Genomic DNA, 52,427 nt, shown 5'->3' with positions numbered 1-52,427 from the left:
AATGTTAGCCTTTATATCCATCTTTATAGCCCCTTGACCTGGTGGCCTATATCCTAGTGTTCTAAAAGAGGTGGCTGCAGAGGCACAGATACATTGGTTATGATCTTCCAAAATTCTCTAGATCCCAGAAATGTCCCAGATTGGAAGGTAGCAAATGTAACACCGCTGTTCAACAAAAGGAGGGAGAGAGAAAACAGGGAACTACAGGCCAGTTAGCCTGACACCAGTCGTCGGGAAATTGCCGAACTCCATTATTAAGGAAGTGGTAACAAGGCACTTAGAAAATTATAATATGATTAGGCAGCGTCAACATGGTTTTATGAAAGGGAAATCGTGTTTAACAAATTTATTAGAGTTCCTTGAAGATGTAACTAGCAGTATAGATAAAGGGGGACTAGTGGGAAACTAAGCTGTGAGGAGAACCCAATGAGTCTGCAAAGGATATGGACAGGTTAGGTGAGTGGACAAGAAGGTGGCATATGGAGTACAATGTGGGGAAATGTGAGGTTATTCACTTTGTTAGGAAAAGTAGACGAACAGAATATTTTTTTAAATAGTGAGAAATTGTTAAATATTGGTGTTCAGGGAGATTTGGATGTCCTCGTACCGGAAACACAAAATGTTAGCATACTGGTACAGCAAGCAAAAGGAAGGCAAATTGCATGTTGGCCTTTATGGCAAGGGAGTTGGAGTACAAAAGTAAGGAACTCTTACTACAATTGTACAGGGCTTTGGTGAGCCCTCACCTGCAGTACTGTGTACAGTTCTGGTCTCCTTATCTAAGGAAGGATATACTTGCCTTAGAGGCAGTGCAACGAAGGTTCGCTAGATTGATTCCTGGGAAGAAAGGGTTGGCCAGTGAGGAGAAATTGAGTCGAATGGGCCTATACTGTCTGGAGTTGAAAAGAATGAGAGGTGATCTCATTGAAACATACAAGATTCTGAGAAGGCTTAAGGGGGTAGATGCTGAGAGGCTGTTTCCCATGGCAGGAGTGACGAGAACCAGGGAGTATAGTCGCAGGATACGGGGTCGGCCATTTAAGACTGAGATGAGGAGGAATCTCTTCACACAGAGGGTTGTGAATCTTTGGAATTCTCTACTCCAGAGCTCTGTGGATGCTGAGTCGTTGAATATGTTCAAGGCTGAGATAGATAGATTTTAGCACTCTAGGGGGATCAGGAGGTATGGGGATCGCGCAGGAAAGTAGATTTGAGGTTGAAGATCAGCCATGATCTTATTGAATGGCGAACAGGATCGAGGGGCCGTATGGCCTACACCTGCTCCAATTTTTTATGTTCTTATGTACTAAATGGCTAGAACATTAGAAAGGATATATTGGCCTTGGAAGGAGTGCAGTGCAGTTTCACCAGAATGATACCAGGTCTCCAAGGGTTAGATCATGAGGAGAGATTACATAAACTCAGCTTGTATTCCCTGGAATATAGAAGGTTAAGGGGTGATTTGATTGTTGGTTTTAAGATTATGAAAGGAATTGAAAGGGTAGATAGAGAGAATTTTTTTCCACTGATGGGGAATCTAGAACAAGGGGACTTAACCTTATAATCAGAGCCAGGCCATTCAGGAGAGAAGTTAGGAAACACTTCTTCACGCAAAGGTTGGTAGAAAGGTTGAACTCTCGCACAAAAAGCAGCAAAAACCATCTCAATTCGTAATTTTAAATCTGAGATCGATAGATTTTCGCGAACAAAGGGATTAAGGGATAAGGAGCTCTTGTATCATTGTAGGTACATCGCAGGAGGAAGCAATTCGGCACGTCGTGCTTGTGCCGGCTCTTTAAATAGAATCATAGAATCATAGAATCATAGAAGTTACAACATGGAAACAGGCCCTTCGGCCCAACATGTCCATGTCGCCCAGTTTATACCACTAAGCTAGTCCCAATTGCCTGCACTTGGCCCATATCCCTCCATACCCATCTTACCCATGTAACTGTCCAAATGCATTTTAAAAGACAAAATTGTACCCGCCTCTACTACTGCCTCTGCCAGCTCGTTCCAGACAATCACCACCCTTTGAGTGAAAAAATTGCCCCTCTGGACCCTTTTGCATCTCTCCCCTCTCACCTTAAATCTATGTCCCCTCGTTATCGACTTCCCTACATTTGGGAAAAGATTTTGACTATCTACCTTATCTATGCTCCTCATTATTTTATAGACTTCCATAAGATCACCCCTTAACCTCCTACTCTCTAGGGAAAAAATTCCCAGTCAATCTAACCTCTCCCAAAATGTCAAACCATCAAGTCCCGGTCGCATCCTAGTAAATCTTTTCTGCACTCTTTCTAGTTTAATAATATCCTTTCTATAATAGGGTGACCAGAACTGTACACAGTATTCAAAGTGTGGCCTTACTAATGTCCTGTACAACTTCAACAAGACATTCCAACTCCTGTATTCAATGTTCTGACCAATGAAACCAAGCATGCCGAATGCGTTCTTCACCACCCTATCCACCTGTGACTCCACTTTCAAGGAGCTATGAACCTGTACTCCTAGATCTCTTTGTTCTATAACTCTCCCCAACGCCCTACCATTAACGGAGTAGGTCCTGGCCCGATTCGATCTACCAAAATGCATCACCTCACATTTATCTAAATTAAACTCCATCCGACATTCATCGGCCCACTGGCCAAATTTATCAAGGTCCCGTTGCAATCCGAGATAACCTTCTTCACTGTCCACAATGCCACCAATCTTGGTGTCATCTGCAAACTTACTAACCATGCCTCCTAAATTCTCATCCAAATCATTAATATAAATAACAAATAACAGCGGACCCAGCACCGATCCCTGAGGCACACCGCTGGACACAGGCCTCCAGTTTGAAAAACAACCCTGTACAACCACCCTCTGTCTTCTGTCGTCAAGCCAATTTTGTATCCAATTGGCTACCTCACCTTGGATCCCATGAGATTTAACCTTATGTAACAACTACCATGCAGTACCTTGTCAAAGGCTTTGCTGAAGCCCATGTAGACCACGTCTACTGCACAGCCCTCATCTATCTTCTTGGTTACCCCTTCAAAAAACTCAATCAAATTCGTGAGACATGATTTTCCTCTCACAAAACCATGCTGACTGTTCCTCATCAGTCCCTGCCTTTCCAAATGCCTGTAGATCCTGTCTCTCAGAATACCCTCGAACAACTTACCCACTACAGATGTCAGGCTCACCGGTCTGCAGTTCCCAGGCTTTTCCCTGCCGCCCTTCATAAACAAAGGCACAACATTTGCTACCCTCCAATCTTAAGGCACCTCACCTGTAGCTGTCGATGATTCAAATACCTCTGCTAGGGGACCCGCAATTTCCTCCCTAACCTCCCATAACGTCCTGGGATACATTTCATCAGGTCCCGGAGATTTATCTACCTTGATGCGCGTTAAGACTTCCAGCACCTCCCTCTCTGTAATATGTACACTCCTCAAGACATCACTATTTATTTCCCCAAGTTCCCTAACATCCATGCCTTTCTCAACTGTAAATACCGATGTGAAATATTCATTCAGGATCTCACCCAGCTCTTGTGGTTCCGCTCATAGATGACCTTGTTGATCCTTAAGAGGCCCTACTCTCTCCCTAGTTACTCTTTTGCCCTTTATGTATTTGTAGAAGCTCTTTGGATTCTCCTTTGCCTTATCTGCCAAAGCAATTTCATGTCCCCTTTTTGCCCTCCTGATTTCTCTCTTAACTCTACTCCGGCAATCTCTATACTCTTCAAGGGTTTCACTTGATCCCAGCTGCCTATGCATGTCATATGCCTCCTTCTTCTTTTTGACTAGGGCCTCAATCTCCCGAGTCATCCAAGGTTCCCTACTTCTACAAGCCCTGCCCTTCACTTTATAAGAAATGTGCTTATCCTGAACCCTGGTTAACACAATTTTGAAAGCCTCCCACTTACCAGACGTCCCTTTGCCTGCCAACAGACTCTCCCAATCAACTTCTGAAAGTTCCTGTCTCTTGGCCTTTCCCCAATTTTGAATTTTAACTTTTGGGCCAGACCTATCATTCTCCATAGCTATCTTAAAACTAATGGAATTATGATCACTGGTCCCAAAGTGATCCCTCACTAACACTTCTGTCACCTGCCCTTCCTTATTTCCCAAGAGGAGGTCAAGTATTGCCCCCTCTCTAGTCGGGCCATCCAAATACTGAATGAGAAATTCCTCCTGAATACACTCAACAAATTTCTCTCCATCCAAGCCCCTAATGCTATGGCTGTCCCAGTCAATGTTGGTAAAGTTAAAGTCCCCTACTATTACCATCCTATTTTTCTTGCAGCTGTCTGTAATCTCCTTACATATTTGCTCCTCAATTTCCCGTTGACTATTTGGGGGTCTGTAGTACAATCCTATCAAAGTGATCTCTCCCTTCTTATTTTTCAGTTCTACCCATATGGACTCAGTGGGCGAACCCTCGGATATATCCCCTCTCACTACTGCCATGATGTTCTCCCCAATCAAGAACGCAACCCCTCCTCCTCTCTTATCTCGTGCTCTATCTTTCCTATAGCATCTGTGCACTGGAACATTGAGCTGCCAGTCCTGCCCCTCCCTTAGCCATGTTTCAGTAATAGCTATAACATCCCAGTCCCATGTACCCATCCATGCCCTGAGTTCATCTGCCTTGCCCATCAGACTTCTTGCATTGAAATAAATGCAGTTTGTTCTAGACTTCCCTTGGTCTGTCCAATTAGTCCCACTCCCCTGCTCTTTCCAAATAGCCCTGTAATTTTTTCCCTTCAAGTATTTGTCCAATTCCTTTTTCAAAGTTAGTACTGAATCTGCTTCCACTGCCCTTTCAGGCAGTGCATTCCAGATCATTGCAACCTGCTGCATCAAAACATGTTTCCTCATGTTGCCTCTCGCTCTTTTATAAAGAACTTAAATCTGTGTCCTCTGGTTACCGACCCTTCTGCCACTGGAAACAGTTTCTCCTTATTTACACTATCAAAACCGTTCATGATTTTGAACACCTCTGTCTAATCTCCTCTTAACCTTCTCTGCTGTAAGGAGAACAACCCCAGCTTCCACAATCTCTCCATATTATTGAACTCCCTCATCCCTGGTACCATTCATGTAAATATCATCTGCACCCTCTCTAAGGTCTTGACATCTTAAAGTTTGGTGCTTAGAATTGAACACATTACTCCAGCTGAGGCCGAACCAGTGTTTTATAAAGTCAAGTGGATGAATGGAGTGAGGAAACAGATCAGCCATGATCTCACTGAATGACGGAACAGACTCGAGGTACAGAATGGCACACTCCTGTTCCTATGTCCTATGCCCCTACGTTATAATGCCTGTCCGTTACATTTCAGGTGAGATTTCTGTCTGATCCCAGGTCCCCCTCTAAAGCAATAGTGTCTGTCCGTCACATTTTAGGGGAGATTTCTGCTGTTCCCAGTTTTGCCTCTAACTCCATAGTGTCTCTCCATTACATTCCAGGTAAGAGTCCTGTCTGATCCCAGGACTCCCTACCCGGGGCAGAGAAAGAAACTGCTCAGTGTGAGAAATATACAGCTGCAGTTCCCGGGACAGGGACTGAAACTCTGCTCAGTGTGAGATATGTATAGGTGCAGTTCCCGGGGCAGCCACTAAGTGACTGCAACATTCTGAGCCCGGTCACTGAGACAAGCACCAGCTTCAGTTGGTGTGATGGAGGGAGGGATCGCCACGGGGTGGATAACAATCAGGGCATTTGTTTGGAATGGGGAATGATTTCTTATTAATGTGTTGCATAGAATGATCTCAATATGTTAGAATTTAAATGAACTGCTGCTGTAATGTGTGAAGTGACCAGTTTCTGCTCGGGCCCTGTCCCAATGGGGTTATCGGTCCAGCTGTGCCGACCATCAGTGGGATGGTGACCGGCCGGACTCGGCATTCTCCCGGCTCGGGGTGTTCATGGATCTCACATTCTCCTCACTCTACCGGGAAAGGCAATTTAAAAATGTCAGTGAAATGATGACCAGTGAAATGATGATCAGTGAAATGATGATCAGTGAAAAGATGATCAGTGAAATGTTGATCGGTGAAGTGATGATCAATGAAATGATGATCGGTGATATGGTGATCGGTGAAATGATGATCAATGAAATGATGATCAGCGAAAAGATGATCAGTGAAATGTTGATCGGTGAAATGATGATCAATGAAAGGATGATCGGTGAAATCATGATCAATGAAATGATGATCGGTGAAATGATGATCTTTGAAATGATGATCGGTGAAATGATGATCGGTGAAATGATGATCTTTGAAATGATGATCAGTGAAATGTTGATCGGTGAATTGATGATCAACGAAATGATGGTCGGTGAAATGATGATCAATGAAAGGATGATCGGTGAAATGATGATCAATGAAATGATGATCGGTGAAATGATGATCTTTGAAATGATGATCAATGAAATGATGATCAATGAAATGATGATCAGTGAAATGATGATCAGTGAAATTGATTTGAGTCAAAGAAAACACCTTCCTCCGTTTTCCATCAGTTTCCACTACCCTTCCCCCGGTTATTCCGATATTTTCATCATCCCAATGCCCTGGTTTCCTTGTCAGACTCACAAAGGCCATTGGTCTCTCAGGAGAAGGCGGTGGGAGGAACCTGGGCTCACTGTATCTCGAAACGGGCAGCTTACTTCTCATTGGGGGATTTTACCGGACTGTAATTCACGCTTCACACCTGATTAAAATCTATTGGTTATTTGGAAGGAAACATTGGCTTCCATACAAACTGTTGTGAACGGATTAACTCCCAGATCAGTCGGTTGGCGCTGGAGGGACCGCTCGGTATCTGCGAACAGTTCGGTTAATTTTCGGGTCCGATCGGTGCAAGCGGCTCCCGGACGATGCTGCGGCCCTTCCTGACCCTATTTCTACTACAGGTTCTGAACTGTGAGTTATTGATCATTGGAAGTATTCGGTTATCTATTGATACGGTGATTATTATTGAACTATCTGCCTCGTTAATATAATTTTTGATCTTTACTGCAGAACACATTGAGGTGATGTGGAAAGTAAATGTTGTTTTATTCAATTGTAATAGTGTCATGTGGAGTTTAATGAGAAATCGGGGCTTCTTTCTCAATCCCCTTCCACCTGCGGCTCTTGTACAGACAGAGCAGACTGGCGTCGAAATTCTAATCGGACGATTTAAACTGAGCCTGTTAGAAGTGGAGCGCGGTCATTGTTAGAATAGGGAGTATCGGAGTCTGGGGTGTAAGTTAACTCACTGAGTGCAGAACATCAGTCAAAACTGCACCTATTGCCGACTGATCCCACACAGACTTTTCTGTCCGCGATATTTCTCAGTCGAAGCGCTGTCTGACCCCAGAGTAACACAGAGAATTGAAATAAACATATTTTAAAATAATTTGTTCAGCATTAGATTGATGGACAAGGTTTATAAATATTGTATAATTAAATATTAACTAGAGGTAAAATCATTTTTTTCAATTGGTATTAATTATTAGCATAAATATTATTAAGAACAGTTTCCAAAAATGATGTTAATGAAATTTCCTAAATGTCTGTGGGATTTGCTGTGTGAGGATTGTTGTTCAGTTTCTGATGATCTTTAAAATGATCATCCTTTTATATTAAATTAAGCTTTCTATTTCATACGTTTTCAAACACAGCATCATAGCATAAACTTTTCTCAAGCTCCTTCCACATGCTCCGTGATTATTATAAAGTGTTATGTGGTGTTTAATGATAGATCGAGACTTGATTTTCAATCGCCTTCCACCTGCGTTTCTTGTACAGACAGAGTAGACTGGAGTTGAAATTCTAACCGGACTATTTAAACTGAGCCTTTTGGAAGTGGAGCGCGGTCACTGTTAGAATAGAGAGTATCACAGTCTGGGGTGTAATTTAACTCACTGAGTGCAGAACACCAGTCAAAGCTGCACCTACTGCCGACTGATCCCACACTGACATTTCTGCCCCGATATTTCTCAGCAGAAGCGCTGTCTGACCCGCGTGTGATGCAGAGAATTGAAATAAACATATTTCAAATAGTTTTTTCAACATTCGAGTTGGACGAGGTCCGTATTATACTGTATAATTAAATATTAACTAGAGATGGAACCGATGCTGATTCAATTAGTATTAATTATTAGTCCAATTATTATAAAGTACACTCTCTAAAAAATAATGTTATTAATAGGTACTAAATCTCCAAGTATATGCTGTGGGAGTATTCTTGTTTAGTTAGCGAGTATCTTCAGAATTTTAAACCTTTTATATCAAATTAAGCTTTTTATTTGAGGCATTTGGATGTACAGTGTCCTCTTGTAAGTAATGTTTCTTGATCTGTGTATTTATTCATCTCCACCAATAAGAAATGCTGGTTTACAGATAGGGAAACGTTCTCGCACTGCTACCAGATAGATTGTGCGTTTATTTTAAGTATTAAGTTAAATCTAATTTCATTTTCTCAAACTGATTGGATACTAAAATGCTATTTTTGTCGGTGATTTAAAGGGCGTTGACTGCAAGGCAAAAAACAGAGAAAAACATGACATTTTTTTTACTCCCTGAATCATTTGCACAAATATTTTGCTCATAAAAACCAATTTGCAGGAAAGGTACATATTTTATTCAATATTTATCATTGAATGAGATCGTGTAATGTGAAAATTGAAAAGTATAATTTAAATTGTAGAATTATTGTTCAATGCACACTTTTGTTTGTCTGATTTTATGTTCCATCAACTTCAAATAGAGAACAGTTCTTCAATGAACATGTTGAGAATATTTTAGATCTGATTAACACCTAGATTAAATTACCGGAGGGCATTTGCGTCAAACGTAGATTTTAAACCGAAATTGAATAAAAAATACCGCGGCAGTTTGTTTTATTTTGTCCCCTGCGGCTCTTGTACAGACAGAGCAGACTGGAGTTGAAATTCTAATCGGACTGTTTAAACTGAACCTGTTAGAAGTAGAGCGCGGTCACTGTTAGAATAGAGAGTATCGGAGTCTGGGGTGTAAGTTAACTCACTGAGTGTAGAACACCAGACAAAGCTGCACCTACTGCCGACTGATCCCACACAGACATTTCTGTCCCCGGTATTTCTCAATAGAAGCGCTGTCTGACCCCCGTGTGTTACAGAGAATTGAACTGATTTTTTCAAAACAGCTTGTTCAACATTAGAGTGTTGGACAAGGTCTATAATATTGTATAATTAAATATCAACTAGAGATGCAACAATATTGTTTCAATTAATATTCATTATAAGTGTAAATATTGTAAAGTACACTCTCCAGAAAATAATAACAATGTTTCTAAATCTCCGGGGCATTTGCTGTGTGAGTATTTTTGTTTCGTTAGCGATTATCTTCAAAATTATAAACTTTTTTTTATATCAAATCATTCTTTCCATTTGTGAATTTGGATGGACAGTGTCTTGTAATTAATGTTTCTTGATCTCCTTCCACGTGCCCTATTCTGTTTGCACAGTGTCCTGTGGAGTTCAATGAGACTTCAGGACTTGTTTCTCAATCACCTGCCACATGTTCGATATTTTGTTAATTTTGTCGGTCGATGACTTAGTTCAGTTTCTCGCTGTTTCCAGTGTTTGTTTTATTATATTTATTAATCTCTATCAGTAAGAAATGCTGTCGTGCAGACAGGGAAACGTTCTCGCACTGTTATCAGGTCGATTGTGCGTTTACTTTAAGTATTAGGGCAAATCTCATTTCATATTATAAAACTGATTGAATACTAAAATACTGTTTCTGTAGATGATTTAAAGAGGGTTCATTGCAAAGCATAAAACATGGAAAGAATATGAAATGTAGTATGCTCCCTGAATCATTTACACAAATCTCATGCTCATGAAAGCCAATTTATAAAACGTGTGCATATTTTATTCAAATTTGTCTCTGAATGCGATCGTGTGATGTGTGAATTAAAAATAATTAAATTTGTCCAATTTTTGTTCAATGCACATTTTTGTTTGTCTGATTTTATGTTCCATCTGCTTCAAACAGACAACTATTCTTCATTTCTGTCGGTGTCAGTGAACATATTGAGAATATTTTAGATCTGATTAACACCGAGTTTAAATTACCGGAGGACATTTGTGTCAAACTTAGATTTTAAACCGAAATTGATTACAAATACTGCGGCAATTTGTTTTAATTTGTCCCCTGCGGCTCTTGTACAGACAGAGCAGACTGGAGTTCAAATTCTAATCGGACTATTTAAACTGAGCCTGTTAGAAGTAGAGCGCGGTCACTGTTGGAATAGAGAGTATCGGAGTCTGGGGTGTCAGTTAACTCACTGAGTGTAGAACACCAGTCAAAGCTGCACCGACTGCCGACTGATCCCACACAGACATTTCTGTCCCCGATATTTCTCAGTAGAAGCTGTCTGATCCCCGTGCGATACAGAGAATTGAAATAAACATTTTTAGATAATTTGTTCAGCATTAGATTGTTGGACAAGTTTTGTAAATATTGCAAAGTTAAATATGAACTAGAGGTGGAGCAATAATGTTTCAATTAGCATTAATTATTCGGATAAATATTATTAAAGGCAGTCTCCAAAAATGATGTTACTGAAATTTCCTAAATGTGGGATTTGCTGTGTGAGGATTGTTGTTCAGTTGGTGATGATCTTTAAAATGATCACCCTTTTATATTAAATTAAGCTTTCTATTTCACACATTTATGTATACAGTGTCATTTAATTATCTTTTCTCTCGCTCCTTCCACATGCTCCATACTTATTATACAGATTTATGTTGTGTTGAATGATAAATCGGGAATTCTTTCTCAATCGCCTTCCACCTGCGGTTCTTCTGGAGACAGGGCAGACTGGAGTTGAAATTCGAATCGGACTATTTAAACTGAGCCTGTTAGAAGTAGAGCGCGGTCACTGTTAGAATAGAGAGTATCGGAGTCAGGGGTGTAAGTTAACTCACTGAGTGTAGAACACCAGTCAAAGCTGCACCGACTGCCGACTGATCCCACACAGACATTTCTGTCCCCGATATTTCTGAGTTGAAGCGCTGTCTGACCCCGGTGTGATACAGAGAATTGATTAAAAATATATTGACTTGTTTGTTCAGCATTAGACTGTGGGACAAGGACTATAAATATTTTATAATTAAATGTTCACTAGAGAAGGAACCAATATTGTTTCAATTAGTATTAATAGTTAATATAATTATTATTAAGTACAGTCTCCAAAAATGATGTTACTGAAGATCCTAAATCTCCGGTGGATTTGCAGTATCAGAATTTGTGTTCAGTTAGTGATTCTATTGTTCAATTAATAATTATTAATATTATTATTAAGTGAACTGTCTCAATTACTGAAAATTCCTAAATCTCCGGGAGCTTTGCTGTGTGATTATTTTTTTCAGTTAATGATAATATTCAAAATTATGACCTTTTTAAATTAAATTTCTTTTTCATGTGTTTATATGGACAGTGTGATGTAATAATTAATGTTTCTCAAGCTCCTTCCACATGCCCCATACTTTTTACACAGTATCATGTGTTTAATGAGATATCGGGACCTGTTTCTCAATCTCCTTCCACATGTTCTATACTCTGGTTCTTTTGTGCAACAAATACTAAACTCATTTGTATATTTATCTTCGACAGAAAGCGACCGGAACAATTTTCCCCGGTCTTGTAAATATTCGCTGCATGTTTGGTTATTTTCAATGCGTGGTATCGTTTATTCAGGGATTAGTTAAGACTATAAAGTTATTGTGTTGGAAATTACTGTTTGTGCTGTTGACCACAGAGTCTGGATTGTTTGGTGTGACCTCCCTCTGTCCGGTGTTTTATTGGAGTTTTTTAAACTGTTCTACTCAGACTGAGGCATCTCAACCCAACGCCTTAACAGTTACTTCGCTAATAGTGGATATCTCTCGGCGATAATCTTACATTTCAAGTAAAGTTAAATGTTTCAGTAACAATAATACTACGAATAATTGGTGGATCGCGACGTGTTAACGGTCAAGTTCCATTACTGGAACCAGCTACAATTAATGTTTGAACTTCATTTGCTTCGTAAATCCAACATGAACTCCTTTAATTGTGAAAGCTGTCAAATTGATCCAGAAATATATTAGTATTTAATTATTGTTTTGATTATTGACATACATAATAATCTGTTGTGGGAGGAATACTTTTTATAAACACTCGGTATTGACTGTATTTGGTAATCAATAAATCACCCCTGTAGTTGATTTCAATGAACTGAAAAAGAGCGCGGCTTTGTATCTCATTCAGGAAGTTAAATTCCCGAACCAGAATATCCCCAACTTCTGCCCTTTTATTTCATGTCCTTCCAGATTCTTTTTAATTATATTAATCATTGTATTTCACTGTTTGTTGTGATACAAGAGCACACTGACTGAAATAAAACGTTTACAATTAACTCAACAATTTCGCACCAAGCACGACATTAGTGGGGTTTTGTGCGACCATTGAAATTTGAGTCATTGGGGAACCGGCAGCCAATGCAGGTCAGTGAGGGCAGGGGTGAATAGTGAGAGGGACTTGGTGCGAGATAGGATACCAGCAGCAGAGTTTTGGATCAGCTGAAGTTGACAGAGAGTGGAGAATGTCAGGCCGATCAGGAGAGCGTTGGGATAGTGGATATACTCTCTGTCTAGATCAATGATTTGGACATGGGTTCACAGAGAATTAGATTCAACATTTGTTTAAAATAGCAAATGAGAGCGGATTGGAAACTGTGAGGAAGGATACAGGAGATATTGGAGGAATCAGCAGGTTAAGAGAGTTGTGTAGATGAATGGGAAATAATACCGTCTGAGAAAAGGAAAAGACTGAACATTTATCCGATGTATCTTAGATCATAGGATCACAGTAGGTACCGCACAGGAGGATGCCATTCGGCCCATCAACCAATGGACGGATTTGGGAGTCTCGGTTGTCCTCCAATTCTTGCCTCTTGTGCATCCCCTGATTTTAATCACTCCACCATTGGCAGCCGTCCCGTCAGTTACCTAGACCTTAACCTCTGGAATTCCCTCCCTAAACCTCTCCACCTCTCTCTTCTCCTTTAAGGCGCTCCTTAAAACCTACCTCGTTGACCAAGCTTTTGGTCACCTGTCCGAAGATCTCCTTATGTCGCTCGGTGTCAGATTTTGTTTGATTACACTCCCGTGAAGCGCCTTGGGACGTTTTACTGTGTTAAAGGTGCTATATAAATGCAAGTTGTTGTTGTAGATTGTTTTTATTGATTTAGGGTGGGGGCATAATTGCCCGGGGTGGAATTTATTGTCCATCTGTCCTGAGAAGGTGGTGACGGGCGTTCTTCTTGAACCCTCCTGTCCATTTGGTAATGGTGTTCTGAGGTCATTTATTGTCCATCTGCCCTGAGAAGGTGGTGACGGCCGTTCTTTTTGAACCCTCCAGTTCCTGTGGTGATGGTGTTCTGGGGTCATTTGCAGTCCATCCCTAGCTGTCCTGTGAAGGTGGTGCTGGGAATTCTTCTTCAATCACTGTAACATAAGAATTATTCAGATGGTGATCGTTTTTAAGAGAATAACTAACAACAACAGCTTGCATTTATAGAGCATCTTTAATGTAGTAAAACGTCGCAAGGTGCTTCACAGGAGCATTATCAAACAAAATTTCACACTGAGCCAGATAAGGACCTCGTAGGACAGATGACCAAAAGCTTGTTCAAAGAGGTGGGTTTTAAGGACCGTTTTAAAGGAGGAGAAAGATTTAGAGAGATGGACAGGTTTAGGGAGGGAATTCCAGAGCTTAATATCTAGGTAACTGAAGGCACGGCCTTCAAAGGTGGAACGATTAAAATCGGGGGTGCGCAAGAGACAAGAGTTGGAGGAGCGCATCGATCTCTGAGGGTTGTCGGGCTGGAGGAGATTAAAGAGATAGGTAGGGGCGAAGCCATGGAGGGATTTGAAAACAAGGATGAGAATTTTAAAACTGAGGCATTCTTTGATCAGCAGCTCATGTCGGTCGACGAGCACAGGGGTGATCGGAGAAGGTGACTTGGTGTGAGTTAGGTGCGGGCAGCAGAGGTTTGGATGTGCTCAATTTTATGGAGGGTGGAAGATGGGAAGCCGGTCAGGAGAGCATTGGAATAGTCCAGTCTGGCGGTAACAACGGCATGGACAAAGGTTTTAGTAGCGGATCAGCTGAGGCAGGGGTGGAAATAGTGAAAGATTATTCCCACTAGTCTGTCAATGGGTAAGGAAAGGAGAATTTGCTGGGCACTGACTATTATCAGGGGAGAGTTGGGAAGGACTGTGAGGCACTACTGGGGTCGAAACAAGTCACGCACAGTCTACACTACAGAACCGGGTACAGAAAGACACCTGTGAGATTATGTTTGAGAAGCTGGCTATCATTCAAGAATTCTCGGCAAGCACAGCTGAGGACAGGAATCGGTGTTACACTGTCATAAGAACATAAGAAATAGTAGTAGGAGACGCTCATACCGCCCCTCGAGCCTTCTCCACCATTCAGTAAGATCATGGCTGATCTACTACCTCAACCCTGGCGAGTTGCTGCAGTGTGTACCATCCACAGGATGCACTGCAGCAACTCGCCAAGGCTTCTTCGACAGCACCTCTCAAACCCGCGACCTCTACCACCTAGAAGGACAAGGGAGCAAGCACAGGGGAATAACACCACCTGCACGTTCCCCCCACCCCAAGTCACACACCATCCGGACTTGGAAATATATCGCCGTTCCTTCATTGTCGCTTGGTCAAAATCCTGGAACTCCCTTCCTAACAGCACTGTGGGAGAACCGTCACCACACGAACTGCAGCGGTTCAAGAAGACGGCTTACCACCACCTTCTCGAGGGTAATTAGGGATGGGCAGTAAATGCTGGCCTTGCCAGCGACGTCCACATCCCATGAATGAATTAAAAAAACTGCACTTGCCCGCACCTAACCCATATCCCTTGATTCCCTTAATGCCGTAGTATCCATCGATCTCTGTCTTGAATGTACTCAATGACTGAGCATTCACAGCCCTCTGGGGTAGAGAATTCCAAAGATTCACAACCCTCCGAGTGAAGATTTTTTTCCTCATCTCTCTCCTAAATGGATGACCCCTTATCTTGAGACTGTAATACATAACCTCGAGAATAGAAAGTGACCAGGAAATCTGTGCAACACAATATCATCAGGGAGATGGGATCAGGTCAACACAATGTCTATAATATATGACCTAGAGAATAGAAAGAGACCGGGAATTCTGGAGGGTACATTACCATCAGGGGGATTGGGAGCAGGTCAACACAATATCTATAATATATGACCTAGAAAATAGTAAGAGACCGGGAATACTGGAGGGCAGAATATCATCGGGGATTGGGAGCAGGTCAATATACTGGCTGCATTTTAAAGAGCAGTAAAGCTTAACCAGTAAACGAGAGGACCATTAACCGGTCATCATTAATTGGTAAAATGATGTCACAAATCGGAGAGGGCAGGTTACAAGAGAACCCATAGAGCAGAAAATTATCGAGGAACAGCCCGCATGGAGTTAGGAGGCGAGATCCCACCTGATCAACTCTTCTTTTAAAATTGTGTTTTGTTTGAGGAAGTTAGGAATTTAATGAGTAAGGCACCGAAATTCATCACACAATAAAATAATCTTTAATTAAAGGTATATCTCGGTTCCTTCATGGACTTTGGATCGAAATTATGAAATTCGCGACTTAACTTCACTGTAAGAGGGCAATCACTGTGAGCACTGCAGCTGGTCAAAGAGCGGGCCCATCTCCGCCATCTTCTCAGGGCATATACACACGTGTCATGAATGTTCAGAGCACCGTTACCACAAGGAGCGGACCCATCACCAGCGCCTTCTCAGGGCATCTACACACGGGTAATAAATGGTCAGAGTACTGTCAAAAAGGCTAATGGAATGCTGGCCCTTATATCTAGAGGGTTAGAATACATGGGGGTAGAATTTATGCTACCGCTGTATAAAGCCCTGGTTAGACCACACCTTGATTACTGTGTTCAGTTTTGGGCACTGCACCTTCGGAAGCATATATTGGCATTGGAAGGAGCACAGTGTGGATTTGCCGGAATGATACCTGGACTCTAAGGGTTAAATTACCAGGAGAAATTACACAAACGAGGGTTGTATTCCCTAGAATTCATAAGATTAAGGTGTGATTTGATGGAAGTTTTCAAGCTATTAAGGTGAACTGATAGGGTCGATAGAGAGAAACTATTTCCACTAGTTGGGGATTCTAGGACGAGGGTACATAGACTAAAAATTGGAGACAAGACTTTCATGAGTGAAGTGGGAAACACTTCCAGACGCAAAGGGAGGTAAAAGTTTGGAACTCTCTTCCGCAAACGGCAGTTGATGCTCGCTCAATTGTTAATTTCAAATCTGAGTTTGATAGATTTTTGTTGACCAAAGGTAGTAAGGGGTACGAGGCTAAAGCGGGTATAAGGAGTTCGGTCACAGATAGCCGTGATCTAATTGAATGGCGGAACAGGATCGAGGGGCTAAATGGCCTACTCCTGTTCCTATATTTCTGTCATCATTTGTCAACACAAGGAGCGAGTTCATCATCACCACCTTCTCAGAGCACCGTAACCAAAAGGAGCGGACCCATCACCACCGCCTTCTCAGAATATTTACAAACGGCTAATAATTGGTCAGAGCACCGTCAGCACAAGGAGCGGGCACATAACCACCACCTTCTCAGGACACCTACACACGGGTAATAAATGGGGCAGATCCAGCATTGTGCACATCCTGAGAACAATGTAAGATCTTGGTACATATAACGATGAGTGGAATTATTCTCCACGTGTTACGCATCGACCAGAGCGATTATTATACTGTGTTAAATAACGCATAATATTTCTGACCCTATCCCCTCCCGCTTACGATAATTCGAGTTGAAATCGGTGACCAATGAGAGATACCGGAAATAATCAAAGTGTCCACAAGTGGATTACTCAAGGCAGATTTTTTTTTAGCAAGTTTAATGGATGCTTCAGGAGATATCACTAATTGTACAGGCTATATAGACAATTAAAGTGAAGTACATCCAGTGTATGTGGATTTCAAGAAGGAATGTAAAATAGGCGTATGGTACAGGAGGAGACGAAGTAGAATGGTTAGAACATTGGGTGTCAGACACGAAACAAACGAGTCGGGTTAATGGGTCTTGTTCAGTTTGAAGGTGGGTCAGAAATATTGTTCCCAGTTGTCAGTGCTGGGGTTATATATATGTATGTATGTAAGTGTGTATGTGTCTGTGTCTTTGTGTATGAATCTGTCTTTGTGTGTATCTTCGTGTATTGTCTGTGTGAGTGTATATGTGTGTGGTTATATGTGTGTGTCTGTGTGTATGTCTGTGTTTCTTTGTGTATTTGTGTGTTTATGCGCGTGTGTGTACTAATTTTCTGCATAAATTGTAGGCACGTTGCAAATGTTGTAAAGTTTCAGAGACTGTGTTTCCGGTTTTATAATGAATGAAGAACAGATGAAATCACAGACCCCGGTATCATTTCTTACACAAAGTGACGGGAATTTTTACTCAAAGTTTGTTGTATTTTAACTTTTCTTTCTGATATTTTCATTCATTTCTTGACCAAGCGAACTCTAATTCTCGATGTCTCATTTCAGGCAGACCTGGGAACAGTCAGGCTGACCGGTCAGGTAATCGCCCTTTATTTCAGATTCTCTGTTGAGGCAAATAGAATCGATGCATTGTAAGGGGAAGCTAGATAAGCCGATGAGAGACGAAGGAATAGAAGGATATGTTGATAGGGTGAGATGAAGTCGGGAGGGAGGAGGCTCGTGTGGAACGTGAACACCTGTGCAGTAGTTTCAATGCAACTCGATGTAACCAAGGCCATGGCGATCACATGACCACCCAGCCCCGCCTCTTTCTCCATTGGCTCAGGAGGCAAAAATTCTTCCTATCTTGACTGGAGCTGGGCTCTCATTACGCTTGGCCAATCAGTTCTGAGCATGAAGGACAGCTGACCATTGAAGCCACGCCCTTCTGCCGACATCTTCAGTCTGAAATACATTCTCAGCCTATCGCCCATCCGCCCCGTGGGAGCCGATCTGCGGCTGGGAATCTCCCGGTGACGGGGATTTAATACACTGTAACCGCTTCGTGCTTACAGACTGGAGGACTGGAGAATGGGGACAGTCCGTGCACTGGGAGACTGGGGGTTTAATACACTGTAACCGCTTGATGTTATTTCTGATATTTTACAGACTGTGAGACTGGTGAATGGGAACAGTCCGTGCACTGGGAGACTGGGGATTCAATACATTGTAACCGCTTGATGTTATTTCTGATATTTTACAGAGACTGTGAAGCTGAGGCTGGTGAACGGAGGTAGTCCGTGCGCTGGGAGAGTGGAGATTCACTACAAAGGATGGTGGGGGACTGTGTATGATCATTACTGGGACCTGCGGGACGCCGCTGTCGTGTGTCGGGAGCTGGGCTGCGGGGCCGCGCTGTCCGCACCGGGCGGGGCTCACTTTGGGGAAGGGTCCGGACCCATTGTGACGTGGAATGTTGAGTGCGGCGGGACCGAGGCCGCTCTGCGGGACTGTGATTCATATCAATGGGATCACTATTCCTACTCACACTCCAGTGATGCCGGCGTCATCTGCTCAGGTAAAAATCTTCCTTCTGTCTCTCATCTCCCGCCGGGTCTGACTGTTTCCGGGAAAAGCGAGAGTAAAATAATCCGGGACTGTCCGTACCCGGAAAGTGAGATGATAATTCCAGTATTCTCAGATTATTATTAATGTTGTATTGTTAATATTAGGATCACAGTTTGTGTTACAATATCCCTATTATTATATTGATTAAACATCCCCCACTGGGAGCAGTAAATACCTGATACTCGGCAAATTTACACAGCAGACAGAACAAGTTCCCACTGAGATTTGACCCAGAGCCGCGGTGAATGATCCGAACAGCTGGAAATGTCCCAAACTCAATCCAACTCTCCATTCTGAACCCACCAACCGCTACCGGGCATGCGCCGTGAGCACGGCTGTGCCCCTGCATTGATCGTATGTTGTGAGATCTGAGATTTTACACAGACTCTGAAGCTGAGACTGGGGAGGGAGGTTTCTCAGTCTCGGGGGGAACCTGGACATTGGGTCCGCGATTACTGTGAGCAGCACTGGAGGAAACTGCACAGTGAGATCCCACATCTGCCTGCACGCCTTCAATCATTTTAAGCTTTGAACGAATATCGAGAAGGCAAAAAGGACAGAGTCTCTCACGAGTTAAAAAGAGCATTAAACTATTCCACTAGATTAACGCAACTATTGGAAGTAGAGCAAAAAGTTCTCCTGGAATCCTGGCCCATAGTTCTCGCCTGATCACCATCAAAACATATTAAGCGCCAATTTTACAATTTGCTAATTGTGGGATCTTGCTTTGCACAAAGTGGCTGTCCCCTTTGCCAATTAACAACAGTGGCTGTAGTTTAAAGGTAATTGAGGCGATGAGAAGGGCTTTGGGTGTCTTTAGACCGTGCCAAGGGCTACCGCCGGGTCAATGCTTTCTGTCTTTAGATCCATTCTGCAGATTCAATCCACGTGATATCAAGAAATGGCTGAGTGCACGGGACACAGAAAAGGTTACAGGTCCTGACAACATCCCGGCTGTAGCGCTGAAGACCTGTGCTCCAGGGCTAGTTTTGCCTCCAGCCAAGTTGTACCAGTACAGCTACAACACTGGCATCAACCCGACGAAGTGGAAAATTCCCCAGGTATGTCCTGTCCACGAGAAACAGGACAAATCCAACCTGGCCAATTCCCGTCCCATCAGCTTATTCTCAATCATCAGCAAAGTGACTTAAGAAGCTATCAAGCGGCACTTACTCACCAACAACGTGCTCACTGCAGCTCAGTTTGGGTTCCGCCAGTACCACTCGGATCCAGACCTCATTACAAACAAGGGGCAAAGAGCTGAATTCCAGAGGTGAGGTTAGTGACTGTCCTGGCCATGGAGGCAGCATTTGACCGAGTGATGGACCAAAGAGCCCTGGTAAAACTCAAGTTAATAAGGATTAAAGGGAAAACTGTCCAGTTGCTGGATTCATATCTTGTACAAAGAAAGATGGTTGTGGTTGTTGGAGGCCAATCAGCTCAGCCCAGAACACTGCTGCGGCAGTTCCTCAGGGCAGTTTCCTAGGCCCAACCATCTTCAGTTGCTTCATCAATGACCTTCCCTCCATCATAAGGTCAGAAATGGGGCTGTTCCCTGATGATTGCACAGCGTTCAGATCCATTCGCAACCCCTCAGATAATGAAACAGTCCCTGTCCCCATGCATGAAGACATGGGCAACATTCAGGCTTGGGCTGATAAATTATAAGTAACGTTCATGTCAAACAAGTGCCAGGCAATGACCATCTCCAACAAGAAAGAGACTAACCATGTCCCCCTTACATCCAATGGCATTATCATCGCCGAATCCCTGACCATCACCATCCTGGGCGTCACCAATGACCACAAACTTAACTGAAAGCCACAAAAATGCTGTGGCTACGAGAGTAGGTCAGAAGCTGATATTCTGTGGCAAGTGTTCACCTCCTGACTCCCCAAAGTTTCTCCACCACTTACAAGGCAAAAGTCAGGAGTGTAATGGAATACTTTACACTTGTCTGGATGGGTGCAGCTGCAACAACAATCAAGAAGCTTTACGTTATGCAGGACAAAGCAGTCCACTTGATCGGCAGCCCATCCACCACCTTTAACATCCAGTTCCTCCACCACTGGCGCACCGAGACTGCAGTCTGTACCATCTACATGATGCACTTCAGCAACTGGCTGAGGTTTCTCCGGCAGCACCTCCCAAACTCGAGACCTCCATCACCTAGAAGGACAAAAGCAACAGGTGAATGGGAACACCACCACCTCAAAGTTCCTTCATGTCGCTGAGTCAAAACACTGGACTTCCCCACCTAACAGCCCCCCCAAAGCCTCTCCACCACCAAGAAGTTCGGAGTATGAAGCAATCCTCTCCACTTGCCTGGATACGTGCAGCTCACACAACCCCCATGAAGCTCGACACCATCAAGGACAAAACAGTCTGCTTGATCAGCAGCCAATCCAGTACCTTAAACATTCACTAGCTCCACCAGTGGTGCAACGGGATTGCAGTGTGTAGTAACTAAAGGATGCACTGCAGCAACTCACCAAAGCTTCTTCGACAGCTCCTCTCAAACCCATGACCTGCTCCACCTAGAACGCCAAGGGCGGCAGGTGCATGGAAACACTGTCACCTCCAAATTCCCCTCCGAGTCACACACTATCGTGACTTGGAAATATATCGCTGTTCCTTCATCGTCCCTCAGTCAAAACCCTGGAACCCCCGACCGAACAAAACTGAGAGATACCTTCACCACATGGACTGCCGCGGTTCAAGAAGTGGCTCACTACCACTTCATAAAAGGGCAGCTATGGGTGGGCAATAAATGCTGTCATTCTATAGAGGCCCACATGCAGAGATTGATAAAAACATCCAAAAAAAAGAGGGAATGTTCACGGATAGGAACTGCGATTAAGGGAAGGCCCTGAACATTGATTGTAGCGGTCATCAAACGGAGCGGTCTGGGTCCCTGTCATCAAAGGGAGCGGTCTGGGTACCGGTCATCAAAGGGAGCGGTCTGGGTCCCAGTCATCAAAGGGAGCGGTCTGGGTCCCGGTTATCAAAGGGAGCGGTCTGGGTCCCGGTCATCAAAGGGAGCGGTCTGGGTCCCGGTCATCAAAGGGAGCGGTCTGGGTTCCGGCCATCAAGGGGAGCGATCTAGGACTCGGTCATCAAGGGGAGGGATCTGGGTCTCGGTAATCAAAGGGAGCGGTCTGGGTCCCGGTCATCAAAGGGAGCGGTCTGGGTCCCGGTCATCAAACGGAGCGGTCTGGGTCCCTGTCATCAAAGGGAGCGGTCTGGGTACCGGTCATCAAAGGGAGCGGCCTGGGTCCCAGTCATCAAAGGGAGCGGTCTGGGTCCCGGTTATCAAAGGGAGCGGTCTGGGTCCCGGTCATCAAAGGGAGCGGTCTGGGTCCCGGTCATCAAAGGGAGCGGTCTGGGTTCCGGCCAACAAGGGGAGCGATCTAGTTCTCGGTCATCAAGGGGAGGGATCTGGGTCTCGGTAATCAAAGGGAGCGGTCTGGGTCCCGGTCATCAAAGGGACCGGTCTGTGTCCCGGTCATCAGAGGGAGCGGTCTGGGTCCCGGCCATCAAGTGGAGCGGTTTGGGTCCCGGTCATCAAGGGGAGCGGTCTGGGTCCCGGTCATAGAAACATATAAACGTAGAAAATAGGCGCAAGAGTAGGCCATTCCGCCCTTCGGGCCTGCTCCGCCATTCAAAATGATCATGGCTGATCGTTTAACACAGTACCCTGTTCCCGCTTTTTCCCCACATCCCTTGATCCCTTTAGCGTTAAGAAATATACCTATCTCCTTCTTGAATACATCTAATGATTGGCCTCCACTGCCTTCTGTGGTGGAGAATTCCACAGGTTCACCACCCTCTGAGTGAAGAAATTTCTCCTCATCTCGGTTCTAAATGACATACTCCGTATGCTGAGACTGTGACCCCTGATCCCCAGCCATCGGGCACATCCTCCCTTCATCTCGTCTGTCTAGTCCTGTTAGAATATTATCTGTTTCGATGACATCACCTCTCCTTCTTCTAAACTCTCGTGAATAAAGGCCGAGTCAATCCAATCTCTCCTCATACGTCAGTCCTGCCATCCCAGGAATCAGCCTGGTAAACCTTCATTGCACTCCCTCCATGGCAAGGACATCCTTCCTCAGATAAGGAGACCAAAACTGCGCACAATACTCCAGATGTGGTCTCACCAAGGACCTGTATAACTGCAGTAAGACATCCCTGCTCCTGTACTCAAAACCTATTGCAATGAAGGCCAACATGCCATTCGCCTTCCTAACTGCTTGCTGCACCTGAATGCTCGCTTTCAGCGACTGGTGTCCAAGGACACCCAAGTCTCGTTGCACCTCCCCTTTTCCCAATCTATCACCATTCAGATAATAATCTGCCTTTCTGATTTTACAACCAAAGTTGTTAAACTCACATTTATCCACGTTATACTACATCTGCCATGTTCTTGCCCACTCACCCAACTCGTCTAAATTACATTGGAGCCTCTTTGCATTCTCCTCATCGCTCACATTCCACTCCAGCTTTGTGTCGTCTGCAAACTTGGAAATGTTACATTGAGTTCCCTCATCCAAATTATTGATATATATTGTGACTAGCTGGGGCCCAAGCACTGATCCCTGCAGTACCCCACTAGTCACTGCCTGCCACCCGGAAAAAGTTCCGTTTATTCCTCCACTCTGTTTTCTGTCTGTCAACCAATTCGCAATCCATGCAAGTATATTCCCCCCAATCCCATGTGCTTTAATTTTGCACACTAACCTCTTGTGTGGGACCTTATCAAAAGCCTTCTGAAAATCCAAATACACCACATCCACTGGTTCTCCCCTATCTATTCTACCAGTTAAATCTTCAAAAAACTCCAGTAGATTTGTTAAGCATTATTTCTCTTTCATAAACCCATGCTGACTTTGCCCAATCCCGTTAATATCCTCCAAGTGTCCTGTTATCACATCTTTTATAATGGACTCTACCATTTTCCCCACTATTGATGTTCGAATAACTGGTCTGTAATTCTCTATTTTGCTCTCCCTCCTTTTTTAAATGGTGGGGTTACATTTGCCACTCTCCAATCTGTAGAAACTATTCCAGAGTCTATAGAATTTTGAAAGATGATCACCAATACGTCCATTATTTCCAGCACCACTTCCTTTAGTCCTCTGGGATGTAGATGATCAGGCCCTCGGGATTTCTCAGCCTTTTAGCCCCATTAATTTCCATAGTACTATTTTCTTTACTAATACTGGTTTCCTTCCGTTCCTCCCTCTCACTAGACCCTTGGTTCCCTCACATTTCTGGCAGGTTATTTGTGTCTTCCTTTGTGAAGACAGAACCAAAGTATGTGTTTAATTGTTCTACCATTTCTTTGTTCCCCATTATAATTTCCCCGATTTCTGACTGTAAAGTCATCAAAGGGAGCGTTCTGGGTTACGGTCATCAAGGGGAGCGGTCTGGGTCCCGGTCATCAAAGCGAGCGGTCTGGGTCCCGGTCATCAAAGGGAGCGTTCTGGGTCCCGGTCATCAATGGGAGCGGTCTGGGTCCCGGTCGTCAAATGGAGCGGTCTGGGTCCCAGTCATCAAAGGGAGCAGTCTGAGTCCCGGTCATCAAAGGGAGCGGTCTGGGTTCCGTTTATCAAAGGGAGCAGAAGGTGAGGGAAGGGGATGGAGCAATCAATATAAAGGTTATACTGAGCAACCAGTATAAACCGGAGACATTATGTAAATGGGAGGATCATCTGTGGATGGAATTTAATAGGGACACGTGGAAAGTGCTGCGCATTGGAAGGGAAAGTTGGCGATAGGCGGACTGCGGGAATGGGATGGGACTCGCCAGAGTGACGGGGAGAAATATCAAGTGGGTTTCGTGGCCTTGAACCTCAACATGTTCATTCACCGAAAAACAATAATCAGCGAAACAAAGCAGATGCTGGACTTTGTCACTGAAACGGTACATGACAAGTCACGGAGATCAGAGTTATACTGAACAGAACTCTGTCCAGATATCGCCTTCTGCACGGTGTATCGTTCCGGTCGCAAGGTGCAAGATGTCAGAGTTAAACTGAACAGTGATCTGTCAAGGCCCTGCCTTGTGCACGGTGTATCGTTCCGGTCTCCAGGTACAGTAGGTCAGTTAAACTTAACAGAGCTGTGTCCAGATATCGTCTTGTGCACGCACGGTGTATCGTTCCGGTCACAAGGTGCAAGAGGTCGGAGTTAAACTGAACAGTGATCTGTCCAGATATCGTCTTGTGCATTGTTTATAGTTCTGGGCACCAATTACAATTGGTCAGAATTAAACTAAACAGAGCCCTGTCAAGGCCTCGCCTTGTGCATTGTGCATAGTTCCGGTCTCCAGGTGCAGGGGGAAAATCAAACCCCGGAAGAGGTTTGTAGGAAAGCCTGGAGACTGATTTCTACGGGTAGATGTGGTAAATTGTGAGCCTTGTAGCGGGAACTGCGGTGACTCAGAAGTGAGCTGCTGGAGGTATTAAACGTAGAGGAAAGGTGAATCTGGGAAACGACATTTAATTAAATCTTTACAGTGGAACAAAGTGAGAAATGCTGAAGGGAGAGACAGACAAACTTAGGACTGGTGTCGGGATATTTTTCTCACAAAGAGCGGCGGAGGGTTGGATTGGACTCTGGTTAAGGAAAATAGAAATATTGAAGAAACTGCTGTGAAAAGCCTTCTTTATGGTATTTCTAGGTTAATGAGCTGTACTGGCTTTGACCATCATCAGAAAACTTATGTATCGTGGCTTGGGTAAAAGGAGTGTGTGATCTGAGGGGGACGGGACGGTCCGCAGTTCTCCTCTCATTGTCCTACAGTTCCAGGGTAAAGGGAGATTGTGATCTGAGGGGGACGGGATGGTCCGGATTTCTCCCCTCAATGTCCTTCAGTTCCAGGGTGAAAGGAGGGTGTGATCTGAGGGGGACGGGATTGTCCGTAGTTCTCCTCTCATTGTCCTACAGTTCCAGGGTAAAAGGAGAGTGTGATCTGAGGGGGACGGGATGGTCCGGAGTTCGCCCCTCAATGTCCTTCAGTTCCAGGTAAAAGGAGAGTGTGATCTGAGGGGGACGGGATGGTCCGGAGTTCTCCCCTCAGTGTCCTTCAGTTCCAGGGTAAAGGGAGATTGTGATCTGAGGGGGTCGGGACGGACCTGAGTTCTCCCCTCAGTGTCCTACAGTTCCAGGGTGAAAGGAGGGTGTGATCTGAGGGGGACGGGACGGTCCGGAGTTCTTCCCTCAGTGTCCTACAGTTCCAGGGTGAAAGGAGAGTGTGATCTGAGGGGGATGGGACGGTCCGGAGTTCTCTTCTGTCCCTCAGTTCCAGGGTAAAAGGAGAGTGTGATCTGAGAGGGACTGGATTGTCCGGAATTCTCTTCTGTCCTTCAGTTCCAGGGTAAAAGAGAGGGCGCCCTCTGTCAGCCCATCTTGGCCTCTGGTTTCTGGAGGAGAACATGGATTCAGTCGGCAGTGGAGCGAACCCAAAGTCAGTGCAGGCAGGACAGAGATTGTTTGACTTGGATTTACCCATCTCTCGCTATTGATAATTTTCCGAGTTCTCTCAATGCGGGTTATTAACATCACAGTGACGACAACTGGGTAAGGTAGCAATAAATAGAGAAATGTTATCAACAGCCATGCAGTCATAGTGTAACCAGTAACGTTAGGGGAAAACAGTATTGTCCATATTGAACCAGAATGGAACCAATCTGAAAGTAATAGTCACATATCTGTGATTACTCATGTGTATTCATTTGTAAATATTTAGTATTATTCTGATTATGATGATTACTATGGTGATTATGATTTTAGATCACAAAATTCCCAGACTGGTATCCGGAGGCTCCCCATGCTCTGGCAGACTAGAGGTCCAATACGGTGAAACCTGGGGAACAGTGTGTGACCTTCACTGGGATTTGAATGACGCTAATGTGGTCTGTGCGCAGCTTCAGTGTGGAGTCGCAGTGTCCGTGCCAAGAGGTGCTTATTTTGGAGAGGGCACTGGGCTTCTACGGAGTGATTCCTTTCAATGTAAAGGCAACGAGACACATCTGTGGGACTGTCCTCTTTCTCCAGTAAATCAGCAGGAGTGCACCCACAGGAACGATGCCAGTATGATCTGTTCCGGTGAGTACAGACTTACTGAAAAACAGTTAACTTCCTCCTTAATATTTGGAAAACTGATGGTGATGACATTCCTGTGTTTCTCTTTAACACAGTCATATCTAAACTCGCCCTTACAGTTTACTATTATTGTTCTACATCTGGTGTAACACGGTACAAATTATTCACAATTATTTATAAATAAGAAGTTTCTAAACTTTAACAGTTGTTCTGGAAGAAGTAGATTTGTTACGAGTTTATTTACCGCCTGCACCGAATGTATTTTTCTCTCTCACATTTGACCAAGCTTTCGTTGTCAATCAACTCACTGGTCCTGCGCTGACTCACTCACCGTGCGCACCCTTCATGGACCATAATGGTAACTTCTTTAATCTTGCACAACATCATCAACTATGGATAGACTTCATTAACTATAGGTTAACTTCATTAACTATAGGTTGACTTCACGCGGAACGATTGTTTTGCACAAGGTGTCTTGATCAACCGTGCGTTGACTTCTTTACTTCTGGGACTTTTCCGTTAACCATCCTTAAAGTTCATGACTTTATTCGCCGGGCACTGATGTTCCGGGCAGTCAATTGTCCTCATTGCTCAAACACTGACTTTCTGATCACTGCACTGCCCTCATTAACCATCCGCTGACTACATTAAACCTGCCCTGATCTCAACACTGCGGCACTATTTACATTGCTAACGCTCCTCTGCAATGTCGTGTGCATGAGGTCATTACCCTGACTTTCACTTCGCTCACCACGCAATTATATCAGCAGCTGTGGACTGTCCTCGTCACCCGGAAACTGACTCGGAGTCACTCACTGAACCCCTTAGTGGTGCAGACACGTTCATAATTAGCATCAAATGGATTCACGCGGCACTGAACAGCGATCGCTTTAACTGATCACCTATCTCGTTAACTGGTCACTGATCTCATGAACAGATCAATAACCACAATAACTAATCTCATTACCAGACCACTGACCTCAATAATTGAACATTGACCAAGAATCGGCCATTGATTTCATTAAACGCATTAACACGGCACTGATAACTGATCTCATTAACTGATCTCATTAACTGACCATTGACCACAAAAATCGAATATTAACTTCACGATGTCCGCACTGACCAAATCAGATACTTTGGTCTGAACGTCAGACCACACCAATTGTACACGGATAGAATATTGAAGTGAATTTCTGAGGGTAAAATGTAAGGTTTCTTTGAACATGGCTGTGAATATCACGAATAAATATTATTATGGAGCATTTATCCAAGGGAATTATAGGATCGCTGTCTGGGGGCTGCAGTTGTCCTCAGAGTCCCACACACCAGCAAGGGGGGACTAAGCCAGGGCTCCTGCTTCGAGTCACTTATGAATATAATTGTGTGTGTGTGCAGGATCTGACTGTTCCACACTGCAATAGCCTTCCGACCCTCCCTGTCCAGGGTCAGACTTACTGAATGGTGGGGTATCAGAGGGCGGCTGTACTCCATCATGGGTCAGTACAATCAGGCCAGAGGGAGGAGATTGGGAAGGTATATTACAGAATTTGTGCATTTTACTGTCCTCAGATGATACGATAGAAAATATGAGCAGGAATAGGGGATTCCGCCTCTCCATCCAGTTCGGTCATTCAATTAGATCGTGGCTGACCTGTACCTCAACTCCATCTTCCCGCCTTTTAACCGTATTCCTTGATGCCATTAACGAACAAAAATCTATCGAGCTCAGCCTTCAAAATTTCGATTGACCAAACATCCACAACCTTTTTCTTTGGGAGCGGATGGGGAAAGTTCCAGATTTTCACTATCCTTTCTAAAAGGTGCTTCCCAATTTCAGTCCTAGGACCTACTATATTCAGCTGCTTCATCGATAATCTTCCCTCCATCATAAGGTCAGCAGTGGGGCTGTTCGCTGATGATTGCACAGTGTTCAGCTCCATTCGCAATTCCTCGGTTAATGAAGCACTCCCTACCCGCTTGCAGCAAGACCTGGATATCACACAGATTTGGGGGCGGATAGGTAGCAAGTAACATTCGCGCCACACAAGTGACAGGTAATAACCATCTCCAACATGAGGAAGTGTAACCACCTCCTCTTGACATTTAATGGCATTACCATCGCTGACTCACCTACCTTCAATATCCAAGGGTTCGCCACTGACCAGAAAATGAACTGGACCAGCCGCATAAATGCCGTGGCTACGACAGCAGGTCAGAGGCTGTGTATTCTGTGGCGAGTGACTCACGTCCTGACTCCCAAAACCTCTCCACCATCTACAAGGCACAAGTCAGGAGTGAGATAAATTACTCTCTATTTGCCTAAAATGGGTGCAGCTGCAACAACACTCAACAATTTCGACACCATCCAGGAAAAATCAGCCTGCTGGATCGCCAGCACATCTACCACCTTAAACATCTGTTTTTATACTGAGTGTGATTTAGGATTTATTTCGATCTGTATTTGTTTCCAAAACAGGAAACCATGGCCCACGACTGGTTGGTGGGGAGAGCCGATGCTCCGGCCGGGTTGAAGTGCTACACGGAGACCAGTGGGGGACGGTTTGTGATATTTACTTTGGTTTAGAAGACGCCAGTGTGGTCTGTGAACACCTTCAGTGCGGGGCAGTAATCGCAACCCGGGGAGGAGCTCACTTTGGGGAGGGAAACGGCCCAGTGTGGAAGGAGAACTACAAGTGCAGAGGGAACGAGTCCCGATTGTGGGATTGTCCGGTTTCATCCTGGGAACAGTTTAAATGCTCACTTGACGCCGGTGTCATCTGCTCGGGTGAGTCCTCACTGTCTATTGAACTGACATACACCAACAGTTCTTCCCTCGAGTAGAGTCTCTCACCAGTGAATCTATTTCTACCATTCACTGATCCACCAGTTTTACTGATGAAAATCTTCATGTTTTCATTCAGCATTGGACGTGTCCCCGATGGTTGATCAGTAGATTGGTTCATTACTAAACTACATCAGACCAAAGGGTTTCAGTCCAGCACATGTTTCATAAATAAATGGCTCGACTTACTGTTTAATCTATACATGTGAATCCACTACGGATGACACCAAATTTAGGGGGGGGGGGGGGCAGTTCATACTGAGGAAGAATACAACAAAATTGCAGAATGTTTAATTGTCCATTTAATTTCAATATCGATAAGTGTGAGGTGGTTCAGGTTTGGTCGAATAAGTAGGCCACCGTACTGCTTGGAAAATAACAGTCTAAATGGCGCAGCGGTAATAAGGGGACTGTGGGCACAGATTCACAAATCATTAACAGAAGCAACGTAGGGCAACAAAACCATAAAAAGTGCAAACAAAGCGCTGGATTTCATTTCCAGAGGAACAGAATTCGAAAGCAGAGAAGTTATGTGAAACTTAAACGTGACCTTGATTAGGCCATACTTGTAGTCCTGCGCACAGTTCTGGTCTCAACGTTGCAAAAAGGCTATAGAAGCACTGGACAAAGTGCAAATAAGATTCACAAGGATGATACCGGAACTGAACGTGTACAACTATCAGGAAAGACTGAACAGGCTTGGGCTCTTTTCCCGAGAGAAGATTGAGAGGTGACCTGATAGAGGTTTTCAAAATTATGAAGCGGTTCGATAGGGGAGAGGGGGAGAAGTTGTTTCCACTTGTGGGTAATATAAAACTAGGGGCCATAAATATAAGATAGTCACTAATAAATCAAATTGGGAATTCGGGAGAAACGTCTTTACCCAGAGAATGGTTAGAATGTGGAAATCGCTACCACAAGGAGTGGTTGAGGCGAAAAGCACCGATGCATTTAATGGGAAGCTAGATAAGTAAACGAGGGAGAAAGGAATAGAAGGATGTGTTCATCGGGTGACGTGAAGTAAGGAGAGGGGATGGGGGCTCGTGTGGAACAAAAACATCGGCATAGATCCGGGGAACAGAATGACTTGTTTCTGTGCTGAAAAACTTTATATAATCCTGTACAAAGTCCTACAAAACAGGCTCACGTTGCTATAGCACAGAAATCCTGTTGTCGTATTTTAAACCGTTACAAATGTTACCGGCTTAAATGAATCAATCAACATAAAATTCATCGCAATGATGAGATGTGCTTTATCCTGGAAACTCTCGGCGTTAATTCGGCAGCAGATAAATGTTTCCAGATGAGTTTATACCTGGTCTGCACGTTTCAGTATGTGTTATATAGAGAACAATGTAATGTTGAGTGAATGGATCCTCTCGTTCTCTCCTTTGGTTCACGATCACTCTTCTAGTGTCAGGAGCTTTATGTTTATTACAGCCCGTCATTTCCGATAATTGACTTCAGTACGTTGCTAAAATCAATAATTAGTTTGCAGGTTCCTATTGTTTGAACAGATTAATGTCCGGCGATGCGAGAGTAAAATTGTTTTGCAGCTTAGTTGAAATTACCGTTGAAATTGTAAAAATGTGGCTGGGAGGAACTTGTGCAACTGACCCGGTGAAATTCGTGTCTTTCTGGTCATTGGGGATCTCGGTCAGAAATACACCAGTGACCAAGTGACGGATTTACACAATGCACCTGTTATGCTCCAAATCAAACAGGGCCATGAATTTTTACAGAGTAGTGATCCAGGCAGCGCTGAAACTAACAATCATCCATTTACCTGTGTCTGGATTGTGTATCTACTTCCTGTAATATAGTATCGCTGTCATCAAACATTAGTCCTGGCAATCACCCGCCACCGATTCTCCTCATTTGGTGAGGGCCTGATTGTGGCAGCTCTGCCCCCTGGCACCGTAATCCATTTTAAAAAGGGCCTTTATACTGGCCTCAATGTCGAAGGATGAAATCCTATCACTAACTCGGAATCCGCTCCCTTTAAAAGGGAACCTGAGGGCAGTTAATAGCTATTATGACCATGTGAGCACTGTCTGAACCCGGCCTCAATATATTGGATGAGGCAAATTGCGAGTGGCCAGGAGTCATTTTCTGACCGAGCTCCTGCCATCGATCGCAGCACTTCAACCACCGCCGGCCTGGGCCGGTCGCCCTCTGATTTATCTTCCAATCTCTGGAGCAGCGGCTGGTATCTGCTCTGTATTTCTCTAGATTCTCTTCACCGAGATCAGGAGACGGCAGAAAGGATGTGCTCGCAACCCGCCTGTCGAATTGGGAGTTTCAGGTTATTCGCTGTTATTAATTTATTCTTCTCCAGATGAAGGTTGGCCGTCGAGACTGACAAATGGGAGAAACCGCTGTGACGGGCGAGTGGAGATTTACTCCAACGGCAGCTGGGGGCGAGTGCGTGATAATCTCTGGGATTTAAATGATGCCAATGTGGTCTGCAGACAGCTGGGCTGCGGCAATGCGATATCCGCTTATAACTCTTCAAAGTACGGAGAGGGTGAAGGGCCCGTGTGGGTGAATGATGTCCAGTGTCAGGGACACGAGTCGCAGCTCCGAGACTGCAGCTCATTCACATTCAATCAGAGTCTGACTGACAGCGAGGATGTAGGCGTGCTTTGTTCAGGTGAGTGAATGGTTCACATTTACAGAACCAGAAAGGGGAAGGTCTAATCTGCTGAGGAAAGTGGTAATATAGGTGGAGAGAAAGTGGTGGACAGGCGGAGGGGCATAGACAGCTCAAACCACAGTCATCAATGGTGGGAGTAAGGGCGTGGGAGATGAAAAAGGGGCCAGAGTTGAAGGGATGCAGAGGAGGTAAAAACGAGGGTCGATGAGGCTAGTGCGTTTGATGTAGTCTACATGGATTTTAGCAAGGTCCCACATCGCAGATTAGTGCTTAAAGTAAAAGCTCATGTGACCTAAGGGAAAGTGGCAAATTGGATCCAAAATTGGCTCAGTGGCGGGAAGCGAAGGGTAATGGTCGACAGGTGTTTTTGTGATTTGATATCTGTTTCCAGTGGAGTCCGCATGGCTCAGTACTAAGTCCCTTGCTTTTTGTGGTATATAATAATGATTTAGACTAAAATATAATGGGCATGATTAAGAAGTTTGCAGATAATACAAAAATTGGCCGTTTGGTTGATAGGACGAGGAAAGCTGTAGGCTGCAGGCAGATATCAATGGACTGTTCAGGTGGGCAGAAAAGTGGCAAATCTGGAGAAGTGTGAGGTAATGCATTTGGGTAGGGCAAACAAGGCAAGAGAGTACACGATAAATGGGCGGATACTAAGAGGTAAAGAAGAAGAAAGGAACTTTGGAGTGCCTGTTCACAGATCCCTGAAGGTAGCAGGACAGGTAGATAAGGTGGTTAATAAGGCATTGGGGATACATTCCTTTATTAGCTGAGGCATGGAATATAAGAGCAGGGAAGTTCTGCTAGAACTGCACAAAACATTAATTAGGCCACAGCTTGAGGACTGCGTACAGTTCTGGTGACCAAATCACAGGAAAGATGTGACTACGACAGAAGGTACAGAGGAGATTTACGAAGAGGGTGCAAGGACTGGAGAAATGTAGCTGTGAGAAAAGTAAGGACAAGCTGGGATTGTTTTCATTTGAACAGAGGATGCTGAGGGGTCATTTAGTTGAGTGATGTTGTGAGAGGAAGGGTGGTGGTGTGAGAGAGGGATGGAGGGTGATGGTGTGAGAGAGAGAGGGAGGGAAGGTGATGGTGTGAGAGAGAGAGAGAGAGGGAGGGTGATTGTGTGTGTGAGAGAGAGAGATGAGCGAGATGGTGTGTGTGCGTGTGAGAGAGAGAAAGATGAGCGAGATGGTGTGTGTGTGTGAGAGAGAGAGAAAGATGAGCGAGATGGTGTGTGTGTGTGAGAGAGAGAGCGATGAGCGAGATGGTGTGTGAGAGCGAGAGAGAGAGAGAGAGATGTGCGAGATGGTGTTTTTTTTTAATTCGTTCACGGGATGTGGGAGTCGCTGGCAAGGCCAGCATTTATTGCACATCCCTAATTGCCCTCGAGAAGGTGGTGGTGAGCCGCCTTCTTGAACCGCTGCAGTCCGTGTGGTGACGGTTCTCCCACAGTGCTGTTAGGAAGGGAGTTCCAGGATTTTGACCCAGCGACAATGAAGGAACGGCGATATATTTCCAAGTCGGGATGGTGTGTGACTTGGAGGGGAGCGTGCAGGTGGTGTTGTTCCCATGCGCCTGCTGCTCTTGTCCTTCCAGGTGGTAGAGGTCGCGGGTTTAGGAGGTGCTGTCGAAGAAGCATTGGCGAGTTGCTGCAGTGCAATCTGTGGATGGTGCACACTGCAGCCACAGTGCGCCGGTGGTGAAGGGAGTGAATGTTTAGGGTGGTGGATGGGGTGCCAATCAAGCGGGCTGCTTTATCTTGGATGGTGTCGAGCTTCTTTAGTGTTGTTGGAGCTGCACTCATCCAGGCAAGTGGAGAGTATTCCATCACACTCCTGACTTGTGCCTTGTCGATGGTGGAAAGGCTTTGGGGAGTCAGGAGGTGAGTCACTCGCCGCAGAATACCCAGCCTCTGACCTGCTCTCGTAGCCACAGTATTTATATGGCTGGTCCAGTTAAGTTTCTGGTCAATGGGGACCCCCAGGATGTTGATGGTGGGGGATTTGGCGATGGTAATGCCGTTGAATGTCAAGAGGAGGTGGTTAGACACTCTCTTGTTGGAGATGGTCATTTCCTGGCACTTATCTGGCGCGAATGTTACTTGCCACTTATGAGCCCAAGCCTGGATGTTTTCCAGATCTTGCTGCAAGCGGGCTCGGACTGCTTCATTATCTGAGGGGTTGCGAATGGAACTGAACACTGTGCAGTCATCAGCGAACATCCCCATTTCTGACCTTATGATGGAGGGAAGTTCATTGATGAAGCAGCTGAAGATGGTTGGGCCAAGGACACTGCCTTGAGGAACTCCTGCAGCAATACTCTGGGGCTGAGATGATTGGCCTCCAACAAACACTACCATCTTCCTTTGTGCTAGGTATGACTCCAGCCACTGGAGAGTTTTCCCCCTGATTCCCATTGACTTCAATTTTACGAGGGCTCCTTGGTGCCACACTCGGTCAAATGCTGCCTTGATGTCAAGGGCAGTCACTCTCACCTCACCTCTGGAATTCAGCTCTTTTGTCCATGTTTGGACCAAGGCTGTAATGAGGTCTGGAGCCGAGTAGTCCTGGCGGAACCCAAATTGAGCATCGGTGAGCAGGTTATTGGTGAGAAAGTGCCGCTTGATAGCACTGTCGATGACACCTTCCATCACTTTGCTGATGATTGAGAGTAGACTGATGGGGCGGTAATTGGCCGGATTGGATTTGTCCTGCTTTTTGTGGACAGGACATACCTGGGCAATTTTCCACATTGTCGGGTAGATGCCAGTGTTGTCGCTGTACTGGAACAGCTTGGCTAGAGTCGCAGCTAGTTCCGGAGCACAAGTCTTCATCACTACAGCTGGGATGTTGTCGGGGCCCATAGCCTTTGCTGTATCCAGTGCACTCAGCCGTTTCTTGATATCACGTGGAGTGAATCGAATTGGCCGAAGACTGGCTTCCGTGATGGCGGGGATATCGGGAGGAGGCTGAGATGGATATCCACTCGGCACTTCTGGCTGAAGATGGTTGCAAACGCTTCAGCCTTGTCTTTTGCACTCACGTGCTGGACTCCGCCATCATTGAGAATGGGGATGTTTGCAGAGCCTCCTCCTCCCGTTAGTTGTTTAATTGTCCACCACCATTCACGACTGGATGTGGCAGGACTGCAGAGCTTTGATCTGATCCGTTGGTTGTGGAATCGCTTAGCTCTGTCTATAGCATGTTGCTTCTGCTGTTTAGCATGCATGTAGTCCTGAGTTGTAGCTTTACCAGGTTGGCACCTCATTTTTAGGTACGCCTGGTGCTGCTCCTGGCATGCTCTTCTACACTCCTCATTGAACCAGGGTTGATCCCCTGGCTTGTTGGTAATGGTAGAGTGAGGAATATGCCGGGCCATGAGGTTACAGATTGTGCTGGAATACAATTCTGCTGCTGCTAATGGCCCACAGCGCCTCATGGATGCCCAGTTTTGAGCTGCTAGATCCATTCTGAATCTATCCCATTCAGCACGGTTGTAGTGCCACACAACACGTTGGATGGTGTCCTCAGTGCGAAGACGGGACTTCATCTCCACGAGGACTGTGCGGTGGTCACTCCTACCAATACTGTCATGGACAGATGCATTTGCGACAGGTAGATTGGTGAGGACGAGGTCAAGTAAGTTTTTCCCTCGTGTTGGTTCGCTCACCACCTGCCGCAGGCCCAGTCTAGCAGCTATGTCCTTCAGGACTCGGCCAGCTCGGTCAGTAGTGGTGCTACCGAGCCATTCTTGGTGATGGACATTGAAGTCCCCCACCCAGAGTTCATTTTGTGCCCTTGCTACCCTCAGTGCTTCCTCCAAGTGGTGCTCAACATGGAGGAGGACTGATTCATCAGCTGAGGGAGGACGGTAGGTGGTAATCAGGAGGAGGTTTCCGTGTGTGTGTGAGAGAGAGAGAGAGTTGAGCGAGATGGTGTGCGAGAGAGAGAGAGATAGATGAGCGAGATGGTGTGTGTGTGAGAGAGAGAGAGAGTTGAGCGAGATGGTGTGCGAGAGAGAGAGAGATAGATGAGCGAGATGGTGTGTGTGTGTGTGAGAGAGAGAGTTGAGCGAGAGAGTGAAATTATGAGGGGCATATATAGAGCGGACAGGAAGGACCTTTTTCCCTTAGCAGAGATTTCAATAACCAAGGGGCTTAGATTTGAAGTAGTTGGTGTAAGGATTAGCGGGGAGCTGAGAAAAACTTCTTTTACCCAGTGGGTGGTAGGGTTTGGAACTCACTACCTGAAAGGGTGATAGAGGCAGAAACCCTTTACACATTTAAAAAGTACTTGGATATGCACTTGAAGTGCAGTAACCTACAAGGCTTACGGACCAAGTGCTGGAAAGTCGCTCTTTTTGGACTGGCACAGACACGGTTGGCCGAATGGCCTCCTTCTGTGCCGTAATTTTTTCTATGTTTCTCTGTCTCGAAATGTTTCAGGGCTGGATTAGGTTGTAGACATTGGGAGGGACGAGACCATGGAGGGGTTTAAGCCCATGGAATTAAAGGGACAGTGGCAGAGTGAATACAAATTGGCTCAGGGACAGAATGCAGAGTGTAGTGTGTGAACAGTTGTATTTCACATTGGAGGGAAGTACACAGTGGGGTTACCCCGGGTCAGTATTAGGACCACTGCTCTTTTTGATATATATTAATGACCTGGATTTGGGTATGAATGGTATAATCTCAAAGTTTGCAGATGAAAAGAAAGTTGGAAATGTAGCATACAACGTGAAGGTTAGGAACAGGCTTCAGAAGAACAAAGGCAGTCTGGTGAAATGGGCAGACACATGGCGGATGGAATTTATTGCAATGAAGAGTGAAGTGATACATTTTGGTAGGAAGAACGAGCACTTTAAATTAAATAGTGCAATTTTAAAGGGGGCGCAGGAACAGAGAGACCTGGGTGTGTATGTATACAAGTTGAGAAGAGCGTTTTAAAATTATATGGGATTGTTGGCTTTACAAATTGAGGTATAGAAGACAAAAGCAAGGAATTTATGCTCAACCTTTATAAAACACTGATTACCAGACTTTAGAAATAATGTTAAGGCATTAGAGAGAGTGTTGAGGAGAGATTTACCAGAATCGTATCAGGAATGAGTGAGTTCAGTTATGTGGAGAGATTGGAGAAGCTGGGGTTGCTCTCCTTGGAACAGAGAAGGTTAAGAGGAGATTTGATAGAGGTGTTCAAAATATGAACGATTTTAATAGAATAAATAAGGAGAAACTGATTCCAGTGGCAGAAGAGTCGGTAACCAGAGGACACAGATTTAACGTGATTTGCAAAGGAAATAGCGACGACGTGAGGAAACATTTTTTTTAATTCAGTGAGTTGTAATGATCTGGAATGCACTGCCTGAAAGGGTGGTGGAAGCAGATTCAATAGTAACTTTCAAAAGGGAATTGGATAAATACTTGAAGGGAAAAAATTACAGTCCTATGGTGAAAGAGCAGGGGCACGGGACTAATTGGATAGTTCTTTCAAAGAGTCGGAACAGGCTCGATGAGCCGAATGGCCTCCTTCTGTGCTGTGCCATATTTTGATAGTATGAGGATGAGAATGTAACACAGGAGGCATTTACCAGAAACCAGTGTAGGCCAGTGAGAACAGGGCTGTTGGTGAGTGGGACTTGGTGCGGGTTAAGGTATGGGCAGCAGTGCTTTGGATGAGATGAAGGTTATCCAAGGTGGAATATGGAAGGCCTGGCCGGGACAGCGTTGGAATATTCGGTACTGGAGCCAGCAAAGGCATTGATGAGCGTTTCAGCAGCAGACAGGCTGAGGCAGGAGCGGAGGTGTGCGATGTTGCAGAGGTGATCTTTTTGACAGAGAGCATATGTGATTGGAAGCTGAGCCCAGGGGTCAAATGCAATGCCGAAGTTGCAAATATGTTCCATTATACAGTGTGTAGGCGCAGACAGATGTTCTGGGGCTGTACTGGTGAGTTCAAGTATGTCGTATATAGGTGCAGTGAAATGTTGTGGGGTTGTACTAGTGTAAGTCCATTATGCCGTAAGTAAGTGCACACAGATGTTCTGATGTTGTACTGGTGTAAGTGTTCTTATGAAGTAATAAAGGATGACAGATGTTTGGGGATTATATGGTTTAAGTTCAATTATCAAGTATGCAAGTGTACACAGATGTTCTGGGGTTGTACGGGTGCATGTTGCATTATACAGTATGTAAGTGTAGACCGGTGTTCTCGGATTGTGCTGATGTTAATTATATTATGCAGTATCTAAGTACAGGCAGATGTTCCGGTGTTGTACTGGTGTTGGTTGCATCGTGCAGTATATAATTGTAGATAGCTATTTTGGGTTCTGCTGGTGTGAATTGCAGTATGCAAATGTAGGCAGATGTTTTGGTTCGTACTGCTGTATCTTCCATTATGCGGTATTTTGGTGGAGACAGATGCCTTGGGGTTGTACTGGTGTAAGTTGCATTATGCAGTATGTAAGCATAGGCAGATGTTCTGGGGTATTCCTTCATTTACCTATCAAAGGGCATTAAAATCCATCAGAATTTTTTTCTTCGCTGAAGAAGCAGTGGTTGGATTGAGTGATAAGATTAATATGTACAATGCTCCCGTATTGTCCAACAGAACACATGCAGATAAGATTGTCTGACGGTGGAAGTCCATGTGCTGGGCGAGTGGAGGTTTATTACAATGGGACCTGGGGCTCAGTTTGTGATGATTCCTGGGATTTGGCCGACGCTGACGTGGTTTGCAGACAGCTGGGTTGTGGAAATGCGTTGGAGGCGGCACTTCCTGCTTCGTGTGGACAAGGCCCAGGCCTAGTTTGGTTGGATGAACTGAACTGTTCGGGTAAGGAATCGTTTCTCTGGGACTGTCACTCAGCACCGTGGGGTCAACATGACTGTGCTCATAAAGAAGACGTGAGGGTGGTGTGTTCAGGTAAGGGCGCTTTCAATCTGCTCATTTTCTGCAGTGTTATACGTGAAGCCTCAATCGGGAGATTTCTGAAATAATTACCGACAACCAGAGAAAACAACCGGTAAAACATGTGGTGGGCAGTGTGAACACACAACGAGTTATTTTATGTTTCATTGACAGAGCACAAAGAGATGCGGCTGGTGAATGGAGAGCATCGCTGTGAAGGGAGAGTGGAAGTGTTCTACAATGGGACCTGGGGAACAGTTTGCTCGGAAAATCTGGACCCAAAGGATGCAGAAGTGATCTGCAAACAGTTACAGTGCGGCCCTATCACATCTGTTCAGTATAACACTCGGTTATTCGGAGAGGGATCCGGGCCCATTTGGCTCGATGAGATGGAGTGTAAATCACACGAGTCGTTCCTTTGGCAGTGTCAGTCTGACCCGTGGGGTGAACACAACTGTAATCACAGGGAGGATGCAGGTGTTGTTTGTTCAGGTAACACAACGAACCTCTCAATGCGCGGGCGTCATTTCAAACATTGGTGTCTAATACCGTCAGCATGTTTCTCTTCTCAACAGATGTCAAATTGCCGGAGAGATCCCACAGTTCAAGTATCTGCGTTCGAGACTCTGGTTCTAAAGATGGACATTTACCAGGTGCTTCCAGCTCTTCATACCAAATATCTGACTTGTATTCTTGGCATTTACCAAATAAATATGACATTATTCTCTTTGCCAGACCTGGGACAACCTGTGAGGCTGGTTGGCGGTAACACCAACTGCTCCGGGAGAGTGGAGATATTGTCCAATAACGGCTGGGGCACGGTGTGTGATGACTCCTGGGATATGGCCGATGCCAATGTTGTCTGCAGACAGCTGCGCTGCGGCCCCGCTCTACAGGCCGCAGGAGGGGCCGCATTTGCACGTGGTGACGGTGTTATCTGGCTGGATGATGTGAAGTGCACTGGAAGTGAATCCTTTCTGTCCGACTGTCGTTCCTCACCGCCAGGTCAACATGACTGTGATCACAAGGAAGATGCCAGTGTGATTTGTTCCGGTAAGGTTCGCAGCCGGATTTTCCTCGTTTTGTGAAAATGACTCATTGATTTCGTAAATTAGGAACAACTTTTATCTTCAATGTAAAATTCCTAATATTTTAAGTTCATGTCTTGTTTGTACAATATATTCCACAGGGCCCGATTTGCCCCCTACTGCTTCTCCGTCCACATCTGCAGGTATTTATCACGAGTATCAGTTTTAGCATTCGCATTAATATTTTATTTTACTGTATTATTACTATTATGGTCACCAATATCATTCTTGATTCAGGAATTGTGCCGTTAGATTAGACATTTCCTAATATTACTCCATTGTTTAAGAAGGGTGGGAGAGAAAAAACAAGTCTACAGTTTAACGTCAGTTGTGCAGACTAGAATGTGTATTAAGCATAGAGTGACTTGAACAAATATGAGCTGTTCAGGGGGATTCAGCTTGGCTTTGTTCAGGGTAAGTCATGTCTGAATATTCTAGCTGATTTTAGAGGAGGTCACTAATAAGGTGGGTAATGGAGCGTTTTTTTTTATTCATTCATGGGATGTGGGCATCGCTGGCAAGGCCAGCATTTATTTCCCATCTCTCATGGCCCTTGATAAGTTGGTGGCGAGCGGACTCCTTGAACCGCTGCAATCCGTGAGGTGAAGGTTCTCCCACGGCACTGTTAGGTAGGGAGTTCCAGGATTTGGACCCAGCGACGATGAAGGAACTACAATATATTTCCATGTCAGGATGGTGTTTGACTTGGAGGGGAACTTGCAGGTTGTGTTGTTCCCATGTGCCTGCAGCCCTTGTCTTTCTAGGGGGTAGAGGTCGTTGGTTTGGGAGGTGGTATCGAAGAAGCCTTGGCGAGTTGCTGCAGTGCATCCTGTGGATGGTACACACTGCATCCACTGTGTGCCGATGGTGGAGGGAGTGAAGATAGTGGATGAAGTGCCAATCAAACGGGCTGCGTTGTCCTGGGTTGTGTCGAGATTCTTAAGTGTAATTGGAGCTGCACTCATCCAGGCAAGTGGAGGTTATTCCATCACACTCTTGACTTGTGCCTTTTAAATGGCGGAAAGGATTTGTGGAGTCAGGAGGTGAGTCACTTGCCGCAGAATACCCAGCTTCTGACCTACTCTTGTACCCACATTATTTACGTGGCTGCTCCAGTTAATTTCTGGTCAATGGTGAACCCCAGGACGTTGATGGTGGGTAATTCAGCGATGGTAATGCTGTTGAATGTAAAGAAGTGGTGATTGGACTCTCTCTTGTTGGAGATGGCCATTGCCTGGCCCTCGTCTGGCTCTTATGGACACTATGGATGTCCTCTAGTGCACTCCCAGAAGGCATCAGATAAGTTTCACACAAGAGACTCGTAGGGAAAATGAGAATGCACGGAATTGCAGGTAGCGTTTAGACTTGGGTTGGAAATTGGTTGGGAGGAAGAAGACAGGGAGTGGGGTTAAAGGGTCATAATCTGATTGATGGAATGTGACAAGCGGTGCTCCCCAGGGATATGTTCTGGGGCCTCAAACTTTCACCATGTGTATTAATGACTTGGATGACGGAACAGAGAGTTGTATATCCAAGTTTGCAGATGACACCCAATTAATCGGGACAGTAAATTGTGGGAGCGGGAAGTTGCAAAGGAACATAGATAGGTTAAATGAGTGTGCAGAACTATAGAAAATAGAGTTTCGTGTGGGCAAGCATGAGGTCATCCACTTTGGGCCCAAGAAAGATAAATCGGAGCATTTTCTAAATGGTAGACAAAACATTAAATGCCAGCGGACAGGTACAAAAAGTAATTGGCCTAATTCTCAATGTGTCTCAAATACAGAGCGGAACAAGTTAAGCTTCAGTTGTATATAAACTTCGTCAGAACGCATCTGGGATACTGTGTTCAGATTTGGACACCACAACTCAAAAAGAATATATTGACCTTGGAGGGAGTCTGGCGCAGATTCACCAGATTAATTCCGGAGCTGAGAGGGTTAAATTATGAGGACATGTTGCATGGACTCGGCTTGTATTCCCTTCAGCATAGAAGATTGAAGTGTGATCTGATCGAGGTGTTTCAAATGTTGAAAGGAATTGATAGGGTAGATAGGGAGAAACTATTTTGTTTGATGGTGGAATCAAGAACAAGGGGACATAATCTTAAAATTAGGTCGAGGTCATTCAGGAGCGAAATCAGGAAGCAATTTTTTCACACAAATTGTCGCAAATATCTGGAATTCTATCCCTCAAAATGCGATGGTTGCAAGGTTACTTGGAGCTTTCAATCCTGAGATAGATAGATTTCTGTTGGTTAAGGGTAGCAAGGGATATGGAGCATATACGGTAACTGGAGTTGAGGTACAGGTCACCTATGATCTTATTGAATGGCTGAGTAGGCTCGAGGGGCTGAATGGTGTAGTCCTGTTCCGAATGTTTCCATGCTCCTATACTTATTATTATTCTCATTCTTATTAATAATAACACTTTATTGTTACTTTTGATCATTTCTGAAGTTCATGTGACTAGCTTCAAAATGACTGGAACGCTTTTTCCTTCCCGAGTATTTGAAAGAGATCGGTTTAAAGCCCGTTAATCCCCGGTCTCTGACTATAATTGAACTGTCCTGTACTCAGCAGGTACATGGGAGGCGGGGCTGGGACTCGGTCTCTATAATTCTGACCCGCTCATACTTTTCTCTGGTACAATGTGCACCATAGTTATTGGGGAATGTTTAGCGCGACTCATTGCGCATGAGCAGTGCATTCAATTAATAAACATTTATTGTAAACTTTTTAATACACAACGCGGACTGTGGCTGTAATACATCTTTCTGTAATCTTATGATTAAGGACAGGGAGGTAAAGGCACATCCATCCCTGTTGTCGTCTGCATAACCATTGGAGTCCTTCTAATCTGTGAGTTGATCGCACTGATGGTGATAATACAGAGAAAGTCAACAAGAAGAGGTAAGGCTCAAATCCTCCCGCTGAACGAACACTGGATCTCGGATATTGTTTCATATCCTGGCGGGACTCCAGTACATTGTACTTTTCCATAGAGAGAGTCTCACGTGGTATTGTCAGAAAGAAATCTTAATCCGCTTTTGGCGATTTGTTCCGTTCAATGTGCTGCCCGAATTAGTAAAATATGACATTTAAACGGTGAATTATTTGAAAGATAGAAACATGGAAAATTTACGGCACAGAATGAGGCCATTCGACCCATCGTATCTGTGCCGGTCGAAATAGAGCTACCCAGCCTAATCTCACTTTCCAGCACTTGGTCCATAGCATTGTAGGTTACAGCATTTCAATTGCATATCCAAGTACTTTTTAAATCCCCTCTAATCCTTCTACGAATTGCGTTAAATCTATGCCCCCTGGTTATTGACCTCTCTGCTGGGAAAATAGGTCCTTCCTGTCCACTCTATCTCGGTCACTCATAATTGGATAAACTTCAATTAAATCACCCCTCAGCCTCCTCTGTTCCAAAAAAACCCCCAGCCGATCCAATCTTGCCTCATAGCTAAAATTCTCCGCTCCTGGCAACATTCTTTTAAATCTCCTCTGCACCCTCTCTATTGCAATCGCATATTTCCTGTAATGTGGTAACCAGAACTGTACGCAGTACTCAGCTGTGGCCGAACTCGTGTTTTATACAGTTTCAGCATAACCTCCCTGCTCTTATATTCTATGCCGCGACTAATAAAGGAAAATATTCCGTAAGCCGTCTTAACCACCTTGTCTACCAGTCGTGCTACCTTCAGGGATCTGTGGACATGCACTCCAAGGTTCCAAGGTCCCAATCTACCTCTACACCTCAGTATCCCCCCATTTATTGTGTATTCCCTTGCCTTGTTTGCCCTCCACAAGTGCATTGCCTCACACTTCTCCGGATTGAATCCATTTGCCACTTTTCTGCCCACCTGACGAGACCATTGATATCTTCCTGCAGTCTACAGCGTTCCTCCTCAATATCATGGCCATTTTTTGTATCAGCTGCAAAGTTTTTTATCATGCCCCCCTACATTTAAATGTAAATGATTAATATTTAACACAAAAAACATGGTCCCAGTACTGAGCCCTGCGGAACCTCACTAAAAACAGATTTTCAGTCAAAAAAACACCCGTCGACCATTACCCTTTGCTTCCTGCCACTGAGCCAATTTTGAATCCAATTTGCCACTTTCCCTTGGATCCCATGGGCTTTTACTTTTTTGAACAGTCTGCCATTTGGGACCTTGTCAAAAGCCTTGCTAAAATCCATAAGACTACATCAAACGTGCAACCATCATCGACCCTCCTTGTTACCACCTCAAAAAATTCAATCAAGTTAGTCAGGCACGACCTTCCATTAAGTGTCCACATTCACCGTCCCAGGATGTCAGCCGGTAAATGAGATTCCAGAAAAATTTACTTGTTGCAACAATGGAACAGAAAGTTTAATTGAACTGTTTTGGGCTGTGCTTTCAGTTATTTATTTGACTATTATTCTTCCCTGATCCATTGGGTATCCGTTCCACCCCTTCAATTTCTGGGGTCCGGAAGTCCAATCTTGAAATCTCTGACCAGCTTCTGTCCGTCATTTTGAGAGGTGACTTTCTGCTTTCGCCAGTGATTATTCTACATCCCAGCACAACTATTCCGCTCACATCTCACCCACCAACCGCACTCCTGCTCTCTGTTCACAGCAAGTCACTTCTCATACTGACTGAACAGGCCAAGAAACCATGACCTCCTTAGTCGGTCCTCCATACTGATACTGTCCACACACACGTGTACACGGGGGCATGCGCACATGGGGGCATGCGCACACACGTCGGCATGCGCACACACATAGACATATATATATATATATATATATATATGGAGAGAGACGCAGAGAGAGATATAGACGAACAGAGAAAGAGAGAGAGACAGACACACGTCTGCGTACCCGTGCATGCATTCAGATAGATATACATACATAAACACGTGCACAAAAGCATGCATGCAGACGTGCATGCAGAAACATGTATTCATGCACAAACACGCACAAACATGCACATATGCAGATATACAAGCACAAACATGCATACATGCACAAACACACACAGACACGCACATATGCACATATAGACGCACAAAGATGCATACATGCACAAACACTCACAAACATGTATACATGCACAAGCACGCACAAACACGCACACATGCAGACACGCATGCACAAACACGTATACATGCATAAACATGCACACATATACAAACACGTATACATATTCAAACATGTGTACATGCAGACATACATATACAAACACAAAAACATGCACATATACGAACAGATCTACATATGCAAACACATATACATATAGATACACATAGAATCACGCATTCATATAGACATACATATACGTCAACGCATACATATATACACACGTATACAAACATGTATACCGATAGATATACGGATACAAACAGATATGCATATACAAACACATGTACATATAGATACACAGATACAAACAGATATGCATGCAGATATATATATATATATATATATATATATATATATATATATATATATATATACAAAAATATATACATAATACACAAACGTATGCATACAGATATACAGATACAAACACGTATACGTGTAGATGTACATATACAAACACGTCTACAGGTAGATATATAAATAGACACGTGTGCATACAGACACATTGACAAGCACGTATGCATGCAGATATACATATACAAACATAAATACATATTCAAACAGATATACATATTCAAACACGTATCCACATAGATATATATATATATATATATCTGTTTTATATGTATATCTATCTGTATACGTATTTGTTTATGTGTGTGCATATATGCTTATTTGAATATGTATATCTATATGTATACGTGTTTGTATATGTATACGTTTTTGCATATATATATATATATATATATATATATATAAATATAAATATATATATATCTGCATGTTTACGTGTCTGTATATGTATATCTATGTGCATACGAGTTTGAATATGTATATCTGTTTGCATATGTACATCTGCATGTATACGTGTTTGTATACGTATATCTATATCTACACGTGATTGTCTATGTTTATCTATATGCAACGTGATATATATATATATATATATATACAAACACGCATGCTTATAGATGTACATGTACTAACACGTATACATGTAGATATACATATAAAACACGTGTACATGCAGATATACATATACAAATACATATGCGCATATGTATACATATACAAACATGTATACACGCAAACATACGTATGCAACACGTAAACATGCCCAAATACGTATAGAGCACGTTTACGTACACAATTTGTGTAAACGCACACAAGTGTACAGCATGTGTACACACACATACGTACACAGCACGTATACACGCTCACATACGTATACAAGCACGTATACATGCACACACACGTTTACAAAGAACTATACACGCAAATAAACGTACACAAACACGTATACACGCATAAATACACATACAAACACGTATACATGCACGCATGCCGATACAAACATGTGTACAGATAGATATAACTATACAAACAGCTACTATATAAAAGCAGGTATACATATAGATTTACATATACAGACACGTATAACCACGCAAATTCTTATAGTATAGATAGACATATACAAACATATTTCCAAGTGACATATGTGTACATAGAGATATACATATACGAACACATACATGCAGACATACATATACAAACAGCTATACATTTACAAACACGTAGACATATAGATGTATATATACAAGCACACATGCACGCACACACATATATATACACACACACACACAAACACACACACCACATGGACAACAAAAAGAACTTGAAATTAAATATCACCTTTAAGGTAGTAAATCGTCCCAAGGCGATGCACAGGAGCGTAATCAGGCAAAATGTGATACCAAGCGACATAAGGAGATATTAGGACTGGGGACCAAAAGCTTGGTCAAAGAGGCAGGCTTTCAGCAGCGTCCTAAAGAAAGAGAGAGAAGTAGAGAGGCGGAGTGGTTTAGGGAGGGAACTCCAGAGTTTTTGGCCTAGCCAGCCTTAGGCACTTCTACCACTCGTCTATGTACACTCATGCACACACATTCGTTCATATACACTCACACGCCCATACACATAGATCCGTTTATATACTCATATACAGACACATTCATACATACGTACGCTTGTTCATACTCACACATATATACACACACATTCATACAAATGCACACTTGTTGATACTCAAACACACACATAACAAACATTCATACACTCATACAGGCACGTACGTATACTCAAACCCACGTGCGCATGCATGCACACACGAAAATCCCTTCCCTGTCCACACTACCTGCCTTTGTTCCTTGACGACCAGCTTCTCTGTGATTTGGATTTATTCGCACACAAATTAGTGGTAAATGTGCGTGGAATGAAACAAAATGTTAATCTCCCCGCCCTCCCTCCAACAGGTGCTGTCACTCGCGGCAGGGGTTCGCCTGTTGGTTTGTACCAAGCAATTTATGAAGAGATTGAGAATATTCCACCCGGCGAGGATTCCACTCAGCTCCGTGGATCAGGTCTGTACTTTTCCTTTGATACGAATCTTTACTGGATAGGCTCCGCTTTCCTTAAATATCCATTTTAATTGTAACTGTTCTGACTGAAAACGATCAGCAGTCTGTTCACTGTTCCCATGTGAGATATTGTTATCACAGTGAGAGAGTCTCTGTGTCCGTGTGTATAGTAACAACAGGAATGAGTTTGGGAAGATTCCCTCTGGGCCTTTCATTGTTCCCATGTGAAGAATTCCTAACACAGTGAGACCGTCTCTGTGTCCTTGTGTATAATGATCCCAGTATTGGCTTTGGGAAGATTCCCATTGTTCTGATATCTGAGAGCTTCTTTACTAACGGGCTTTACTCTGTATTATTGTTTCTTCTCTGATATGTGAGATATTATCGAGACTACCGGACGATAATTTGTATTAATGTGTCTGCTCTGTTCTGTGTAACAGAATCGGTATTATCGGGCTGCCCAGTTTGTTTCTTATTCATTAACGGGATGTGGGTATAACTGGTAGCGACGGCATTCATTGTCCATCCCTAGTTATCCTGAGAAGGTGGTGGTAGGCCATCTGTTTGAATCACCACAGTCCGTGTGGTGAAGGTGTTCTGGGTCCATTTATTGTCGATCTCTAGTTCTCCTGAGAAGATGGTGATCGGTCTTCCCCTTGTAACAAATTCCAGGACATTAACACAGGGACGTTGAAGGTTTGATATTATTTGTTCCGGTTTCCCAATCAATCTCTCCAATAACCATCCATGTTTTGTGTTTCACAGTTTCCAGTTCCATTGACTCACTCAATAATATCGAATATTACACCAGTTTGGGTGTCAATGATCCGGGATCAGAAGATTATGAAGGGATCTCCTCCAGTGATCAGGGTGGGTACATTTTCACTTCCCACGATCTCTTTGATGTGTTCATGATCTCTACTGTCGAAAACCAAGAACTGAAGACATCAGAGTTATTCAAAGTAAATTGACACTGCCAATGACCCGCGGTTCTGGAGAGGGATTTTAGTTACAAAAGATTGCAAAAATACTTTGGATTTGAAGCAAATGTATCCTGTTTGTACCCAGTAGTATCATGGAATGAAAAATTCAGTTGAATGTATTTCCTCACATTTCTCTATGGAATGTGAAATGTGTGCGCTGGTTGGGTGGGTGATTCAGTGCGATATTACAGGACCCTCCCGTTCTCTGGTTTAAATCCCAGACGCTTTGGTCTCATTAACGTCTCCGCTGTCTGCGTATTGAGGCTGCATTATTTTAAACCGAATTGAGACAAACTCGGTCCATATGTCAATGACCACAGGTAACAGCACAAAATCAGTTCTAGTGCAGGTCAGTTTGCGCACAGTGAAACAATAGGGGTGGGAGTGTGGGAGAAGAGGATCCGTCACTCTGATATTACTGGGATGGGAGAAGTGGATCCGTCACTCTGATATTACTGGGAGTGTGGGGGAAGTGGATCCGTCACTCTGATATTACTGGGAGTGTAGGGGAAGTGGATCCGTCACTCTGATATTACTGGGAGTGTAGGGGAAGTGGATCCGTCACTCTGATATTACTGGGAGTGTGGGGGAAGTGGATCCGTCACTCTGATATTACTGGGAGTGCAGGGGAAGTGGATCCGTCACTCTGGTATTACTGGGAGTGCAGGGGAAGTGGATCCGTCACTCTGATATTCCTGGAATGTGGGAAAATGGGTCTGTCACATTGATTTCCTTGGGAATGCGGTTCCTAACTGGGCTTAATGTAATTCACGAGAACAATTGCATCTTCAAGTTCTGTGAAAAATGAATTCAGCAATTCAGCAGATTTCAAATAATTATACAATCTTCAGTTGAGTTGTAAAAGTTGCAACAGAGTGTGTTCTCAGCACGCGAACGAGTGTTCTTCCAGACACGTTGAATCGACAGGCTCAATTATATCAATATGTTATCAGATTTATAATAGTCGATTTTATAAACAGAAAATGACTCTGAATCCATTAGCATTCTGATTATAATGACATTCAATCTAATTCAAATCGCAGATTTTAAAAGTTACATCTGCACGTACGGCCTGTCAATTTACTTCGATGACAAATTCCGATGTTCACATTTACAGCGGAAACTGGCGGTGTGAACGGTCACACTGTAATTACACCGTCCCACCAGTGACGGCTCTGTAGTTGATTCACTGGACGGGAGAAGCAATTCCAGCCTGACAGGTGGACACTGGAAGCTTCTGTTAGAAATTTGGACAAAGGAATTTATAATGTACATTCAACATATCAGGAGAGGATGTGTGAGTTTTAAACGGAGACTAAACTACCTTTGCACATCATGATCCAATAATTACCCGCCCTCTCACCCCACTTCACCTGAAAAATACAATTGCTCCACTGTCCCTCCCTGCAAGTCCCAGGGAGATTGACTGATAATAATATAATTCTAAGTTCCGAGTTCTATCATTTGGTTTCAGTGAGAATCACTATTTCCTCCCAGGTTCGGTTCCGGGCGATTATGACGATGTTGAACCTGGAGCCATTGACACGCAGGTCGGTCACTTCCCGCTGGAAAGTGACCCTGATGATCCGCCCACACTCACAAGAGCCGGCGGTGATCTCTGCACTCTCGGTGAGTTCAATCTCTGATATTCCTGAATTCACCAGCCCCCTCTGTAGGAATGTACTGACGTATTGATGTATTGGCGCTGTTTTGAATTCCATTCCAATCGGCGGTGACACAAATATATAGCATACAGATATACACTGCAGTTTCAATCATAATATTAATACTCAATCTGTCTCTCCCCACATCATACAGCTCTCAAACCCGCACTGAGTCCCATCATTAATCCATAATCTCTCTCCCCACAGTATACAGCTCTCAGACCCGCACTGATCCCGGTTTCAATCCCATCATTAATCCATAATCTCTCTCTCCCCACAGTATACAGCTCTCAGACCCGCACTGAGCCCGGTTTCCCTGTCCCTTTCATTCACGGAAAAAATGACGATGTTGTCCATGACTCGGACGCAGCCCCGGACATTTGGCCACCGATGGACAGTGAGATTGTGGCTTAAAATAGTATAAGTTCTACATCAAATCGGTAAGAGCAGCGTTTTATTGTTTGTTCAATTGTTTGTGTCCCAGTGCTAGGAGAGAGTCCAGTCCCGGGTGATATTGATTATTGCACATATTAACCAAGGACTGCAGTTGTTTCTATCCCTGATATCCCAGTGCTGGGGGAGTGTCCAGTCCCGTGTGATATCCATTCTGTTATAATGTCGAGTGTGTTCTGCGGTTGGTAATGGAAAATATCAGAGAAAATATGCTGTGTCTTTACTATTTAAATAAAAGGCCCTTTAATAAGGTTGTCTTTAATTATATTTTCTGATTGTGGGGAATGTGTTTTCTACAGTTTATAATTCTATAATTATAAAAGAGAACAAGCTGCATCGTTATTATTGAAATAAAAGTTCCCTTTATACCAACCATATTCTGTCTATCGTATGATAGGGGGGAATGTGTTTCGTGCAGCTCGTTGACGTGACATATCAGAGTGAATATTCTGAGTATTTACTAGTGAAGAAAGACTACATTTGATTCTATGGTGTGTTGGTGGGAATTGTTTTCACCGTTCTCTCTCTCTCTCTCTCTCTTTCTCTCTTTCCCTCTCTCTCAATGTGTTTTTTCCCTTCCAGAAAAAAGTCAACGTTAAATCCAGGATGTGATGTCCCGAGACGTGACAGAGACTGGCACGAAATATTCTGTGTGAAATCTGAGAGAATGTCCATTAACTTTTCCAACAGCGTGAAGACGCTGAATGTGCTTTTCATCACAATATAAACATCACTTTATTTTAATCGATCACCATGTCACTTTGTGTTGAAATAACTGGATTTGTTTTTTCTCCATATTCTGTCTGAAAGTGTATGTGTTCTGTGTAATTAACAAATGTAAAACGGAAAGAATGTTTTTCGGATCATTTCTCAGTCTGTTAATACTGTATATACGCGGATCCTGTAATAGAGATTAAGAAGCTGTGTTGATTAATTATGAGTTTACAGGATCTTCATTTTGTGATCGCTTCACTTTTTCATATCTCTTCATTGCAGGAGGTTCAGAACCCGCAGGAGATCCAATGAATGGTCTGCCTGTTTTATATCCATTTATTGTAACTGTCCATCCACCAATACAAAAACTGGAACAACAGATGTTTTCCCACCTTATACTCGATGTACAGAGACTGCTGCAGTCTCATAACATAAGTGGTGATGTACAATGTAAATAGCATTCAATAATAAAATACATGTATTAAATATTTTAGTTGGAATTTTTGCCTTTATCGCTTTTTCTTTGAATATATTAAACACGTTATCATAGTGTCATGGTGTGGCACAGCACAGAAGGAGGCTATTCGGCCCATCGTACTGGTTCCGGCTCTTTGACAGAGCGATCCAATTAGCCCCACTCCTCTGCTCTTTACCCATAGCCCTATGTGTTTTTCCTTTTGAATTCCCTTATGAAATTTATTATTGAATCTGT

The 52,427-nt window shown here is 44.0% G+C and overlaps 1 protein-coding gene across 2 annotated transcripts; it reads left to right on the top strand.

The window, feature by feature from the left end:
- The first annotated feature begins 6,801 nt into the window (after window positions 1-6,801).
- Window positions 6,802-52,215, top strand: LOC137335640 (deleted in malignant brain tumors 1 protein-like). Of its 2 annotated transcripts, none has more exons than XM_068000936.1 (17): window positions 6,802-6,923; window positions 17,663-17,695; window positions 18,360-18,674; window positions 26,522-26,836; window positions 29,313-29,621; window positions 32,017-32,331; window positions 38,958-39,272; window positions 39,432-39,749; window positions 39,833-39,910; window positions 39,993-40,310; window positions 40,447-40,488; window positions 43,141-43,257; window positions 47,797-47,904; window positions 48,667-48,771; window positions 50,382-50,513; window positions 50,829-50,988; window positions 51,584-52,215. In XM_068000936.1, exons 1-16 carry the CDS (start codon window positions 6,878-6,880, stop codon window positions 50,960-50,962), a joined length of 3,000 nt encoding a protein of 999 aa, XP_067857037.1. In that variant the 5' UTR covers window positions 6,802-6,877; the 3' UTR covers window positions 50,963-50,988; window positions 51,584-52,215. The 2 variants fall into 2 exon arrangements, with proteins under 2 accessions (XP_067857037.1, XP_067857036.1); XM_068000935.1 differs by having other exon boundaries at window positions 50,359-50,513.
- Window positions 52,216-52,427: the final 212 nt, after the last annotated feature.

This window comes from Heptranchias perlo, chromosome 20, assembly GCF_035084215.1.
Source record: "Heptranchias perlo isolate sHepPer1 chromosome 20, sHepPer1.hap1, whole genome shotgun sequence".
Taxonomy (NCBI): domain Eukaryota; kingdom Metazoa; phylum Chordata; class Chondrichthyes; order Hexanchiformes; family Hexanchidae; genus Heptranchias; species Heptranchias perlo.
This window is presented reverse-complemented; position numbering and strand designations above follow the sequence as displayed.

Coding starts and splice junctions, on each gene's coding strand:
- LOC137335640 (XM_068000935.1), top strand. CDS start 6,878: ATGCTGCGGCCCTTCCTGACCCTATTTCTACTACAGGTTCTGAACT. Junction 32,332..38,957: donor TGTAGGCGTGCTTTGTTCAG/GTGAGTGAATGG, acceptor ATTGTCCAACAG/AACACATGCAGATAAGATTG. Junction 39,911..39,992: donor TAAAGATGGACATTTACCAG/GTGCTTCCAGCT, acceptor TCTCTTTGCCAG/ACCTGGGACAACCTGTGAGG.